The sequence below is a fragment of the Salmo salar genome, unplaced genomic scaffold (assembly GCF_965601325.2).
Source record: "Salmo salar unplaced genomic scaffold, fSalSal1 ptg000984l, whole genome shotgun sequence".
Taxonomy (NCBI): Eukaryota; Metazoa; Chordata; class Actinopteri; order Salmoniformes; family Salmonidae; genus Salmo; species Salmo salar.
In genome coordinates, this window is record NW_027675576.1 from 427,127 (window position 1) to 499,215 (window position 72,089).

The 72,089-nt window shown below is 41.5% G+C and overlaps 3 protein-coding genes across 6 annotated transcripts in view; 2 read left to right on the top strand and 1 right to left on the bottom strand.

Annotated features, from left to right (window-relative positions):
• The window catches only part of LOC123732978 (uncharacterized), a 17,275-nt gene extending 5,387 nt beyond the window's left edge, over positions 1–11,888 (top strand). The window contains exons 3-4 of the mRNA XM_082972686.1: positions 6,065–6,181; positions 6,794–11,888. Of these exons, the coding sequence (XP_082828812.1) occupies positions 9,004–10,383 (1,380 nt within the window). The 5' untranslated portion in view covers positions 6,065–6,181; positions 6,794–9,003 and the 3' untranslated portion in view covers positions 10,384–11,888. The remainder of the gene's footprint in view (positions 1–6,064; positions 6,182–6,793) is intronic.
• Positions 11,889–17,756: 5,868 nt separating this feature from the next.
• LOC106593319 (NLR family CARD domain-containing protein 3) lies at positions 17,757–44,556 on the top strand. Of its 4 annotated transcripts, XR_014391678.1 has the most exons (8): positions 17,757–17,915; positions 18,043–18,271; positions 18,658–20,422; positions 20,699–20,872; positions 28,475–29,420; positions 31,369–31,536; positions 37,720–37,814; positions 44,464–44,556. XR_014391678.1 is itself a non-coding variant. In XM_082972698.1 (5 exons), exons 2-5 carry the CDS (start codon positions 18,088–18,090, stop codon positions 28,554–28,556), a joined length of 2,205 nt encoding a protein of 734 aa, XP_082828824.1. In that variant the 5' UTR covers positions 17,757–17,915; positions 18,043–18,087; the 3' UTR covers positions 28,557–33,589. The 4 variants fall into 4 exon arrangements, 1 of the variants encoding a protein (XP_082828824.1); XR_014391676.1 differs by having other exon boundaries at positions 28,475–31,536; positions 44,464–44,551; XR_014391677.1 differs by lacking the exons at positions 37,720–37,814; positions 44,464–44,556 and having other exon boundaries at positions 31,369–33,589.
• Positions 44,557–69,559: 25,003 nt separating this feature from the next.
• LOC145877370 (NLR family CARD domain-containing protein 3-like) overlaps positions 69,560–72,089 on the bottom strand; it is a 4,835-nt gene continuing 2,305 nt past the window's right edge. Inside the window, exon 2 of the mRNA XM_082972683.1 lies at positions 69,560–69,764. Coding sequence (XP_082828809.1) covers positions 69,575–69,764 — 190 coding nt within the window. The 3' untranslated portion in view covers positions 69,560–69,574. The remainder of the gene's footprint in view (positions 69,765–72,089) is intronic.

A 72,089-nucleotide genomic window follows, 5' to 3' on the forward strand; every position in this document is an offset into this window, starting at 1 on the left:
AATCAATCAATCAGATTCCAAACTCTCCACCATGGCCAAGACCAAAGAGCTCTCCAAGGATGTCAGGGACAAGATTGTAGACCTACACAAGACTGGAATGGGCTACAAGACCATCGCCAAGCAGCTTGGTGAGAAGGTGACAACAGTTGGTGCGATTATTCGTAAATGGAAGAAACACAAAAGAACTGTCAATATCCCTCGGCCTGGGGCTCCATGCAAGATCTCACCTCGTGGAGTTGCAATGATCATGAGAACGGTGAGGAATCAGCCCAGAACTACATGGGAGGATCTTGTCAATGATCTCAAGGCAGCTGGGACCATAGTCACCAAGAAATCAATTGGTAACACACTACACCGTGAAGGACTGAAATCCTGCAGGGCCCGCAAGGTCCCCCTGCTCAAGAAAGCACCTATACATGCCCGTCTGAAGTTTGCCAATGAACATCTGAATGATTCAGAGGACAACTGGGTGAAAGTGTTGTGGTCAGATGAGACCAAAATGGAGCTCTTTGGCATCAACTCAACTCGCCGTGTTTGGAGGAGGAGGAATGCTGCTTATGACCCCAAGAACACCATCCCCACCGTCAAACATGAAGGTGGAAACATTATGCTTTGGGGGTGTTTTTCTGCTAAGGGGACAGGACAACTTCACCGCATCAAAGGGACGATGGACGGGGCCGTGTACCGTCAAATCTTGGGTAAGAACCTCCTTCCCTCAGCCAGGGCATTGAAAATGGGTTGTGGATGGGTATTCCAGCATGACAATGACCCAAAACACATGGCCAAGGCAACAAAGGAGTGGCACAAGAAGAAGCACATTAAGGTCCTGGAGTGGCCTAGCCAGTCTCCAGACCTTAATCCCATATAAAATCTGTGGATGGAGCTGAAAGTTCGAGTTGCCAAACGTCAAACCTTAATGACTTGGAGAAGATCTGCAAAGAGGAGTGGGACAAAATCCCTCCTGAGATGTGTGCAAACCTGGTGGCCAACTACAAGAAACGTCTGACCTCTGTGATTGCCAACAAGGGTTTTGCCACCAAGTACTAAGTCATGCTTTGCAGAGGGGTCAAATACTTATTTCCCTCATTAAAATGCAAATCAATATACAACATTTTTGACATGCGTTTTTCTGGATTTTTTTGTTGTTTATTCTGTCTCTCACTGTTCAAATAAACCTTCCATTAAAATTATAGACTGATAATTTCTTTGCCATTGGGCAAACGTACAAAATCAGCAGGAGATCAAATACTTTTTTCCCTCACTGTAAATCTCTACTTGCACATTCATCTTCTGCACATCAATTACTCCAGTGTTTATTTGGTATATTATAATTACTTCGTCACCATGGTCTATTTATTGCCTTACCTCCTTTATCTTACCTCATTTGCACACACTGTATATATACTTTTTATGCTGTATTATTGACTGTATGTTTGTTTATTCCATGTGTAAATCTGTGTTGTTGTCTGTGTCACACTGCTTTGCCTTTTTCTTGGCCAGGTCTCAGTTGTAAATGAGAACTTGTTCTCAACTAGCCTACCTGGTTAAACAAAGGTGAAATAAATTTAAAAAAATTAAAAAATCTGCCTTGAATAACAGGTTGCCACTGCTCCAAAGCAATTACATGTGGCACAGGAACCACTGACTGGCTGCATGTTTCTATTATTCAGATACCTGCTGGTACCTCTTAACTGGTTAGGACAGCTCATGAGGCTATTATACAGATACCTGCTGGTACCTCTTAACTGGTTAGGACAGCTCATGTTTCTATTATCCAGATACCTGCTGGTACCTCTTAACTGGTTAGGACAGCTCATGAGGCTATTATCCAGATACCTGCTGGTACCTCTTAACTGGTTAGGACAGCTCATGAGGTTATTATCCAGATACCTGCTGGTACCTCTTAACTGGTTAGGACAGCTCATGAGGTTATTATCCAGATACCTGCTGGTACCTCTTAACTGGTTAGGACAGCTCATGAGGCTATTATCCAGATACCTGCTGGTACCTCTTAACTGGTTAGGACAGCTCATGAGGCTATTATCCAGATACCTGCTGAGGTCCTAAATATCTGCCAGTAGATGGGACACAATATTACTAATGTAACCCACTGTAAAGACTGGGTTTAGTTGATTGTGTTGCACTGCTCATGTCTGCGTTCTGGAACTGCCCGCGTCCACGTACGGTGTGGCACCAAGGATATTGTCAGGTTACGTGCAGAGTGGGCTGAGGTGATCTTGGGGAATAACGACGGAGTTCGCTACATTGTTGAGACGCCAAAGTTTATTGTTCAATTAGCTTTTTGCTTTACGGTCAGGGACAGTATGAGTGTAGCCAGATCCTTTTCACTCTCTATCCTTGTTTCATTTTGTGGTTCACTGGATTCGTCCTCATCCTCGAGACGAGGGACAGACGAACGACCTGCTAGCTAGCCAAGCTAGTCAGTACAGCTAGGTAAGCTAGCTACTCTACCAGCAGCATCCTCATTTTTCCTAGCTACCACTACATCATCACTAGCTGCCCGCATTACTTGTGGACCGATGGAGCTCCCTGGTTGTTTCATCCACCAGTTAAATCCCATGGAAGGCTTCCGTCTCTCTCGTTGACGGATGCTGGCTACCTCTGTCCGGTTCTCCTCTCTTCACTAGATGGACGGTAACTTTAGTGTTTAACCCCTCTGTGTCCAATGACCGAAGTTTAAAAAAAAAAATTGTGACGCCTCAAGTAGTCTGGACACATTCCATTTTTAACAATGTTTTTTTTTCTGATAAAACTAGTTCATTGCATCCGCCATGGAGCTCAGTTTCATAATATTACCTTATGTCCCTAGTTATGAAGTTATAGCGAAAAAACCGGCCTTATTTTAGGTCATTTTTCACCCTTCCAGCTCCTATTAGTTTAATTGAGCACTGTGGCACCACCTGACATTCTGAACGTTCTATACCATTGCCCATTGTTCTGCGTCACAATGCCAGCTTCGCTATTGTTATCAATGAGACCTGCCTGCGTTAACATTGTAGGCTGACCTCAAGTATTATTATTAGTATTATTACTAATATTATCACAGCTACTTGGTGCACACTTCACCTGGGTACACGTTGTGGTGACCCACAGTACTAGTGATGGCTGGCGCAAACCGATCAAACGTTAAGCATTTTCTGGTCATAGTTAACCAATTTTGTTTTCAGAAAAATGTATACAACCTAAACAGAACACATGTCCCTGCCCTCTTTTTCAAGATGTGGCCGATTTATACAGACATAATAAAAAATGTAATTAAGATATAACACTTTTTTTGAGGAGTTATTGTTTCTGAATGGCTACTGGGTAATTTGATATGCATCGAAATCTTCGTTTGTAGGCATTGAATTGAGCAAATGCTGCACAGGTTCACTGAGTTACAACCCAAATGGATAGGTCTAGCTCATTGATTTGTAGATCTGACGCAGTTGAGCCTTGCAAGTGTGGTGAATGAGTTATGTAGTACCCACAGAAGACCACAGGGAGGAGCTAGAGAGCTATAAACCCATAACGTTTTTAGCCTTAAAACCCTTAAACCTAACAATCAATCTAATGTATTTATGAAGCCCTTTTTACATCAGCAGATGTCACAAAGTGCTGTACAGAAATTCTAACCCTACGTATTACCTATTTTAGCCTTAACCCCTAATCCTGTGTATTACCTATTTTAGCCTTAACCCCTAACCCTAATTCTAGGGTAGGGTAGCCTAAAACACTTTTAGAAACTATTTTAGTAATAATATTATGTTAGTAAATACAAGTATAGTACCAAACAGCATGTTGATTATTTTGTTAATCAAACCTGTCTAAGCCTTTTGCTGTTTTTATTTTGTTATTCGTTTTTTTCTAATATCTATTATTGCAAGGCACACAACAAGCCACATGTGTTTTTATTTTTCAAATGTGGTTTGAACTGGGAGACCTAGTAACCTCTTTGTGAATGTCCAGCAATTGGCGTGGGATAGACAGGGCAGGTTTGAGACTAATCTAAGGAATTAACAATGTTTTTTTTTCTTCTCAGGTGTCTCACTAATGTCTGTCTATGAATGACTGACTTTTAATTGGTAAATATTTCCAATAGATGGCAGCATAAGACCACGAAGCATCAGTTATAGGCTACAAGCAGCAATATGATTGACATAAAATAGCATGCAACCACAGACTATATGTCCCATGATTTTCTAAAATGGTCACTCATTACTTTAGTTAGCTATATATCTCCTTGAGCTGACTTCATGCGCGAGAAGGCATCGCGGGTTGATGCTGGTTGATGAATTTGACAATGAATGTACTGGGAAAATACATTCTTCTCAACTAGAGGTGACGGAATTAATGTTCAGGCTTATTGATAATCGTTATATTAATGAAGTATAATTTCAAACATGAGCATAAAAACAGGTAATAATAAACATGAATCATCATTATATTACTAAACAGTAATCTGTTAAATGCTTTTTCAGTCCTTCCTCTTGTGTTAGCAGTGTGGAAAGGGACAGAAAGAAGCGCGGGGAGTGGTGGTGTATCCAGGGAGAACTAAACTAATCTTCTGATAAGTCATTCGTGGTGTTATGCTGCCATCTAATGAAATGATTTAGAAACTGCAGTAATATTGAATAATGTGTAATTCCTTACTAAAGTAGTAATTTCTCAGAATTGCAAAATTGAATATTTTCTAGTTAATTTTACAACTTACAACCATAAAATAACAATTTATTGCATAATAAACAATGAAACTGACGAAACCAAAAACATAATATATTTAGTTAATTATATATATGAAAAACTATTTATTAGATGGGAGACATTATCAGCCAAAGTAACAGCCCTGTAGACAAAGAAGAGCTCTCCAGTAGGTACCAAAACATTCAAAGGCCATTTTCTCAAAAGTGAGGTTACAAGTTCATCAACGTTCAAAGAAGAATTACTTTCCCATTGTTCATCAACTGTTTTGTATGATATACCATTTTCTAGCCCTGAGTCTCTACTTTTATCCAGTGTAAAAAACACATTTGAAAATGTTTCTAAAATAAGACCGAATCGTGCCGGGCGGTTACATTTGACTGTGTTAAACCTAGCAGTACTACTGATTTCTCTGAGAGTGAGGCAGATATATATTATTACTGTATAAAACCTAGCAGTACTACTGATTTCTCTGAGAGAGAGGCAGATATATATTATTACTGTGTTAAACCTAGCAGTACTACTGATTTCTCTGAGAGGCAGATATATATTATTACTGTATAAAACCTCACAGTACTACTGATTTCTCTGAGAGTGAGGCAGATATATATTATTACTGTATAAAACCTAGCAGTACTACTGATTTCTCTGAGAGTGAGGCAGATATATATTATTACTGTATAAAACCTAGCAGTACTACTGATTTCTCTGAGAGTGAGGCAGATATATATTATTACTGTGTAAAACCTAGCAGTACTACTGATTTCTCTGAGAGTGAGGCAGATATATATTATTACTGTATAAAACCTAGCAGTACTACTGATTTCTCTGAGAGTGAGGCAGATATATATTATTACTGTGTAAAACCTAGCAGTACTACTGATTTCTCTGAGAGTGAGGCAGATATATATTATTACTATGTAAAACCTAGCAGTACTACTGATTTCTCTGAGAGTGAGGCAGATATATATTATTACTGTATTAAACCTAGCAGTACTACTGATTTCTCTGAGAGTGAGGCAGATATATATTATTACTATGTAAAACCTAGCAGTACTACTGATTTCTCTGAGAGTGAGGCAGATATATAGCATTGAGCAAAGAAAACATTTGACTCTCTAAAATGAAACCGTCATGTGATAGTTTATAAACAAATTCATGTCTGTCATTGAACAACACCATGTCATAATTAGATAGTGAAAAACACACCAATCTCTTTCATAATTTCTTTAAACAATAAAAGCTCATTTACCAACATTTCTGTAAAGTGATATGTTGCGTTTTGGAATGAAACTCTTCTTATGTTTCCCATCTGAGATCAGAGTAGATGAGAGATGTAATGTTTGTCTCTGTTGTGTTGAAGACCAATCAAGCAGGAGAGACCAGCCTCCCCTGTTCCCAGCTGTGTGTCCATGAAGAGTGACCAGTCTATGGATCCTCTTATATACTTTAGAGAGGGAGACTTTTCTACTGAACAAAGGTAAGAAGAACTCATGGGTCATGGTCAGTGAGTTAAACACCACTGTCTCTAGTCATTTCTCCTCTCCCATTTTCACATTCCTTTTTGTTGTTTTCATAATCCGTAGGCTAATCCTTCTGTCCATTTTCATAGTCCTAAAACAATATTAAACAAACACAACGTTCCCTCCCTGTGTGTGTGTGTGTGTGAAAGTGTGTGTGTTTGCACTCCCTGGACAAGGAAATGAAATCTCTATCCTGATTGCCTAGTCACTTTTGCCACTACCTACATGTACATATTACCTCAATTATAGTCTCATTATTACCTCAACTACCTGGTACCCCTGCACATTGACTCAGTACCTGTACTCCTTATAGTCTCATTATTACCTCAACTACCTGGTACCCCTGCACATTGACTCAGTACTGGTACTCCTTATAGTCTCATTATTACCTCAACTACCTGGTACCCCTGCACATTGACTCAGTACTGGTACTCCTTATAGTCTCATTATTACGTCAACTACCTGGTACCCCTGCACATTGACTCAGTACTGGTACTCCTTATAGTCTCATTATTACCTCAACTACCTGGTACCCCTGCACATTGACTCAGTACTGGTACTCCTTATAGCCTCATTCAACGGCTCAGACACGAGAGGTATGTGGCAGGGTCTACAGTCAATCACGGACTACAAAAGAAAAACCAGCCCCGTCGCTGATCACGATGCCTTGCTCCCAGACAGACTAAACAGCTTTTTTACTCACCTTGAGGACAACACAGCGCCACTGACACGGCCCGCTACCAAAAACTGCGGGCTCTCCTTCATCGTAGCCAACGTGAGTAAAACATTTAAACGTGTTAACCCTCGCAAGGCTGCAGGCCCAGACGGCATTCCCGGCCACGTCCTCAGAGCATGCGCAGACCAGCTGGCTGGTGTGTTTACGGACATATTCAATCTCTCCCTATCCCAGTCTGCTGTCCCCACATGCTTCAAGAGGGCCACCATTATTCCTGTTCCCAAGAAAGCTAAGGTAACTGAGCTAAATGACTACTGCCCTGTAGCACTCACTTCTGTCATCATGAAGTGCTTTGAGAGACTAGTCAAGGACCATATCACCTGTCACCCTAGACCCACTCCAATTTGCTTACCGACCCAATAGGTCCACAGACGACGCAATCGCCATCACACTGCACACTGCCCTAACCCATCTGGACAAGAGGAATACCTATGTAAGAATGCTGTTCATTGATTGCAGCTCAGCATTTAACACCATAGTACCCTACAAACTCGTCATTAAGCTCGAGACCCTGGGTCTCGACCCCGCCCTGTGCAACTGGGTCCTGGACTTCCTGACGGGCCGCCCCCAGGTGGTGAAGGTATGTAACAACATCTCCACCCCGCTGACCCTCAACACTGGGGCACCACAAGGGTGCGTTCTCAGCCCTCTCCTGTACTCCCTGTTCACCCACGACTGCGTGGCCATGCACGCCTCCAACTCAATCATCAAGTTTGCAGACGACACTACAGTGGTAGGCTTGATTATCAACAACGACAAGACGGCCTACAGGGAGGAGGTGAGGGCCCTCGGAGTGTGGTGTCAGGAAAATAACCTCGCACTTAATGTCAACAAGGAGATGATCGTGGACTTCAGGAAACAGCAGAGGGAGCAGCCCCCTATCTACATTGATGGGACAGTAGTGGAGAGGGTGGAGAGTTTTAAGTTCCTAGGCGTACACATCACGGACAAACTGAAATGGTCCGGCAGCTGCTCCGCCCATAACCGTAAGGCTCTCCAGAGGGAAGTGAGGTCTGTGTGTGTGGCTGTTACCAACATACTGACTCAACTCAAGCCACTTTAATAATAAAAAATTGATGTATTCAATTCATCACTAGCCACTTTATATTATATAATGTTTACTTACCCTACATTACTCATCTCATATGTATATACTGTACGCTATACCATCTACTGCATCTTGCCATCTTGATGTAATTTAGCACTAGCCACTTTCAACAATGCCTCTTTATATGTTTTCATACCCTACATTACTCATCTCATATGTATATACTGTACTCTATACCATCTACTGCATCTTGCTGTCATGTCCTGGCCAGTATAAGGGTTAATTGTCATTGTAGTTTGGTCAGGACGTGGCAGAGGGTATTTGTTTTATGTGGTTCGGGGTGGTGTTTTGGTAAAAGGGCGTTTGATTTAGTATTTCCGGGTTTTTGGTTTATGGTCTATGTTTATATATTTCTATGTGGAGTCTAGTGAGTGTGTTTCTATGGTTGATTAATTGGGGTTGGGACTCTCAATTGAAGGCAGGTGTTTTCTCTTTGCCTTTGATTGAGAGTCCCATATATTAGGGTGTGTTTGTCATTTGTGGGAGATTGTTTCTTGTCTAGCGTATGTGAGCCTGAGAAGACTGTCTATATCGTGAGTTTGTTTTGTTATTTTGTATGTTCATTTTGAGTCTAATAAATGTTCAAGATGAGCCAAAACAATTCTGCTGCATATTGGTCCTCCTTTTCCGACGATGATTTCGCCATATCGTCTGACGACGACGAAATCCCTGACAGAATCTCCCACCAAACCAGGACCAAGCAGCAGAGGAAGGAGCAGAGGGATTTTGAATTGGACAAACGGGAGAGATGGACATGGGAGCAAGTTATGGCCGGAGAGGGCCCATGGAGAATGGCTGGTAAGGACCGGGAACGTTTCCGAGGAACACGACTGGCGTTGAAGCACGAGAGGCACCCCCAATAATTTTTTGGGGGGGGGCACACGGGTAGTTTGGCTAGGCCTAGGAAGAGCCGGAAGCTAGCTACCCGTGGTTATATGGAGGAGCGTATGAGGTGGAGGGCGCCATGTTTCGCTGAAGAGCGCAATATCTCACCCATACGCACGCACAGTCCGGTGCGCGTTATTCCAGCCCCTCGCAGGTGCCGTGCTAGAGTGAGCATCCAGCCTGGTAGGAGGATGCCTGCGCAGCGCATCTGGTCGCCGGTACGCCTCCGAGGACCAGGCTACCCAACTCCCGCTCTACGCACGGCTACCATCAGGCCCCTGCACAGCCCAGTCCGCCCTGTACAAGCACCCCGCTCATACAGGGCTACTAGTTCCATCCAGCCAGGACAGGTTGTGCAGGAGGTAAGATCAAGACCGCCTGTGCGCCTCCATAGCCCGGTGTTTCCAGTTCCTGTCTCTCGTGCGGACCCGGAAGTGCGTCAGCCCAGTCCGACTCGTCCTGTTCCCGCTCCCCGCACTAGCCTGGAGGTACGTGTTCCCAGTCTGGTAAGTCCAGTACCAGCACCACGCACCAGGCTTCAAGTGCGTCATCCCAGTCCGACGTCGCCAGGGCTGCCCGTCAGTCAAGAGTCGCCAGAGCTGCCCGTCAGTCAAGAGTCGCCAGAGCTGCCCGTCAGTCAAGAGTCGCCAGAGCCGCCCGTCAGTCAGGAGTCGCCAGAGCTGCCCGTCAGTCAAGAGTCGCCAGAGCCGCCCGTCAGTCAAGAGTCGCCAGAGCTGCCCGTCAGTCCGGAGTCGCCAGAGCTGCCCGTCAGTCAAGAGTCGCCAGACCGCCCGCCAGTCAAGAGCCACCAGAGCCACCCACTAGTCAGGAGCTGCCAGAGTGGCCGGAGATGCCAGAGTGGCCAGACTGCCCGGAGATGCCAGAGTGGCCAGACTGCCCAGAGATGCCAGTGGCCAGACTGCCCGGAGATGCCAGAGTGGCCAGACTGCCCGGAGATGCCAGAGTGGCCAGACTGCCCGGCGATGCCAGAGTGGCCAGACTGCCCGGAGATGCCAGAGTGGCCAGACTGCCCAGAGATGCCAGAGTGGCCAGACTGCCCGGAGCTGCCAGAGTGGCCAGACTGCCCGGAGATGCCAGAGTGGCCAGACTGCCCAGAGATGCCAGAGTGGCCAGACTGCCCGGAGCTGCCAGAGTGGCCAGACTGCCCGGAGCTGCCAGACTGCCCCATCGGCCCAGAGTCTGCCGATTACGAAGAACCAAGGGAGTCGAGCAGCAACCCTGAACTGAGTAAGCCTGACAATCCAGAACTTAAAATGATTAACTGTTCAATTAATGAGTCTGTATACAGGGTGGAGAGGAGGAGGTCTGCCCAGGATCCAGAGCAAGGGGAGTCTGCCTACGGTCCGAGGCTGATCGGGGTCGGCACTCTGGAGGACAATAGGCCGGAGCCTGAACCACCACTTGCATAGGTGGGTTGGGGAGGGGGGGTGTAGCACAAGTGCCATCAGTGACGGCAGCCACCCTCCCTTCCCTCCCTTTACTTTAGGGGGATTTTTGTTGTTGTTTGGGGTTTTTGTTTTTCTTGAGGTGCTTCCGGGGTTAGCACCTTTAGGGGGGGGGGGGGGTACTGTCACGTCCTGGCCAGTATAAGGGTTAATTGTCATTGTAGTTTGGTCAGGACGTGGCAGAGGGTATTTGTTTTATGTGGTTCGGGGTGGTGTTTTGGTAAAAGGGCGTTTGATTTAGTATTTCCGGGTTTTTGGTTTATGGTCTATGTTTATATATTTCTATGTGGAGTCTAGTGAGTGTGTTTCTATGTTTGGTTAATTGGGGTTGGGACTCTCAATTGAAGGCAGGTGTTTTCTCTTTGCCTTTGATTGAGAGTTCCATATATTAGGGTGTGTTTGTCATTTGTGGGAGATTGTTTCTTGTCTAGCGTATGTGAGCCTGAGAAGACTGTCTATATCGTGAGTTTGTTTTGTTATTTTGTATGTTAATTTTGAGTCTAATAAATGTTCAAGATGAGCCAAAACAATTCTGCTGCATATTGGTCCTCCTTTTCCGACGATGCTTTCAACGTTAATAACAATGTTTTTTTTTAAACAGCTCAGAGATTTAACAATGCTCCTGCGAATATTCAAATTATTAACTTTTCCTTAAAATGCATTTGGGAAACCAGACCCTGAATAAAAACATCTGCTAAATGACTAAAATGTCAAATGTAAATGTTTTACAAACTGATCTCATATTTCTGTATTGGATTATTATATTTAAATGTTTTAATATTGATGTCACAAGTGTATCATTTGTACAGTTCTTTATTAAAAATGTAGTTATTTGTTACATTTCACTTTGTAAAACTTAGCAGTACTACTTATTTCTCTGAGTGTGAGGCAGATATATAGTATTACTGTATAAAACCTAGCAGTACTACTGATTTCTCTGAAAGTGAGGCAGATATATATTATTACTGTGTTAAACCTAGCAATACTACTGATTTCTCTGAGAGAGAGGCAGATATATATTATTACTGTGTAAAACCTAGCAGTACTACCGATTTCTCTGAGAGTGAGGCAGATATATAGCATTTTGCAAAAAAAAACATTTGACTCTGAAATGAAACCATCAAGTGATAGATTTTAAACTAATACATGTCTGTCATTGAATAATCCAATGCCATGATTAGATAGTGAAAAATCACACCAATCTCTTTCATAATATCTTTAAACAATAAAAGCTAATTTACGAACATTTCTGAAAAGTTATATATAGCGTTTTGGAATAAAACTCTTCTTATGTTTCCCATCTGAGCTCAGAGCAGATGAGAGATGAAATGTTTGTCTCTGTTGTGTTGAAGTCCAATCAAGCAGGAGAGACCAGCCTCCCCTGTACCCAGCTGTGTGTCCATGAAGAGTGAGCAGTCTATGGCGCCTCCTATATCCTTTAGAGAGGGAGACCTTTCTACTGAACAAAGGTAAGAAGAACTCATGGGTCATGGTCAGTGAGTTAAACAACACTGTCTCTAGTCATTTCTCCTCTCACATTTTCCCATTTCTTTTTGTTGTTTTCATAATCCACAGGCTAATCCTTTAGTCCATTTTCATAGTCCTAAAACAATATTAAACAAACACAACATTCCCTCCGTGTGTGTGTGTGTGCACTCCCTGGATGAGGAGATGTAATCTCTATCCTGATTGCCTAGTCACTTTTACCCCTACCTACATGTACACTACCGTTCAAAAGTTTGGAGTCACTTAGTAATGTCCATATTTTCGAAAGAAAAGTAAAAAAATGTGTCCATTAAAATAACATCAAATTGATCAGAAATACAGTGTACACATTGTTAACTTCTCTAGGGTAGGGAGCAGTATTTTGACGTCCGGATGAAAGGCATGCCCAAATTAAACTGCCTGCTACTCAGGCTCAGAAGGTAGGAAATGCATAGTATTAGTAGATTTGGATAGAAAACACTCTGAAGTTTCTAAAACTGTTTGAATGATGTCAGTGAGTATAACAGAACTCATATGGCAGGCAAAAACCTGAGAAAAATCCACCCAGGAAGTGGGAAATCTGAGGGTTGTAGTTTTTTCAAGTGATTGCCTATTGCCTACACAGTGACTTAGGGTTAATTTTGCACTTCCTAAGGCGTCCACTAGATGTCATCAGTCTTTAGAACGTTGTTTCATGCTTCTACTGTGAATATTGAGTCAGATGAGTGACGAAATGACATGAGCTCAGAGGTGCGCTCTCACGTGAGTGTGAGCTGTGTTCCTTTTCTTTTCTGAAGACATTGGAATTGTCCGGTTGGAATATTACTGAAGATTTATGTTAAAAACATCCTAAAGATTGATGCTATACATCATTTGACATATTTCTACGAACGTAAATAGAACTTCTTTTTACTTTTCTTCGTGACTTTTTTGCGCGCTTCCTGCATTTGGAGGAGTGGACTGAACGCGCGAACAAAAAGGAGGTATTTGCACATAAATGAAGAACTTTATCGAACAAAACAAACATTTATTGTGGACCTGGGATTCCTGGGAGTGCATTCTGATGAAGATCATCAAAGGTAAGGGAATATTTATAATATTATTTCTGAGTTTTATTGACTCCACAAAATGGCGGGTTTGGTTTCGTGTCTGAACGCCGTACTCAGATTATTGCAAAGTGTGTTTTCTTGTAAAGTTTTTTTGAAATCTGACACAGTGGTTGCATTAAGGAGAAGTGTATCTATAATTCTTTGAATAACAGTTTAATATTTTATCGACGTTTATGATGAGTATTTCTGTAAATTGATGTGCTCATTCACCAGAAGTTTTGGGACATTTCTGAACATTACACGCCAATGTAATATGGGGTTTTTGGATATAAATATGAACTTCATCGAGGAAAACATACATGTATTGTGTAACATGAAGTCCTATGAGTGCCATCTGATGAAGATCATCAAAGGTTAGTGATTAATTTTAGCTGTATTTCTGGTTTTTGTGACGCCTCCCCTTGCTTGGAAAATGGCTGTGTGGTTTTTCTTGTCTAGGTGCTGTCCTAACATAATCTAATGCTATGCTTTCGCCGTAAAGCCTTTTTGATATCGGACACTGTGGTTGGATTAACGAGAAGTTTATCTTTAAAATGGGATATAATAGTTGTATGTTTGAGAAATTTGAATTATGAGATTTTTGTTGTTTTGAGTTTGGCGCCCTGCTATTTCACTGGCTGTTGAATAGTGTGTCCCGCAGTTGGGACAGTCACGTCCCACATACCCAAGAGGTTAATGACTATTGTAGCTGGAAAACACTGATTTTTTATGGAATATCTACATAGGCGTACAGAGGCCCATTATCAGCAACCATCACTCCTGTGTTCCAATGGCACGTTGTGTTCGCTAATCCAAGTTTATAATTTTAAAAGGGTAATTGATCATTAGAAAATCCTTTTGCAATTATGTTAGCACAGCTGAAAACTGTTGTTCTGATTAAAGAAGCAATAAAACTGGCCTTCTTTAGACTAATTGAGTATCTAGAACATTAGTATTTGTGGGTTTGTTTACAGGCTCAAAATGGCCAGAAACAAAGTACTTTCTTCTGAAACTCATCAATCTATTCTTGTTCTTAGAAAGTAAGGCTATTCCATGCGAGTAATTGCTAAGAAACTGAAGATCTCATACAACACTGTGTACTACTCCCTTCACAGAACAGCGCAAACTGGCTCTAACCAGAATAGAAAGAGGAGTGGGAGGCCCCGATGCACAACTGAGCATGAGGACAAGTACATCAGAGTGTCTAGTTTGAGAAACAGACGCCTCACAAGTCCTCAACTGGTAGCTTCATTGAATAGTAACCACAAACCACCAGTCTCAACGTCTCGCCTTCTAGGCAGAGTTCCTCTGTCCAGTGTCTGTGTTCTTTTGCCCATCTTAATATTTAAATTTTTTTGGCAAGTCTGAGATATGGCTTTTTCTTTACAACTCTGCCTAGAAGGCCAGCATCCCGGAGTTGCCTCTTCACTGTTGACGTTGAGACTGGTGTTTTGAGGGTAAAGTAAAGTATAAAATAAAAATTATTAAATTAAATAATAAAGTAAGAATTTCTGAACAATAATTGATTCTACTGGACAGAGTAAGAGAATAAATACCTGGAATAAGATATTACTAGTTAGTAGAACTGCTACTTGAGCTGAGTTGCTGACAGACAGCAGTTTTCAAAGTGGAAACTAATCAGTAGGTCTACATGTTATCAGTAAAACGTCTGGTAAAGATGGTGGAGGAGCTTTTACATTATATGGTTTTATGTTTATCTCAGGGTTTCTCAATCCTTTTGTTCTGACCAGCACTTACACACCGGATTCAACTAATCATCAAATATATATTTGAAGATAGATTTAAGGCATCATTAAAACCTTTTGGGTTTGTAGGCCTGTTTACAATTATTAAAGTCCTACAGTAATTCATATTTTGGAGGAAAAAAACACAGCTAAACTTGGTTACGAGTAAATTATATGTTTAGCAAAAATAACATAAGAAGGACTATAATAAAAAAACTGAAGCAAGATTCGGTACAATGTCATGATTTGCTGCTGTCGCATGCAACTGACTGTTACCTCTGGTTACTGTTGTAAATGCCTCTGGGTTTAGAACTCTGTGTCTCAGTGCCCTGCGACAGTGGGAAGTTCGTTTTGCATGGCCCGGTGCTACAGGTGAGTGGAGTTTTATTTTAAGGAACAATGGAATGGTCTAAAATGCGTAAACTCTGCGCACCCGGGGAGCCGGGCAATGCAAAACGAATTCACCCAGTGACCGTTACTTTATTTCCTTATATGAAACTGAAAGTAACTTTGTAGCCCACGCAGTTACAAAATGTCTGTTGAAACTGTGGCTCATTTGTCTCTAGAACGTTAGAACAGTGGTGGAAAAAGTACTCAATTCTCATACTGGAGTTAAAGTAAAGATACCTTAATAGAAAATGACTCAATTAAAAGTGAAAGTCACCCAGTAAAATACTTCTTCAGTAGAAGTCTAAAAGTATTTGGTTTAAAATATAATTAAGTATCAAAAGTAAATGTAATTGCTAAAATATACTTAAGCATCAAAAGTAAAAGTAAAGTAGTGATCATTTAAAAATCATTTTATTAAGCAAACCAGAAGGCACAATTTTCTTGTTATTTTAATTTACGGATAGCCAGGGTCACACTCCAACACTCAGACATCATTTAAAAATGAAGCATTTGTGTTTAGTGAGTCCTCCAGGTCAGAGGCAGTAATGACCAGGGATGTTCTCTGTTTAGTGAGTCCTCCAGATCAGAGGCAGTAGGGATGACCAGGGATGTTCTCTGTTTAGTGAGTCCTCCAGATCAGAGGCAGTAGGGATGTTCTCTTGATAAGTGTTCAAATTGGACCGTTTTCTGTCCTGCTAAGCATTCAACATGTAACGAGTACTTTTGGGTGTCAGGGAAAATGTATGGAGTAAAAAGTACATCATTTTCTTCATGAATGTAGTGAAGTAAAAGAGAAAGTTGTTAAAAATATATTTCTCAAAGAGATAATGAATGAATGAGAACAATTGACATTCAAGAATTAGTCACTGTGTTGACCACAACCAACATGCTGGATCTCTGTTTAGTTGTCACTGTGTTAACCACAACCAACATGCTGGATCTCTGTTTAGGACGTCACTGTGTTAACCACAACCAACATGCTGGATCTCTGTTTAGTTGTCACTGTGTTGACCACAACCAACATGTTGGATCTCTGTTTAGTTGTCACTGTGTTAACCACAACCAACATGCTGGATCTCTGTTTAGGACGTCACTGTGTTAACCACAACCAACATGCTGGATCTCAGTTTAGTTGTCACTGTGTTGACCACAACCAACATGCTGGATCTCTGTTTAGGACGTCACTGTGTTAACCACAACCAACATGCTGGATCTCTGTTTAGGACGTCACTGTGTTAACCACAACCAACATGCTGGATCTCAGTTTAGTTGTCACTGTGTTAACCACAACCAACATGCTGTATCTCTGTTTAGTTGTCACTGTGTTAACCACAACCAACATGCTGGATCTCTGTTTAGTTGTCACTGTGTTAACCACAACCAACATGCTGGATCTCTGTTTAGTTGTCACTGTGTTAACCACAACCAACATGCTGGATCTCTGTTTAGCTGTCACTGTGTTAACCACAATCAACATGTTGGATCTCTGTTTAGGGGTCAGTTCTCTAAAATGAGTCTCTCTGGGGAGAGAGAGGAGGGGGGCCCTGCCTCTAAAATGAGTCTCTCTGGCGAGAGGAAGGAGGGGGCCCTGCCTCTAAAATGAGTCTCTCTGGGGAGAGAGAGGAGGGGGGCCCTGCCTCTAAAATGAGTCTCTCTGGCGAGAGAGAGAAGGGGGGCCCTGCCTCCAAAATGCATCTCTCTGGCGGACATAACACCAAAGCTAAGAGGTAAGATGACAATTTTATGAATAATTAACTAAGTTTATTTCCTAAATAAATAGCTATCTTAAGGTGAATGCAGTTACTGTAAATCTCTCTGGATAAGAGCATCTGCTAAATCAGGGGTTCTCAATCCGGGGTCTGCGGAGGTACTGCAGGGGTTCTGCAGGAAGCGCGGGGAGTGGTGGTGTATCCAGGGAGAAAACTAAACTAATATTCTGAAATGTCATTGTGGTCTTATGTTCCCATCTATTGGAATTATTTAGCAACTGCAGTAGTGCTGAAAAAATGTGTTATTCCTTACTAAAGTAGTAATTACTGAGAATTACTAGTTAATTTTATCACTTACAATCATAAAATAACAACTTATACATAACAAACAATTAAACTGACATAAACCAAAATCACTATATATGTAGTTATTTAGTTAATGACCAAATTGAGCCGGTCGGTCACATTTGAGAGTGAGGGAGATATATAGCATTTTGCATTAAAAAAAAAGATTTTTGTCTCTCTGAAATGAAACCATCAAGTGATAGATTTGAAACAAATCCTTGTCTGTGAGAGATGTAATAATTTATACATAATTTCTTTAAACAATAAAAGCTCATTTCTGTAAAGTGATATGTTGCGTTTTGGAACTCTTCTTATGTTCCCCATCTGAGATCAGAGTAGATGAGAGATGTAATGTTTGTCTCTGTTGTGTTGAAGACCAATCAAGCAGGAGAGACCAGCCTCCCCTGTTCCCAGCTGTGTGTCCATGAAGAGTGACAAGTCTATGAATCATCCTATACACTTTAGAGAGGGAGACTTTTCTACTGAACAAAGGTAAGAAGAACTCATGGGTCATGGTCAGTGTGTTAAACAACACTGTCTCTAGTCATTTCTCCTACTTTAGTCCATTTTCATAGTCCTAAAACAGTGTGTGTGTGTGTGTGTGTGTGTGTGTGTGTGTGTGTACTGTAATCTCATGTTTTGTCCACAGAAACCAACAGGAGAGATCAGAGTCAGAGATTCTCAGTGGTCAGTCTTCCCAGAGTCATCAAACAGACCTGGACTCTATATTCAGTGTATGTGATCCTGTTATGTACATTTGTTTTTGTTTTCCTCAAGTAATGTTTCTTTCAATTATTAATTCATGTGTTAATGAGAAAGCATTTCTTCTCTTGCTTAACTTATTTACTTGATTTATTTCAGTTGCTTGAAGAGAAAATTATAACATTTGTGAAGAACGAGCTGAAGATGTTCAAGAGGATTCTTGGTCCTGAACTCCCAGAAGGCTTTGAGAGTCAGAAGCAGGAGGAGGAAGTGGTGGATGCTGAAGATGAGAAGCAGGAGAGCAGTGCCAGAGAGGGGGCTCTGAAGATCACACTGCACGTCCTGAGGAAAATGAACCGGAAGGAGCTTGCTGACACACTGGAGAAATGTAAGATATGTCTGCCTCATGTTGAATGCTGTTTTATAACATTTAAAAGCTGTGGCTAAAGTACAGCTAAAGTAGCTGTGTAACTCAATGATATTGTAGCAACCTTAACACAACACCTTGTGACCTCATCAAGTAGCAGAAGGGATGTGATGTGGTGATTAATTTAGAGAGAGAGACAGAGAGAGACAACATTAATAATACCATCAATAACACCAATAATAATATAATCAGTCACACCAGTCTGTAATGCATTAAGAAAACATTGATACATTTATACAGTCACTTAAGAGAATAAATTATTATTTTAAAACTTTAACAGTCCTTCAATACTGTAGACATTAAAACAGACGTAATATTAATATCCTCTGTGCTATTTCTTCATTCAGATGAGCTTGCTGTGATTTGCCAACGTGAACTCAAATCTAATCTAAAGAAGAAGTTTCAATGTGTATTTGAGGGGATCGCTAAACAAGGAAACCCAACACTTCTCAATAAGATCTACACAGAGCTCTACATCACAGAGTGTGGAACAGGACAGGTCAATAATGAACATGAGCTGAGACAGATTGAGACAACAACCAGGAAACAAGCAAGACCAGAGACTGCAATCAAATGTAACGACATCTTCAAACCCTTAACTGGACAAGACAAACTAATCAGAACTGTGCTGACAAAGGGAGTCGCTGGCATTGGAAAAACAGTCTCTGTGCAGAAGTTCATTCTGGACTGGGCTGAAGGAAAAGCAAATCAGGATGTTCAATTTGTGTTTTCATTCCCTTTTCGGGAGCTGAATTTGATGAAAGGGAACAAAAACACTTTGATTGAACTTCTTAATCACTTCTCAATGGAAACCAAACAATCAAGAATCTCCATCTACAACAAGTACAAAGTTGTGTTCATCTTTGATGGTCTGGATGAGTGCCGACTGCCCCTAGACTTCCAGAAGAACAAGATCTGTTGTGACGTCACAGAGTCAACCTCAGTGGATGTTCTGATGACAAATCTCATCAAGGGAAATCTGCTTCCCTCTGCTCTCCTCTGGATAACTACCCGACCTGCAGCAGCCAATAAGATCCCTTCAGGGTGTGTTGACCAGGTGACAGAGGTACGAGGGTTCAATGACCCACAGAAGGAGGAGTACTTCAGAAAGAGATTCAGTGATGAGGACCTGGCCAACAGAATCATCTCACACATAAAGACATCAAGGAGCCTCCACATCATGTGCCACATTCCAGTCTTCTGTTGGATTTCTGCAACTGTCCTCGAACACATGCTGAAACATAAGAGAGAAGAGATGCCCAAGACTCTGACTGAGATGTACACACACCTTGTGGTGTTTCATACCAAACAGAAGAATGAAAAGTATCTTGGGAAAGAAGAGACAGATCCACACTTGAATAACGAGAGCATTCTGTCACTGGGAAAACTGGCTTTTCAACAGCTTGTGAATGGCAATCTGATTTTCTATGAAGAAGACCTGAAAGAGGCTGGCATTGATGTCAATGAAGCCTCAGTGTACTCAGGATTGTGCACACAGCTCTTTAAAGAGGAATGTGGGCTGTTCCAGGACAAGGTGTACTGCTTTGTTCATCTGAGCATTCAGGAGTTTCTGGCTGCTGTATATGTTTTCCTCTCATTCATCAACAACAATGAGAATCTAATGGACAAACTGAAAACAAAAGACGAGCCTGAAGTTACTTTCTACAAGAGTGCTGTGGATAAAGCCTTACAACGTGAGACAGGAAACCTGGACCTGTTCCTCCGCTTCCTTCTGGGCCTCTCACTGGAGTCCAATCAGAAGCTCTTACGAGGTCTACTGACAAAGACAAGAAGCAGCTCACAGAGCCATGAAGACACAGTCAAGTACATCAAGGATAAGATCAGGGAGATTCCCTCTCCAGAGAGGAGTATCAATCTGTTCCACTGTCTGAATGAACTGAATGACCATTCTCTAGTGGAGGAGATCCAAAGCTTCCTGAGCTCAGGAAGTCTCTCAAAACCCAACCTGTCACCTGCACAGTGGTCAGCTCTGGTCTTTGTGTTGCTGACTTCAGAAAAGGAGCTGGATGTGTTTGACCTGAAGAAATACTCCATATCAGAGGAAGGTCTTCTGAGGCTGCTGCCAGTGGTCAAAGCCTCCAGAGCTGTTCTGTGAGTAAATGAAATGACATTTAAGAACTTATCATCAAGAAGAAATATTCAGTTTAGAGAAAAATATGTATTGTAATATGTATATAATATTATATTGAACAACATATTGAATCAGATATTAAATTTATTATAACAATATGACCATACAATTCTAGGAGACGGAAGAAGAATATATGTGTTGTTTGGGAAAATAAACCAAATGCATCTACCATTGTCCTTCTACACTACTCGTTAAATTAACAGTGTGTTTGTGAAGTCATGATGATCTCGTTGCAGGCTGTCAGGCTGTGGAGTCACAGAGAAAGGCTGTGCTTCTCTGGTCTCAGCTCTGGAGTCAAACCCCTCACACCTGAGACAGCTGGATCTGAGTAACAATGACCTGAAGGATTCAGGAGTGAAGCTGCTCTCTGCTGGACTGGGGAATCCCCACTGTAAACTGGAGACTCTGAGGTCAGTATTCCTGTAGTTGGTCAACAAGTGATAACTGTTCACCAGATCCACATGTGTTTACCAGGCACACATAGTCCACACCATATGTGTTTGGACAGTGAAGCTTACAGTTTACATTTTGGTGATATGCTCCAGGATGTTGGATTTGAGATCGAATGTTTCATATTAGGTGACAGTACAGAATGTCACCTTTTTTTTGAGAGTATTCATGTTTTACCATTTACAAATGAAAGAATTGTATGTATATACAGTGGCTTCACCCCCCCCCCCCAAAGTCAATACTTTGTAGAGCCACCTTTTGCAGCAATTACAGCTGCAAGTCTCTTGGGTATGTCTCTATAAGGTTGGCACATTTAGCCACTGGGATTTTTGACAATTTTTCAAGGCAAAACTGCTCCAGCTCCTTCAAGTTGGATGGGTTCCACTGGTGTACAGCAATCTGTAAGTCATTCCACAGATTCTCAATTGGATTGAGGTCTATGCTTTGAGTTGACCATTCCAAGACATTTATATTTTTCCCCTTAAACCACTCGAGTGTTGCTTTAGTGGTCTCTAAATCTCTGGAAGTCTGAAACAGGTTTCACTCAAGAATTTCCCTGTATTTAGCCCCATCCATCATTCCTTCAAATCTGACCAGTTTCCCAGTCCCTGCCGATGAAAAACATCCCCACAGCATGATGCTGCTGGGGATGGTGTCTCGGGGTGATGAGAGGTGTTGGGTTTGCGCCAGACATAGTGTTTTCCTTGATGGCCAAAAAGCAGAAGTTTAGTCTCATCTGACCAGAGTACCTTCTTCCATATGTTTGGGGAGTCTCCCACCTGCCTTTGGGTGAACACCAAACATGTTTGCTTATTTTTTTCTATAAGCAATGGCTTTTTTTCTGGCCACTCTTCCATAAATCCCAGCTCTATGTAGTGTATGGCTTAAAGTGGTCCTATGGACAGATACTCCAATCTCTGCTGTGTAGCATTGCAGCTCCTTCAGGGTTATGTTTGCCTCTCTGATTAACCTCTTACATCTAGATGTGCCGCTAGCGGAATGCCTCGCCAATATCCAATGATAGAGCGTGGCGCGAATTACAAACTCCTCAAAAATCCCCAAACTTCAATTTTTCAAACATATGACTATTTTACACCATTTTAACCTCTATGGGCTAGGTGGGACGCTAGCGTCCCACCCGTGGTGCACTCCATCAACAGCAGGTGCATTTCAAGAGCGGCAAATTTGAATCCAAATAAATGTCAAAATTCAAATTTTTCAAACATACAACTATTTTACACCCTTTGAAAGATAAACATCTCCTTAATCTAACCACGTTTTACGATTTCAAAAAGGTTTTACGGCGAAAGCATAAATTTAGAGTATGTTAGGACAGTTCATTTACAAGAGTTGTGTGTAATGTTTTGTCAATTCAAAGACAGGGTCACCAAAACCATAAAACCAGCTAAAATGATGCACTAACCTTTTACAATCTCCATCAGATGACACTCCTAGGACATTATGTTAGACAATGCATGCATTTTTAGTTCTATCAAGTTCATATTTATATCCAAAAACAGCGTTTTACTATGGCATTGATGTTGAGGAAATCGTTTCCCTCCAATAACCGGCAGTCAAGTCAACACCACAAATTAAATAATTAAAATTAGAAAACATTGGTAAAATATTATATTGTCATTTAAAGAATTATAGATTTACATCTCTTGAACGCAATCAACTTGCCAGATTTAAAAAGAACCTTACTGGGAAATCACACTTTGCAATAATCTGAGCACTGCGCCCAGAAAAATACGCGTTGCGATACAGACTAGACGTCATGTTGGGGAGATCTAAAATCGAAAATACTATGTAAATAATCCATTACCTTTGATTCTCTTCATCAGATGTCACTTCCAGGTATCACAGGTCCATAACGAATGTAGTTTTGTTCAAAAAAGCTCATCATTTATGTCCAAAAATCTCTGTCTTGTTAGCACATGATCTAAGCCAGCCGGACTTCTCGTCATGAACGAGGAGAAAAAATATATTTACGTTCGTTCAAACATGTCAAACGTTGTATAGCATAAATCATTAGGGCCTTTTTTAACCAGAACATGAATAATATTCAAGGTGGACGAATGCATACTCTTTTATAACGTATTGGAACGAGGGTAACCAAAACATGAACTCGCGCGCCAGGTGTCTAATGGGCCATCATCGTTCCATGGCTCTTGTTCGGTCAGATCTCCCTCCAGAAGACTCAAAACACTTTGTAAAGGCTGGTGACATCTAGTGGAAGCAATAGGAAGTGCCAAAATATTCCTCAGCACCTGTGTTTTTCAATGGGATAGGTTTAAAGGTAATACAACACATCAGGTATCCACTTCCTGTCAGAAAATGTCTCAGGGTTTTGCCTGCCAAATGAGTTCTGTTATACTCACAGACATCATTCAAACAGTTTTAGAAACTTTAGAGTGTTTTCTATCCATATATAATAAGTATATGCATATTCTAGTTACTGGGTAGGATTAGTAACCAGATTAAATCGGGTACATTTTTTTTATCCAGCCGTGCAAATACTGCCCCCTAGCCCTAACAGGTTAAAGACAAGACTCTCCTTTATCTAACCACATTGTCCGATTATAAAAGGCTTTACAACGAAAGCAAAACATTAGATTATGTCAGGAGAGTACCCAGCCAGAAATAATCACACACCCATTTTTCAAGCTAGCATATAATGTCTCAAAAACCAAAACCACAGCTAAATGCAGCACTGACCTTTGATGATCTTCATCAGATGACCCTCCTAGGACATTATGTTATACAATACATGCATGTTTTGTTCAATCAAGTTCATATTTATATCAAAAACCAGCTTTTTACATTAGCATGTGACGTTCAGAACTAGCAAACATACCGAAAACTTCTGGTGAATTTACTAAATTACTCACGATAAGCGTTATAGATACAGAACTCCTTTATGCAATTGCGGTGTCCGATTTTAACCTCTATGGGCTAGGTGGGACGCTAGCGTGCCACCCGTGGTGCACTCCATCAACAGCAGGTGCATTTCAAGAGCGGCAAATTTGAATCCAAATAAATGTCAAAATTCAAATTTTTCAAAAATACAACTATGTTACACCATTTGAAAGATAAACATCTCCTTAATCTAACCACGTTTTACGATTTCAAAAAGGTTTTACGGCGAAAGCATAAATTTAGAGTATGTTAGGACAGTACATTTACAAGAGTTGTGTGTAATGTTTTGTCAAGTCAAAGACAGGGTCACCAAAACCATAAAACCAGCTAAAATGATGCACTAACCTTTTACAATCTCCATCAGATGACACTCCTAGGACATTATGTTAGACAATGCATGCATTTTTAGTTCTATCAAGTTCATTTTTATATCCAAAAACAGCGTTTTACTATGGCATTGATGTTGAGGAAATCGTTTCCCTCCAATAACCGGCAGTCAAGTCAGCGTCAGAAATTAAATAATTAAAATTAGAAAACATTGGTAAAATATTATATTGTCATTTAAAGAATTATAGATTTACATCTCTTGAACGCAATCAACTTGCCAGATTTAAAAATAACCTTACTGGGAAATCACACTTTGCAATAATCTGAGCACTGCGCCCAGAAAAATACGCGTTGCAATACAGACTAGACGTCATGTTGGGGAGATCTAAAATCGAAAATACTATGTAAATAATCCATTACCTTTGATTCTCTTCATCAGATGTCACTTCCAGGTATCACAGGTCCATAACGAATGTAGTTTTGTTCAAAAAAGCTCATCATTTATGTCCAAAAATCTCCGTCTCGTTAGCACATGATGTAAGCCAGCCGGACTTCTCGTCATGAACGAGGGGAAAAAATATATTTCCGTTCGTTCAAACATGTCAAACGTTGTATAGCATAAATCATTAGGGCCTTTTTTAACCAGAACATGAATAATATTCAAGGTGGACGAATGCATACTCTTTTATAACGTATTGGAACGAGGGTACCCAACATGAACTAGCGCGCCAGGTGTCTAATGGGACATCACCGTTCCATGGCTCTTGTTCTGTCAGATCTCCCTCCAGAAGACTCAAAACACTTTGTAAAGGCTGGTGACATCTAGTGGAAGCAATAGGAAGTGCCAAAATATTCCTAAACCCCTGTGTTTTTCAATGGGATAGGTTTAAAGTCAATACAACACATCAGGTATCCACTTCCTGTCAGAAAATGTCTCAGGGTTTTGCCTGCCAAATGAGTTCTGTTATACTCACAGACACCATTCAAACAGTTTTGGAAACTTTAGAGTGTTTTCTATCCATATATAATAAGTATATGCATATTCTAGTTACTGGGTAGGATTAGTAACCAGATTAAATCGGGTACATTTTTTTTATCCAGACGTGCAAATGCTGCCCCCTAGACCCAACAGGTTAATCTAACCACACTGTCCGATTTCAAAAAGGCTTTACAACGAAAGCAAAACATTAGATTATGTCAGCAGAGTACCAAGCCAGAAATAATCAGACACCCATTTTTCAAGCCAGCATATAATGTCACCAAAACCCAGAAGACAGCTAAATGCAGCACTCACCTTTGATGATCTTCATCAGATGACAACCCTAGGACATTATGTTATACAATACATGCATGTTTTGTTCAATCAAGTTCATATTTATATCAAAAAACAGCTTTTTACATTAGCATGTGACGTTCAGAAAAAGCATACCCCCCGCAAACTTCCGGGGAAATTACTAACAGTTTGCTAAATTACTCACGATAAACGTTCATAAAAAGCATAACAATTATTTTAAGAATTATAGATACATTACTCCTCTATGCACTCGATATGTCCGATTTTAAAATAGCTTTTCGGATGAAGCACATTTTGCAATATTCTAAGTACATAGCCCAGCCATCACGGCTAGCTATTTAGACACCCGGCAAGATTAGCCTTCACCATAATAACATTTCCTATAAGAAAAATGTTCTTACCTTTCCTGTTCTTCGTCAGAATGCACTCCCAGGACTTCTACTTCAATAACAAATATAGGTTTGGTCCCAAATAATCCATAGTTATATCCAAATAGCGTCGTTTTGTTCGTGCGTTCTAGACACTGTACGAATGGTAATCCACGGTGGTGCGCATGCCGCATGGCGTGACAAAAAATGTCTAAATATTCCATTACCGTACTTCGAAGCATGTCAACCGCTGTTTAACCTCTCTGGGCTAGGCGGGACGAATTCGTCCCACCTACGTAACAGCCACTGGCAGCCTGTGGCGCGATTTTCAAAACCTTAAAAATCCTATTACTTCAATTTCTCAAACATATGACTATTTTACAGCTATTTAAAGACAAGACTCTCGTTAATCTAACCACACTGTCCGATTTCAAAAAGGCTTTACAACGAAAGCAAAACATTAGATTATGTCAGCAGAGTACCAAGCCAGAAATAATCAGACACCCATTTTTCAAGCCAGCATATAATGTCACCAAAACCCAGAAGACAGCTAAATGCAGCACTCACCTTTGATGATCTTCATCAGATGACAACCCTAGGACATTATGTTATACAATACATGCATGTTTTGTTCAATCAAGTTCATATTTATATCAAAAAACAGCTTTTTACATTAGCATGTGACGTTCAGAAAAAGCATACCCCCCGCAAACTTCCGGGGAAATTACTAACAGTTTGCTAAATTACTCACGATAAACGTTCATAAAAAGCATAACAATTATTTTAAGAATTATAGATACATTACTCCTCTATGCACTCGATATGTCCGATTTTAAAATAGCTTTTCGGATGAAGCACATTTTGCAATATTCTAAGTACATAGCCCAGCCATCACGGCTAGCTATTTAGACACCCGGCAAGATTAGCCTTCACCATAATAACATTTCCTATAAGAAAAATGTTCTTACCTTTCCTGTTCTTCGTCAGAATGCACTCCCAGGACTTCTACTTCAATAACAAATATAGGTTTGGTCCCAAATAATCCATAGTTATATCCAAATAGCGTCGTTTTGTTCGTGCGTTCTAGACACTGTACGAATGGTAATCCACGGTGGTGCGCATGCCGCATGGCGTGACAAAAAATGTCTAAATATTCCATTACCGTACTTCGAAGCATGTCAACCGCTGTTTAACCTCTCTGGGCTAGGCGGGACGAATTCGTCCCACCTACGTAACAGCCACTGGCAGCCTGTGGCGCGATTTTCAAAACCTTAAAAATCCTATTACTTCAATTTCTCAAACATATGACTATTTTACAGCTATTTAAAGACAAGACTCTCGTTAATCTAACCACACTGTCCGATTTCAAAAAGGCTTTACAACGAAAGCAAAACATTAGATTATGTCAGCAGAGTACCAAGCCAGAAATAATCAGACACCCATTTTTCAAGCCAGCATATAATGTCACCAAAACCCAGAAGACAGCTAAATGCAGCACTCACCTTTGATGATCTTCATCAGATGACAACCCTAGGACATTATGTTATACAATACATGCATGTTTTGTTCAATCAAGTTCATATTTATATCAAAAACCAGCTTTTTACATTAGCATGTGACGTTCAGAACTAGCATACCCCCCGCAAACTTCCGGGGAATTCGCTAACATTTTACTAAATTACTCACGATAAACGTTCACAAAAAGCATAACAATTATTTTAAGAATTATAGATACAGACCTCCTCTATGCACTCGATATGTCCGATTTTAAAATAGCTTTTTGGTGAAAGCACATTTTGCAATATTCTAAGTACATAGCCCAGGCATCACGGGCTCGCTATTTAGACACCCGGCAAGTTTAGCACTCACCATAATCATATTTACTATTATAAAAGTTTCATTACATTTTGTTGTCTTTGTCAGAATGCACACCCAGGACTGCTACTTCAATAACAAATGTTGGTTTGGTCCAAAATAATCCATCGTTATATCCGAATAGCGGCGTTTTGTTCGTGCGTTCCAGACACTATCCGAAATAGTAAAGAAGTGTCGCGCGCATGGCGCAATTCGTGACAATAAAATTCTAAATATTCCATTACCGTACTTCGAAGCATGTCAACCGCTGTTTAAAATCAATTTTTACGACATTTTTCTCGTAGAAAAGCGATAATATTCCGACAGGGAATCTCCTTTTCGGCAAACAGAGGAAAAAATCCCAAAGGCGGGGGCGGTCGGGGTCACGAGCATAAGCCCAGTGTCCCTTGATCGGCCACTTGAGAAAGGCGATAATGTGTTTCAGCCTGGGGCTGGAATGACGACATTCTGTTTTTTCCCGGGCTCTGAGCGCCTATGGACGACGTGGGAAGTGTCACGTTAGAGCAGAGATCCTTAGTAAATGATAGAGATGGAAAATAAGTTCAAGAAATGGTCAGACAGGCCACTTCCTGTAAAGGAATCTCTCAGGTTTTGACCTGCCATTTGAGTTCTGTTATACTCACAGACACCATTCAAACAGTTTTAGAAAATTTAGGGTGTTTTATATCCATATGTAATAAGTATATGCATATTCTAGTTACTGGGTAGGAGTGGTAACCAGATTAAATCGGGTATGTTTTTTATCCAGCCGTGTCAATACTGCCCCCTATCCTAAACAGGCTAAAATACATGAGAGCCTTGTGTCAAAAGGGTGGGCCAGGAGGAGCGCAAGATAGAGAGCATAAGGTAAGAATCACATAATAAGTCAGGATTGAGAGAAGATAGAAGTGATACAGAATTGTTAGATAACAGTTACTGAGTGGAGAGCAGCATAGTTAAGTTTTAGGCAGGTATAGATGCAAACTGAATTGTAGAAGTGAGAACTTAACCTGGGGTCCACTTAGACGTGGGGCCCGATTAATGCCAGGATGATTTGTTTTTAAATTAGGAACAGGAAGAAGAGTTAAAAGCGGTACCCTCCATGTTAGGGTCCCAAGGACCTATTGATGTGGGGTTAATTAAAGGAGTTATTTTAGTATAAGTAGTCCTGAAGTCAAATTTGAGATTTTATTAAAAGTAATTATTAGTAATTTAGGAAAATTTGGGCAGAGCCATGTGTCAAAAGGGGGGATAGTAGAGCAGGTTCGGAAACACTTTGTGGCCTATTGGATAACGAACTACTTAAAAAAACTTTTTTTTTTATAGATAAGTATATTAAATGGGAAGAAGCGGTCCCAACTTACTGGTTGGACACGATTAGGGTAGTTGATTTACTAGGATCTATCTCTTTAAATAATGGATTACATTTTAGCTGATCAGGTAAACCATATAGAATGCCAGAGTTAGGGAGGCCAGAACAGGTAGACATAGAAGTTGAAGATATACTAACAGAACACATGGTTAACCAAACCCGTATGTCCGAGACTTTGTGTCCAACAGGTGAATTACAGTAGAAGATGATTCACTCAATCCAACCAGGAGACTGGGTGTGGATCCAGTCCCTGAGGAGAAAAGAACTGGAAGCAGCCATGGTGGGAGGGCCCATATCAAGTGTTCCTGGTAATAGCCTTCGCGGTGAGAATAGCTGAAAGAGCTACCTGGGTTCATATCACACAATGCGGGAGGGTAAGACACACTGACACTGTCGAACAATCACAGAGTTAGGAGAAGAACCGAATACCAATAAGGTTCGGGGGTTACCTCTCTAACGAAGATTCCCTAACCCGCCCGATACTCACTGTGTGCGTTCATAGAAGTGAAAGTTTGGGTTAGCCTCTAGCCAGTGATATATTCACCGGGAGGGGGTGGGGCTTTACAGGGGTACTGGTCAGTCTGAGCTGTCTGATTGTGTAAGCCATATTCCTAATACACCATGAACCACTCGAGAAGTCAGAAAGTGGTAACTTGACCCATAGTGTAGAAGATGAGGAGTTTTTATGGCCTAGGTACAAAAGGTCACTCGATCTGGATAAAAAGGAAGTGAGAGTAGAGTTAGGGAAGGATGTCTCAATAGAGTTCTCTGCAGACCAAATGGGGTCCCTAACCTCCTGGCAGTCTAGGACTCGGACTTCATGGGGAAGATATGTGTAGATCCCGGTGTAACTCATGGAATCAGGTCATAGCTCACACAGAGAGAGAAGGCTATGTCTATCCACACACCCAATATAGAAACAGATGGTGTATAGTGAAAGCCAGGGTTTTTGACTGCAATCCAGAGCAAGGGAAGTATTGCTTGAAGATAGGAATGACCAATTAAAGCATAAAGAAAGAGGATTTAGGGTTATGGTATGTTGGCCTTGACCAGACCATTGTCGACACTGCGGTACCATTCTGAGTAGTAGAGGTTAGGACAGGAGATAGTTCTACCGCCAGCCAGAATACCAGTAGTACCCCTGATAAAACGGACATTACCCGTGTAGTCATCCAGAGCCAAGGACCGGTGAGGATAGTTCAGACGAAAGATCTTAAGGAAGTGATTGAGGTGGAGACTTGGTTTGGGGATTCCAACCTATGGCTGGAATGGATTCAGTATACAGCTAGATCAGTAGCTAAAGAAGAAGGTTATGCCTGCGCAACAGCCAAACTTCAGTTGACAACCATCCCCTTTCTACCCGATGGAATTAATTTACCAAGGGGAATGGCCTGAATGGTAAAGCTGTTCATGATGGCAAGGAAGCCAGACAGTTGCACTGATCTGCATTATCTGTATCCTATGTGCCCATTAGATCCAGACTTCCCCCTTTCACAGTCGCAGGAGGAGACTATTATTGTGTGGCTCGACACAACACACACGGATGGAACGTAGGGGAAGTAAGAACATGCAATAGGACAGAGAATGTTACAACTGACACGACAATGAGGGACCTGACTGGGTGGTTGAGTTCCGAGGACTTTAGTAAGATAAAAAGGCCGAGAGCGGATGTCTGGTGGTTGTGTGGAGGTATGAAGCTGTGGCCAAACCTGCCTGCAAATTGGACTGGTATTTGTGCATTGGTACTGTTAGGCATGCCCTTCACCCTTATACAACACAAAGACCTAGTGCCAGGTGAAAGAGAGGGGAGGAGTGCTCCGTCAGGGTCCTTTGATGATAGAATTTACATTGATAGCATTGGGGTTCAAGGGGGGTGCCTGATGAGTTTAAAGCTAGGAATCAGATATGGGCTGGATTGGAATCAAGTCTTTTTTGGTGGTCGACTCTCAATAAAAATGTGAATTGGATAAATTACATTTATTATAACCAACAGCGTTTCATCAACTATACCAGAGAGGCAATTCCAGGGTTAGCTGAACAGACAGCTGCGACCACTTTGATGGTATTGCAGAATAGAATAGCTTTGGATATGCTTCTGGCTGAAAAGGGTGGTGTGTGTGTGATGTTCGGATCTGAATGCCGGTCTAAACAATTTAGCTCAGGAGTTAGCAGAAAATTCCGGGGTGGACACGGCACTCACGGGATGGTTTGATAGTACGTTCGGAAAATGGAAAAAGGTTGTAATCACTGTGTTGTGGGCTGCTTTCACCTGTATGACTGTGTTGATATTATGTGGTTGTTGTTTGGTCCCTTGTGCGAAAGGTCTCATTTCCAGGGCTCTGGAGAGATCGATGACGGAGCAGATGGTGAGATACAGACCGATTCCAAGTTCAGACCAGTGGGATGACAAATACCTACCGCCGAGCCTGGTGGAGGATTCATTCAATTATGAGGAGCCCATGTTTAGGAAGACTGTTTCTCTAAATGAAGGTCATAGCAAAAATCCTAATCCTGACTGGACATAGGCTTAGAACAGTCATTGATAAGTATGTAATGAAAATACATGTATTCGTTTTCTTTGATCTAGTTTGATTTTGTGTGACATTTCTGAATCCAATAAAAATAGATGTGTTATAGTGTATGTGAAATATTTAGCCAATAGGGTGGATTGTAATGGGAATAATATGATTAAACCTCTTGACGGGCTCGTCCCGTATGCGGGACGGACATCCAGCGAAAAAATCCTATCGCCATTAGCACAACGATTTTTTTATTTTTTATTTTTTCAAATATAGGACTATGTTATATCATTTTATTGATACACCTCTCCTGAATCGAACCACGTTGTCCGATTTCAAAAAGGCTTTACAGCAAAAGCAAAACATTAGATTATGTTAGAGGAGTATATCGTAAAAGTAGCCACATAGCCATTTTCCGACCAACCACATGCATCACAAATAACCAAAAAACAGCTAAATGCAGCACTAACCTTTGACAATCTTCATCAGATGACACTCCTAGGACATCATGTTACACAATACATGCATTCTTTTGTTCGATAAAGTTCATATTTATATATAAAAACAGCATTTTACATCGGCGTGTAACGTTGACTAACTATTTTCCCTCAAATGCATCCGGTGAAACAGCGCTACAATTTACTAAATTACTATTCGAAAACATTTTTAAAATGTAATATTGTCATTCTAAGATTTATAGATGAATATCTCTTGAAAGCACCTGTAATGCCAGATTTAAAAATAACTTTACTGGGTAATCACACTTTGCGATAAAAGGGGATGCGATACTCAGAAAATAGGCTACCGTTACAGGTCAGCGCCATCTTGGAACAATCGCATATCAAATCTAGTCTTGTATACTATTGTCAATAATCCCTTACCTTTGATTATCTTCATCAGAAAGCACTTCTAGGAATTCCAGGTCCACAACAAATGTATTTTCGTTCGAAAAAGTTTATCCTTTATGTTCCAATAGCTTGTTCTTGTTAGCGCGTTCTGAAGGCTGCACCAAAAGTACCGTCGAAAAAAATGCATTTTTTTTTATTTAGGTTTGTTCAAACATGTCAAACGTTGTATAACATAAATCTTTAGGGCCTTTTTCAACCTGAGCTCCAATATGATTCAAGGGGGATGATTGCATTGTCTTTCAAAACGTTTTGAAAGGGGAGGGTAGCCAGGGGAGCCGGCGTCATAATGGTGATGGCCCTCTCCGTGTGACCACGTTCCACAGCGTGTCATTCAGTCAGTTTTCACAGTAGAAGGCTCAAATCACTTTGTAAAGACTGGGGACATCTAGTGGAAGCAATAGGAAGTGCTCAATGAACAATTGCTCACTGTGTGAATTACAGGCAAAGTGGTGAAGTTGAGTCCGCAATTCAGAAATCCACATCCTGTTACGATCGGTCTCGGGGTTTTGACTGCCATATGAGTTCTGTTATACTCACAGAAACCATTCAAACAGTTTTAGAAACTTTAGGGTGTTTTCTATCCACAATTATTAATTATATGTATGTCCTAGCTTCTGAGTTTGAGTAGGAGGCCGTTTAAAATGGGCACAAATTTTTTTCAAAAATCGCTGTAGCGCCCCCTATCCTAGGCGACCGTCAAGAGGTTAAAGGTTTGACTAAATGATTTCACCCTGAAAAGGTATAACCAAGTGATTATAAGATGAATGTACTAATGTGTGTGTGTCGGAAAAGTTGAAGCTTAATGATTTAGCAATGTAAGCAACCAGACAGCAGACAACTTGTGACCACTGTGAAACTGATAACAGGAAGAAGGTCTCCCCAACCAGGGAGGGGAGAAACCTTTAGGCTTGCAGTAGATTATGTAACATGGGGCAGGATATGATAAGCAATGTATGAGATGGAGAAGACTTGTAAATAAGCATTGACAGTGTTAAAGAAGAGGATGGGCATTTGTAAGGGGTATGACATATGGTATGACCAAATGTCAGGTATAAAAGGCTGTGTACATTGTATGATATTCAGAACTCTCGTAAATAAACATTCTGACCAATTGTAGGCTGGCTCTCCGTCTGCTTCATTCAACCAGAATCTTACACCCTCTGGGGGGCAGACTGAATAGTTTAATTGAAGTTCGGTTTATGAACATTGGGAACAGAAGTCCCATGACAGAAGGTAGAAACTAGGGCCTGTAGGACCTGCCTTGTTGACAGTGCTGTTAATAAGAAGGTAGAGCAGGGCTTTATTATGGACAGACTTCTCCCCATCTTAGCTACTGTCGTATCAATATGTTTTGACCATGGCAGTTTACAATCCAGGGTTACTCCAAGCAGTTTAGTCACCTCAACTTGCTCAATTTCCACATTATTCTTTACGAGATGAACAGGTGAGCAGTACGCGTCTATGAAATGAGAGCATGAACAGTGTGAGGATCGTTAAAAGTCTTAGGGCTAGGGGGCAGTTTTCGGACGTTCGGAGAGTCTGGCGAGCCCAAAGTAAAATGCCTGTTACTCAGGCCCAGAAGCTATGCATATAATTGGTAGATTTGGAAAGAAAACACTCTGACGTTTCCAAAATTGTTAAAATAACGTCTGTGAGTATAACAGAACAGATATGGCAGGCGAAAACCCGAAGAAAATCCGACCAAAAAATAAATAAATAAAACCAAATCAAATCAAACAAATTAATTTTTATAATTTATTTATAAAGCCCTTCTTACATCAGCTGAGATCTCAAAGTGCTGTACAGAAACCCAGCCTAAAACCCCAAACAGCAAGCAATGCATGTGAAAGAAGCACGGTGGCTAGGAAAAACTCCCTAGGAAAAACTCCAAAGGAAAGGCAAAAACCTAGGAAGAAACCTAGAGAGGAACCAGGATATGAGGGGTGGCCAGTCTTCTTCTGGCTGTGCAGGGTGGATATTATAACAGAACATGGTCAAGATGTTAAAATGTTCATAAATGACCAGCATGGTCAAATAATAATAATCATAGTAGTTGTCGAGGGTGCAACAAGCACGTCCGGTGAACAGGTCAGGGTTCCATAGCCGCAGGCAGAACAGTTGAAACTGGAGCAGCAGCACGGCCAGGTGGACTGGGGACAGCAAGGAGTCATCATGCCAGGTAGTCCTGAGGCATGGTCCTAGGGCTCAGGTCCTCCGAGAGAAAGACAGAAAGAGAGAAAGAGAGAATTAGAGAGAGCATATTTAAATTCACACAGGACACCGGATAAGACAAGAGAAATACTCCAGATGTAACAGACTGTCCCTAGCCCCCCGACACATAAACTACTGCTGCATAAATACTGGAGGCTGAGACAGGAGGGATCAGAAGACACTGTGGCCCCATCCGATGATACCCCCGGACAGGGCCAAACAGGCAGGATATAACCCCACCCACTTTGCCAAAGCACAGCCCCCACACCACTAGAGGGATGTCTCCAACCACCAACTTACCGTCCTAAGACAAGGCCGAGTATAGCCCACAGCGATCTCCGCCATGGCACAACCCAAGGGGGGGCGCCAACCCAGGCTCATATTTTGTAAAGCTATTGAAAACTCCTATGTCCGTCACCCAGATTGCAATTCATAATAGCTTCCACTAGATGTCAACAGTATTTATTCAAGGTTTTGAGGCTTCTATTTTGAAAAATAAATAAATATTTACACTTTCAGTGAGCTGACTGCTTGGGTCACATCAGTGTTTTTGCGCGCGATGGAGAGGGTGCACACTTGCGAATTTGGCATTCCTATTGAACACAGTACTTTCCGTATGAAATATTATAGTTTATTTACATTTTAGACAACCTGAGGATGATATAGACACGTTATTTGACTTGTTTGGACGAAATTTACTGGTAGCTTTTAGAACTTCTTTGTCTGCATGTTGAAGGAGTGGATTTCTGAAGTCATGGGGCCTGCTAAACAGACTATTTTGGGATACAAAGAAGGACTTTATCGAACAAAATGACCATTCATTCTGTAGCTGGGACCCTTGGGATTGCAAACAGAGGAAGATCTTCAAAGGTAAGTGATTTATTTTATCGCTATTTGGGATTCTGTGACGCCTGTGCAAGTTTGGAAAATATGTTATTGTGGAGTGCTGTCCTCAGATAATCGAAAGCTATGCTTTCACCGTAAAGCCTTTTTGAAATCTGACAACGCAGTTCGATTACCAAGATTCTAAGCTTTTAAATGATGTATGACACTTGTATTTTCATGAATGTTTAATATATTTCTATTTTGAATTTGGCGCTCTGCAATTTCACCGGATGTTGTCGTAGGTGTTTCGCTAGTGGTCCGCGAGCCCTAAGAGTTATTAAAACCATGTGCCCTGATTTAGTTAAAACTGGTTCCATCAGAGCCCTTACAAAACCTTTTACAACTGATTCATCACTGTCATACCTTATAGGGTCCAGAGATTTCCTGGTTAGGTCAACAGAGATGGACAAACTCTGGGCCCCAGGGCAAAAAAAATTGCCCCCCCCCCACTCTGGGACCTATGGTTGCCACCAGTCTGCTTGCCGTTCTCAGTTATCGTCAGGTTCTGTATGTGGATGATCAGGGCTTTATTCAGAAAAAGTTTCTTGGGCTACTTTGATTTGCCAAGTGGGCGATATTTTAATTCCGTGTTTATCTTCATGGACAAACTTGTTGTTCTAACCTACGATGGCTCAGCTTCAAGGGAACGTATCTGCTATTTGTATTTCCAGCTGAGTCCCCTCCTGTTCCATGGTTTAACCTCTATGGGCTAGGCGGGACGAATTCGTCCCACCTACGTAACAGCCAGTCTAATCCAGTGGCGCGATTTTTGAATCGTTTGAAATACTATTACTTCAATTTCTCAAACAGCTTTTTACATTAGCATGTGACGTTCAGAAAAAGCATACCCCCCGCAAACTTCCGGGGAATTTACTAACAGTTTGCTAAATTACTCACGATAAACGTTCACAAAAAGCATAACAATTATTTTAAGAATTATAGATACATTACTCCTCTATGCACTCGATATGTCCGATTTTAAAATAGCTTTTCGGATGAAGCACATTTTGCAATATTCTAAGTACATAGCCCAGCCATCACGGCTAGCTATTTAGACACCCGGCAAGATTAGCCTTCACCATAATAACATTTCCTATAAGAAAAATGTTCTTACCTTTCCTGTTCTTCGTCAGAATGCACGCCCAGGACTTCTACTTCAATAACAAATGTAGGTTTGGTCCCAAATAATCCATAGTTATATCCAAATAGCGTCGTTTTGTTCGTGCGTTCTAGACACTATACGAATGGTAATCCACGGTCGCGCGCATGGCGCATGGCGTGACAAAAAATGTCTAAATATTCCATTACCGTACTTCGAAGCATGTCAACCGCTGTTTAAAACCAATTTTTATGCCATTTATCTCATAGAAAAGCGATAATATTCCGACCGGGAATCTGCAATAAACTAAACAGCCGAATTAAAATACTCCACGGGGGCTAATCGCGCACGCGCCTCATTCCATTGTCACCTAATGGGACACTTGGATGAGGTGATAATCTGTTTCAGCCTGAGGCTGCCTCGTCAACCTTCATGATTTTCCCGGGTCCTGAGAGCCTATTGGAGCGCTGGGAATTGTCACGTTACAGCTAAGATCCTTACTCTTCAATAAACAGATGCAAGATGCACGACTCCTTGTCAAACAGGCCACTTCCTGCATGAAACCTTGTCAGGTTTTTGCCTGCCATAGGAGTTCTGTTATACTCACAGACACCATTCAAACAGTTTTAGAAACTTTAGGGTGTTTTCTATCCAAACCTGAACAATAATATGCATATTCTAGCTTCTGAGTTGGTGTAGGAGGCAGTTAAAAATGGCCACATATTTTTTCCAAAATTCTCAATACTGCCCCCTAGCCCAAACAGGTTAACAAGTGATGACCACTCCACTACCATTGTCAACTACCTCCTCACATGAACTGGAAGCCACGTCTCATGTGGCCCACTCATCCACTGGCACATTGAATGTTTCCTCTCCAAGTACTGTGAGGAAACCCCTGTCAATTTTTCTCTCATGACTTTATGTAGAGTCAATCACAATCACAATCACAATCACATTATTACACATCTATGATTTGACTTCTTGCTTGGACTAACTCATTCTTAGCTCTTTTGTCTCACTGTGTAGTGTTTTTGTGTTATTGTCTTCCCAGTCAAATACTGTCCTGCACTGGTCAAGCCTCTGAACACCTCAACTCATGCCTCATATCCTCATTCAATCACTGCTGTGATCCCTTCCCAAAATGGTGTAAGTAGCCCTCTCATTCCTATTCCCCATAATATTGTACTATAAGTGTCTTTATTAGCCTCTATGGGCTAGGCGGGACGAATTCGTCCCACCTACGTAACAGCCACTTGAAGCCTGTGGCGCGATTTTCAAAACCTTAAAAATCCTATTACTTCAATTTCTCAAACATATGACTATTTTACAGCTATTTAAAGACAAGACTCTCGTTAATCTAACCACACTGTCCGATTTCAAAAAGGCTTTACAACAAAAGCAAAGCATTAGATTATGTCAGCAGAGTACCAAGCCAGAAATAATCCAGACACACATTTTTCAAGCTAGCATATAATGTCACCAAAACCCAGAAGACAGCTAAATGCAGCACTCACCTTTGATGATCTTCATCAGATGACAACCCTAGGACATTATGTTATACAATACATGCATGTTTTGTTCAATCAAGTTCATATTTATATCAAAAACCAGCTTTTTACATTAGCATGTGACGTTCAGAACTAGCATACCCCCCGCAAACTTCCGGGGAATTCGCTAACATTTTACTAAATTACTCACGATAAACGTTCACAAAAAGCATAACAATTATTTTAAGAATTATAGATACAGACCTCCTCTATGCACTCGATATGTCCGATTTTAAAATAGCTTTTTGGTGAAAGCACATTTTGCAATATTCTAAGTACATAGCCCAGGCATCACGGGCTAGCTATTTAGACACCCGGCAAGTTTAGCACTCACCATAATCATATTTACTATTATAAAAGTTTGATTACCTTTTGTGGTCTTCGTCAGAATGCACTCCCAGGACTGCTACTTCAATAACAAATGTTGGTTTGGTCCAAAATAATCCATCGTTATATCCGAATAGCGGCGTTTTGTTCGTGCGTTCCAGACACTACCCGAAATGGTAAAGAAGGGTCGCACGCATGGCGCAATTCGTGACAAAAAAATTCTAAATATTCCATTACCGTACTTCGAAGCATGTCAACCGCTGTTTAAAATCAATTTTTACGCCATTTTTCTCGTAGAAAAGCGATAATATTCCGACAGGGAATCTCCTTTTCGGCAAACAGAGGAAAAAATCACAAAGGCGGGGGCGGTCGGGTCACGCGCCTAAGCCCAGAGTCCCTTGATCGGCCACTTGAGAAAGGCGATAATGTGTTTCAGCCTGGGGCTGGGATGACGACATTCTGTTTTTTCCCGGGCTCTGAGCGCCTATGGACGACGTAGGAAGTGTCACGTTAGAGCAGAGATCCTTAGTAAAAGATAGAGATGGAAAAGGAGTTCAAGAAATGGTCAGACAGGCCACTTCCTGTAAAGGAATCTCTCAGGTTTTGACCTGCCATTTGAGTTCTGTTATACTCACAGACACCATTCAAACAGTTTTAGAAACTTTAGGGTATTTTCTATCCATATGTAATAAGTATATGCATATTCTAGTTACTGGGTAGGAGTGGTAACCAGATTAAATCGGGTATGTTTTTTATCCAGCCGTGTCAATACTGCCCCCTAGCCCTAACAGGTTAAACAGCGGTTGACATGCTTCGAAGTACGGTAATGGAATATTTAGATTTTTTTTTGTCACGAATTGCGCCATGTTCGCGACCCTTCTTTACCATTTCGGATAGTGTCTGGAACGCACGAACAAAACGCCGCTATTCGGATATAACGATGGATTATTTTGGACCAAACCAACATTTGTTATTGAAGTAGCAGTCCTGGGAGTGCATTCTGACGAAGACAACAAAAGGTAATCAAACTTTTATAATAGTAAATATGATTATGGTGAGTGCTAAACTTGCCGGGACGAATTCGTCCCGCCTAGCCCAGAGAGGTTAAGAATGATAGATACAGAACTCCTCTATGCACTCGATATGTCCGATTTTAAAATAGATTTTTGGTGAAAGCACATTTTGCAAAATTCTAAGTACATAGCCCAGCCATCACGGGCTAGCTATTTAGACACCCAGCAAGTTTAGCCTTCACCAAAATCAGATTTACTATAACAAAAATGTTATTACCTTTGGTGTTCTTCATCAGAATGCACTCCCAGGACTTCTACTTCAATAACAAATGTTGGTTTGGTCCCAAATAATCCATCGTTATATCCAAACAGCGGCATTTTGTTTGTGCGTTCTAGACACTATCCGAAATGGTAAATCAGGGTTATGAGCATGGCGCATTTCGTGACAAACAAATTCTAAATATTCCATTACCGTACTTCGAAGCATGTCAACCGCTGTTTAAAATAAATTTTTATGCAATTTATCTCGTAAAAAAGCGATAATATTCCGACCGGGAATCTGCGTTTCGGTAAATAGAGGGAAAAAAAGAAAGACGGGGGCGACCAGTGTACGCGCCTAAGCCCACTGTCCCCTGATCGGCCACTTGACAAAGGCGATAATTTGTTTCAGCCTGGGGCTGGAACGACGACATTCAGCTTTTTCCCGGGCTCTGAGAGCCTATGGGAGCCGTGGGAAGTGTCACGTTACCGCAGAGATCCTTTGTTTTTGGAAAGAGATGTCATAGAAAGCCAATAAATGGTCAGACAGGCCACTTCCTGTAAAGGAATCTCTCAGGTTTTTGCCTGCCATATGAGTTCTGTTATACTCACAGACACCATTCAAACAGTTTTAGAAACTTTAGGGTGTTTTCTATCCATATCTAATAACTATATGCATATTCCAGTTACTGGGTAGGAGTAGTAACCAGATTAAGTCGGGTACGGTTTTTATCCGGCGGTGTAAATACTGCGCCCTAGCCCTAAGAGGTTAACACAGTGTCCAAAGAATGGCCAGAAGTATACAGAATGGGGTCGTCTGCGTAGAGGTGGATCAGAGATTCACCAGCAGCAAGAGCGACATCATTGATGTATAAAGAGAAAAGAGTTGGCCCAATATGGCTCCCACAATCAGACAGCTCAGACTGACCAGTACCCCTGTAAAGCCCCACCCCCTCCCGGAGAATATATCACTGGCTAGAGGCCAACCCACACTTTCACTTCTATGAACGCACACAGTGAGGATCGGGCGGGTTAGGGAATCTTTGTTAGAGAGGTAACCCCCGAACCTTATTGGTATTCGGTTCTTCTCCTAACTCTGTGATTGTTCGACAGTGTCAGTGTGTCTTACCCTCCCGCAATGTGTGATATGAACCCAGGTAGCTCTTTCAGCTATTCTCACCACGAAGGCTATTACCAGGAACACTTGGTATGGGCCCTCCCACCGTGGCTGCTTCCAGTTCTTTTCTCCACAGGGACTGGATCCACACCCAGTCTCCTGGTTGGATTGAGTGAATCATCTTCTCCTGTAATTCAGCTGTTGGACACAAAGTCTCAGACATACGGGTTTGGTTAACCATGTGTTCTGTTAGTATATCTTCAACTTCTATGTCTACCTGTTCTGGCCTCCCTAACTCTGGCATTCTATATGGTTTACCTGATCAGCTAAAATGTAATCCATTATTTAACCTCTATGGGCTAGGTGGGACGCTAGCGTGCCACCCGTGGTGCACTCCATCAACAGCAGGTGCATTTCAAGAGCGGCAAATTTGAATCCAAATAAATGTCAAAATTCAAATTTTTCAAACATACAACTATTTTACACCCTTTGAAAGATAAACATCTCCTTAATCTAACCACGTTTTACGATTTCAAAAAGGTTTTACGGCGAAAGCATAAATTTAGAGTATGTTAGGACAGTACATTTACAAGAGTTGTGTGTAATGTTTTGTCAATTCAAAGACAGGGTCACCAAAACCATAAAACCAGCTAAAATGATGCACTAACCTTTTACAATCTCCATCAGATGACACTCCTAGGACATTATGTTAGACAATGCATGCATTTTTAGTTCTATCAAGTTCATATTTATATCCAAAAACAGCGTTTTACTATGGCATTGATGTTGAGGAAATCGTTTCCCTCCAATAACCGGCAGTCAAGTCAGCGTCACAAATTAAATAATTAAAATTAGAAAACATTGGTAAAATATTATATTGTTATTTAAAGAATTATAGATTTACATCTCTTGAACGCAATCAACTTGCCAGATTTAAAAATAACCTTACTGGGAAATCACACTTTGCAATAATCTGAGCACTGCGCCCAGAAAAATACGCATTGCGATACAGACTAGACGTCATGTTGGGGAGATCTAAAATCGAAAATACTATGTAAATAATCCATTACCTTTGATTCTCTTCATCAGATGTCACTTCCAGGTATCACAGGTCCATAACGAATGTAGTTTTGTTCAAAAAAGCTCATCATTTATGTCCAAAAATCTCCGTCTTGTTAGCACATGATCTAAGCCAGCCGGACTTCTCGTCATGAACGAGGGGAAAAAATATATTTACGTTCGTTCAAACATGTCAAACGTTGTATAGCATAAATCATTAGGGCCTTTTTTAACCAGAACATGAATAATATTCAAGGTGGACGAATGCATACTCTTTTATAACGTATTGGAACGAGGGTACACAACATGAACTCGCGCGCCAGGTGTCTAATGGGCCATCATCGTTCCATGGCTCTTGTTCGGTCAGATCTCCCTCCAGAAGACTCAAAACACTTTGTAAAGGCTGGTGACATCTAGTGGAAGCAATAGGAAGTGCCAAAATATTCCTCAGCCTTTGTGTTTTTCAATGGGATAGGATTAAAGGTAATACAACACATCAGGTATCCACTTCCTGTCAGAAAATGTCTCAGGGTTTTGCCTGCCAAATGAGTTCTGTTATACTCACAGACACCATTCAAACAGTTTTAGAAAATGTAGGGTGTTTTCTATCCATATGTAATAAGTATATGCATATTCTAGTTACTGGGTAGGAGTGGTAACCAGATTAAATCGGGTATGTTTTTTTATCCAGCCGTGTCAATACTGCCCCCTAGCCCTAACAGGTTAAAGAGATAGATCCTAGTAAACCAACTACCCTAATCGTGTCCACCCAGTAAGTTGGGACCACTTCTTCCCATTTAATATACTTATCTATTATAAAAAATGTTTTTTTTAAGTAGTTCGTTATCCAATAGGCCACAAAGTGTTTCCGAACCTGCTCTACTATCCCCCCTGTTGACACATGGCTCGGCCCATGTGTCAATCTTGCTGCATCTCTAAACAATGACTTAGGTAGTATTGGTAACTTATCATGATACCAAATACCGTCCTTATATAAATTGCTCCTAACTTCTCCCATTTAGAAATCCCTTTCACTGGTGCTCTAGACTGACAATTTTAATATAGCTCTGTCTATGTTTAATTCCTCTTTTAAGAACTGCTGTGTCGACGGCTGCGGTTTAACCTGTTTAGGATAGGGGGCAGTATTTTCACGTCCGGATAAAAAACGCACCCGACTTAATCTGGTTATTACTCCTGCCCAGAAACTAGAATATGAATATAATTGTTTGATTACGATAGAAAACACTCTAAAGTTTCTAAAACTGTTTGAATGGTGTCTGTGAGTATAACAGAACTCATATGGCAGGCCAAAATCTGAGAAGATTCTATACAGGAATTGCCCTCTCTGACCATTACTTGGCCTTCTATAGCCTCTTAATCGAAAACAGAGGATCTCTGCTGTAACGTGATATTTTCTAAGACTCCCATAGGCTCTCAGAAGGCGCCAGAATGTTGAATGATGACTCTGCAGTCCCAGGCTGAAAAACAGTAGCGCATTTGGATAGTGGTCGATCTGAGAACAATGAAACAGGCGCGTGTGCACGTGAAGAGTCCATTATACATTTACAGTCTTTGAACGAAAACAACGTCGCCCGGTCGGAATATTAATCGCCATTTTACGAGAAAAATCGCATAAAAATTGATTTTAAACAGCGTTTGACATGCTTCGAAAGTACAGTAATGGAATATTTTGAAATTTTTTGTCACTATATGCGCCGGCGCTTCACCCTTCGGATAGTATCTTGAATGCAAGAACAAACGCAGCTATTTGGATATAACTATGGATTATTTCTCTACACTTGCCTTCTCACCTTCTTCTCCAGGCTTCAGACAGCCACACCCTGGCTATGTCTAACCCTCGACCTGCTGTTTCCCTGTCTTGTCCCCACATACCTTATGTATCTTTCTTATCATTAGTCCCAACTTTTCTATGTCCAAACTTCCATCAAATTCATACTTCCTTCTCCACATTGGACTGAAATAAATATTTATTTTATAACATTTAACTCCATATACTGCTCATCTCCAGTTAATTCCTGCACCTCCTTTGAGGGTTTGCCACCCATGGTTATTCAATAACTATTTATCCTCTTATGGCTAGGGGGCAGTATTTTCACGGCTGGATAAAAAAAATATGTTTGAAAAATGGAAGTTTTCGGATTTTAGAGGAGTTTGTATTTGGCGCCACGCCCATCATTGGATATTGGAGCAGGTGTTCCGCTAGCGGAACGTCTAGATGTAAGAGGTTAATCATTATGACACACCCCTCTCTATTGTCATTGGTTGCACTAATTGCACTGTTTGTCTACATAACCTGGTTCAAGTATTGATGACATCACCCTGAAGGCACAGTGATGCTGAAACGTTGGTAAATACCCAATAAATTACTGGGAGTTTATATATGGAGTGTGCGACTCTCTTTATTTTGATAGTTTATAACTCGTATGTAGTTGCCATCTTTTTATGTTTTTCAGGCAGCCTGGGAAAGAACTGAAAAAACTCACTAAAGAGTCAAGACAGAGACACCAGAAAGACCCAAGAAGACTTGGACGCAGCATCAGAGGACAGAGAGGGATGTTCAGAACTCACTCAGTCTGGTCAGTTGGTGAGGATAGACTTGGAGGCTGCTTACCTGACATGGAGGAAGTCCCCCCTCCTCTCCCCTACCTTCCCTATACCCCCCTCCTCTCCCCTACCTTCCCTATACCCCCTCCTCTCCCCTACCTTCCCTATACCCCCTCCTCTCCCCTAACTTCCCTATACCCCCCCTCTCCCCTACCTTCCCTACACACCCCTCCTCTCCCCTACCTTCCCTATACCCCCCTCCTCTCCCCTACCTTCCCTATACCCCCTCCTCTCCCCTACCTTCCCTATACCCCCTCCTCTCCCCTACCTTCCCTATACCCCCTCCTCTCCCCTACCTTCCCTATACCCCCTCCTCTCCCCTACCTTCCCTATACCCCCCTCCTCTCCCCTACCTTCCCTATACCCCCTCCTCTCCCCTACCTTCCCTATACCCCCTCCTCTCCCCTACCTTCCCTATACCCCCCTACTCTCCCCTACCTTCCCTATACCCTCCTCTCCCCTACCTTCCCTATACCCCCCTCTCCCCTACCTTCCCTATACCCCCTCCTCTCCCCTACCTTCCCTAAACCCCCTCCTCTCCCCTACCTTCCCTATACCCCCTCCTCTCCCCTACCTTCCCTATACCCTCTCCTCTCCCCTACCTTTCCTATACCCTCTCCCCTACCTACCCTATACCCCCCTCCTCGCCCCAACCTTCCCTATACCCCCTCCTGTCCCCTACCTTACCTATACCCCCCTCCTCTCCCCTACCTTCCCTATCACCCCCTCCTCTCCCCTACCTTCCCTATACCCCCTCCTCTCCCCTACCTTCCCTATACCCCCCTCCTCTCCCCTACCTTCCCTATACCCCCTCCTCTCCCCTACCTTCCCTATACCCCCTCCTCTCCCCTACCTTCCCTACACCCCCTCCTCTCCGCTACCTTCCCTATACCCCCCCCCCCCCTATTATGTTGGACCATCATGTTTATTTGTTTGAATCTTGTCTTTGTTTGTGATCAGGTTAGAAGAGAATGACTCCTCAACCCAAGAGGCCCTGGAGCAGCTGTGATCAGGTTAGAAGAGAATGACTCCTCAACCCAAGAGGCCCTGGAGCAGCTGTGATCAGGTTAGAAGAGAATGACTCCTCAACCCAAGAGGTCCTGGAGCAGCTGTGATCAGGTTAGAAGAGAATGACTCCTCAACCCAAGAGGCCGTGGAGCAGCTGTGATCAGGTTAGAAGAGAATGACTCCTCAACCCAAGAGGTCCTGGAGCAGCTGTGATCAGGTTAGAAGAGAATGACTCCTCAACCCAAGAGGCCCTGGAGCAGCTGTGATCAGGTTAGAAGAGAATGACTCCTCAACCTAAGAGGCCCTGGAGCAGCTGTGAGAGAAATCATCAGTGTTGAAGCATTTGGGGAAATTTAAAGAAGGTTTCCTGGAAAAGAGGATGGGCTGTTATGTAAAGGGTCAGAGCCACTGAGAGGACAAAATATTAAGGATACCTTCCTAATATTGAGTTACGCCTGGTCAGTTTGTCATGGAAAGAAAAGATGTCCTTAATGTTTTGTGTAAATTAGATAATAATTATACATTTATGGATTGTTTATGTAGCCTATTGTTTTCTATTTATTCAACCTGCCATCTACCCAGCTGGGGACTGAGGGTTATGAGAGAACCCCCACATCACTAGCTTCTCTTTATTCAACCTGCCATCTACCCACCTGGGGACTGAGGGTTATGAGAGAACCCCCACATCACTAGCTTCTCTTTATTCAACCTGCCATCTACCCACCTGGGGACTGAGGGTTATGAGAGAACCCCCACATCACTAGCTTCTCTTTATTCAACCTGCCATCTACCCACCTGGGGACTGAGGGTTATGAGAGAACCCCCACATCACTAGCTTCTCTTTATTCAACCTGCCATCTACCCACCTGGGGACTGAGGGTTATGAGAGAACCCCCACATCACTAGCTTCCCTTTATTCAACCTGCCATCTACCCACCTGGGGACTGAGGGTTATGAGAGAACCCCCACATTACTAGCTTCTCTTTATTCAACCTGCCATCTACCCACCTGGGGACTGAGGGTTATGAGAGAACCCCCACATCACTAGCTTCTCTTTATTCAACCTGCCATCTACCCACCTGGGGACTGAGGGTTATGAGAGAACCCCCACATCACTAGCTTGCAGGTTCTGCAGCCTTGTAAAGATAAGGAGGGGATGAATGGGAGGCAGGTTGGCATTTATTGTCATGAATCTTGCCCTGGAGGCAGGTTGGTATTTATTGTCATGAATCTTGCCCTGGAGGCAGGTTGGCATTTATTGTTATGAATCTTGTTCTGGAGGCAGGTTGGCATTTATTGTCATGAATCTTGTTCTGGAGGCAGGTTGGCATTTATTGTCATGAATCTTGCCCTGGAGGCAGGTTGGCATTTATTGGTATGAATCTTGCCCTCTAGGCAGTTCAGCAAAGTATTCACTAGCTGGCACAGGCACAAAGTAATACAATCAGATTTTAATCCTTACCTCAACCCTAACCACACTGCTAATCCTTCCCTTAAATTAAGACCATAAAACAACATTATTTTCCACAGCCAATTCTGACTTTGCAGCTGACATATCTAGAGGAAATCGCACAGTTCTGCCTCCAGGTCAAGATTCATGACAAACGTCAACATGAGACAGGGAGAAGCAATGTAAAAATCAATAACGAAATTGTTTTCACAATAAACATGCTTTTTCTTGTTTCAAGTATGTTTTATTATGAAAACTACAATATATCCATGTATACTTGTACAACTATGGAGCGTATGTCCACATATAATTGTACAATTTGTTTTTCCAACATAAAAGACAAGAAATGATCACATTGGTATTTTAACAGTGTTATTGTAAGAGTTTAAATGTTTAAACAGAGGATACATCTAAAACAGGATAAAACAAGTGCAGTATGTTGTGAGAATGTTACTTTAACGTCGACTCATAACGTCACACTATAACTTCATGGGAGTCTTGTGGAAAGACTAACGGTGTTATTGTAAGAGGTCATGGGTCAAGGTCCTCACAATTATAGGAAGATGCGCATGTGTGTGTGTATGTGTCCTGTTTGTGTGTGTGTGTGTGTGTGTGTGTGTGTGTGTGTGTGTGTGTGTGTGTGTGTGTGTGTGTCCAGTGTGTGTGTGTCCAGTGTGTGTGTGTGTGTGTGTGTGTGAGTCCAGTGTGTGTGTGTTTGTTTGTCTAGTGTGTGTGTGTGTGTGTGTGTGTTTGTCCAGTGTGTGTGTGTGTGTGTGTGTGTTTGTTTTTGTCCAGTGTGTGTGTGTGTGTGTGTGTGTTTGTCCAGTGTGTGTGTGTGTGTTTGTCCAGTGTGTGTGTGTGTGTGTGTTTGTCCAGTGTGTGTGTGTGTGTGTTTGTCCAGTGTGTGTGTGTGTGTGTGTTTGTCCAGTGTTTGTGTGTGTGTGTCCAGTGTGTGTGTGTGTGTGTCCAGTGTGTGTGTGTGTGTGTCCAGTGTGTGTGTGTGTGTGTCCAGTGTGTGTGTGTGTTTGTCCAGTGTGTGTGTGTGTGTGTGTGTGTTTGTCCAGTTTGTGTGTGTGTGTTTGTCCAGTGTGTGTGTGTGTGTGTTTGTCCAGTGTGTGTGTGTGTGTGTGTTTGTCCAGTGTGTGTGTGTGTGTGTGTGTGTTTGTCCAGTGTGTGTGTGTGTGTGTTTGTCCAGTGTGTGTGTGTGTGTGTGTGTGTTTGTCCAGTGTGTGTGTGTGTGTGTTTGTCCAGTGTGTGTGTGTGTGTGTGTGTTTGTCCAGTTTGTGTGTGTGTGTTTGTCCAGTGTGTGTGTGTGTGTGTTTGTCCAGTGTGTGTGTGTGTGTGTGTTTGTCCAGTGTGTGTGTGTGTGTGTGTGTGTTTGTCCAGTGTGTGTGTGTGTGTGTTTGTCCAGTGTGTGTGTGTGTGTGTGTGTGTTTGTCCAGTGTGTGTGTGTGTGTGTTTGTCCAGTGTGTGTGTGTGTGTTTGTCCAGTGTGTGTGTGTGTGTGTGTTTGTCCAGTGTGTGTGTGTGTGTGTGTGTGTTTGTCCAGTGTGTGTGTGTGTGTGTGTTTGTCCAGTGTGTGTGTGTGTGTGTGTTTGTCCAGTGTGTGTGTGTGTGTGTGTGTGTTTGTCCAGTGTGTGTGTGTGTGTGTCCAGTGTGTGTGTGTCCAGTGTGTGTGTGTGTGTGTGTGTCCAGTGTGTGTGTGTGTGTCCAGTGTGTGTGTGTGTGTCCAGTGTGTGTGTGTGTGTCCAGTGTGTGTGTGTGTGTGTCCAGTGTGTGTGTGTGTGTGTCCAGTGTGTGTGTGTGTCCAGTGTGTGTGTGTGAGTCCAGTGTGTGTGTGTGTGTGTTTGTCTAGTGTGTGTGTCCAGTGTGTGTGTGTCTGTGTGTATCCAGTGTTTGTGTGTGTGTGTGTCCAGTGTGTGTGTTTGTCCACTTTGTTTGTCCAGTGTGTGTGTGTGTGTGTGTCCAGTGTGTGTGTGTGTGTGTGTGTATTTTTGTTTGACCAGTGTGTGTGTGTGTGTGTCCAGTGTGTGTGTGTGTGTGTGTGTGTGTGTGTGTGTGTTTTCGTTTGTCCAGTGTGTGTGTGTGTGTGTCCAGTGTGTGTGTGTGTATGTGTGTGAGTGTGTGTGTGTTTTCGTTTGTCCAGTGTGTGTGTGTGTGTGTAAGTGTGTGTGTGTGTGTGTGTGTGTGTGTGTCCAGTGTGTGTGTGTGTGTGTGTGTGTGTGTGTGTGTGTGTGTGTGTGTGTGTCCAGTGTGTGTGTGTGTGTGTGTGTCCAGTTATTATTTCAGGGACACTGAAGAGCCAACATCCCAAACCCCAAACCCTGGATAGAGGGGCTCAGTGAATGTGGAGGTGAATGTGATCAGGTGGGTCAGTGTGTCAGAGGAGGCTCTATAGAAGGACAGAGTGCCGGCTGACCAGTCCAGATACACTCCTACTCTGTGGGGGCTGGAGGAGGGGACGTCTATGGTAGTGGAGTTATTATTATACCAGCTGGAGGAGGGGACGTCTATGGTAGTGGAGTTATTATTATACCAGCTGGAGGAGGGGACGTCTATGGTAGTGGAGTTATTATTATACCAGCTGGAGGAGGGGACGTCTATGGTAGTGGAGTTATTATTATACCAGCTGGAGGAGGGGACGTCTATGGTAGTGGAGTTATTATTATACCAGCTGGAGGAGGGGACGTCTATGGTAGTGGAGTTATTATTATACCAGCTGGAGGAGGGGACGTCTATGGTAGTGGAGTTATTATTATACCAGCTGGAGGAGGGGACGTCTATGGTAGTGGAGTTATTATTATACCAGCTGGAGGAGGGGACGTCTATGGTAGTGGAGTTATTATTATACCAGCTGGAGGAGGGGACGTCTATGGTAGTGGAGTTATTATTATACCAGCTGGAGGAGGGGACGTCTATGGTAGTGGAGTTATTATTATACCAGCTGGAGGAGGGGACGTCTATGGTAGTGGAGTTATTATTATACCAGCTGGAGGAGGGGACGTCTATGGTAGTGGAGTTATTATTATGCCAGGCAGAGTAACTGTTGTCATCGCAGTCCAGACTCCACGACTTGTTATTGAATCCAAGCCAACAGTCATCACCCCTCCTCTCCTGTTGATTCCTTTATATGTCACTCCTATACCAGCCCCCATTATCCCACTCCACTCTACCTCCCAGTAACAGCGCCCAGTCAGACCCTCTCTACACAGCACCTGTCTATAGTCCTCAAATCTCTCTGGGTGATCAGGATACGGCTGCTCCTCTCTCCTCCATGTCACCTTTCTGTTCTCCTCAGACAGAGAGAGGAGTCTGTTTACTGTGTTTGGGTCCAGTGTGAGATCACAGACATCTGATGGATGAAACCAGACACAATATTAGAAATCATCATCATTCACATTAGAATGTTAACTCACTTTTCACTAATTCATTTAATGTAGATGTTTCTAGGTATCAAAAGGAGAAGTTAAGGTAACTTGAGACTTGTTGAATGATCATATGTTATACTGTATGGTAATATAATACACACTTATTCACATTAATTACACACACACACACACACACACACACACACACACATCAACTCTTTGTAAACGTTGGTGTCCCTGATTTCTGCTTCTGTAGAACAACAGATGATATTTAATATGACCAAGTCAGTAATGATGGTGGTCTTTGACTTAACTTGAATTAAGACTTATTCTTAGTCATATTCTTCACAGCAGTCAACACTCACATTTTCTAAGTCCAGGTTTCATTCTGTTCTCTCCACCATGTTCCACACTGTAGCGGTAAGCAGAAGAACAGACAGTCATTGAGGGATACACCTGAACTCTCCACACACACACACACACACACACACACACACACAGCATATAGCTTTGTCCAAGTGGTGGTCAGAATGTTTGTATTAACTAGCCTGAAAAGTCAAACATGTCTGATATGAACATTGACATAAACCCTCTACATACTTGAGTTTCTCCAGTCTGCAGTGTGGATCCTCCAGTCCAGCAGAGAGCAGTCTGACTCCTGAGTCTCCTGGGTGATTGTAGCTCAGGTCCAGCTCTCTCAGGTGTGAGGGGTTTGACCTCAGAGCTGAGACCAGAGAAGCACAGCCTTCCTCTGTGACTAGACAGCCTGACAGCCTGCAAAGAGTCAAATCATATTAAAATCACACTGCTATTATTTGGTGGTGAAAATAGTGGCAGTATATTTCTTCAACATATTCAGATATATCAGTCATGAAACCTTCCATATCTATTCAGAAATGAATGTATCATATTATAAATTACAAATTATCAATGTGTTACCTGCAGATAGAAACATATATAGTACAAATATTTGAGTAGACTGACCAGACCAGTTTAAAAGCAGTATCAGTCAAAAGACAGACAGTGAGGTATCAGATTTAGATTGTATTGAGTATACAGTCCACACCATATCTATTTTGACAGTGAAGATAACATTTTAAATGTGGCTCTAAACTCTAACATTTTGGATTTCAGATCAAATGTTTCATATGAGGTGACAGTATATAATGTCACCTTTTATTTGAGGATATTTTCATACATATCTGTTTCATTATTTAGAAAAATGAAAGCACTTTATGTATCTAGTCCCCCTATTTAAAGAAGTCATATGTTTTCTGACCAATTCACTCATAGTGGCTTAAAGTAGTCACAAGTTGAGTATTTGATCCGATATTCCTTGAACGCAGCGACTACATCAAGCTTGTGACTCAAACTCGTTGATTGATTTTTCAGTTTGTTTTGGTTGTGTTTTGGGTTGTGTTTTGTCCAATATTAAAATGGTGGATGGTGTAACGTCTGCTTCCAGCTCACACTCTCAAACACGTAGATCCCCCTGAACGCAGCTCACTCTCCAGATCCCAGTCACCTGAATTCTGATCACCTGTTCACACACCTGTATGTCATTATCAAACTCTATTTAGTTCAGTTCTTTGCACCCCCATCATTGTGATGTAATGTTTGATTTGCGACACACGGCTATTCGGAGCGCTGAGTTTCCTTTAATTTACTCCTCCCGTGTATGATAGTTTTTGCCTGCCTCCCTGCCTCCCTAACGACGCCTTTTGCCTATTCCCTGCCTGTACCTTAGCCCATTGGATTTCCTGTTATCAACCTATTCCCTGCCTGTACCTTAGCCCATTGGATTTCCTGTTATCAACCTATTCCCTGCCTGTACCTTAGCCCATTGGATTTCCTGTTATCAACCTATTCCCTGCCTGTACCTTAGCCCATTGGATTTCCTGTTATCAACCTATTCCCTGCCTGTACCTTAGCCCATTGGATTTCCTGTTATCAACCTATTCCCTGCCTGTACCTTAGCCCATTGGATTTCCTGTTATCAACCTATTCCCTGCCTGTACCTTAGCCCATTGGATTTCCTGTTATCAACCTATTCCCTGCCTGTACCTTAGCCCATTGGATTTCCTGTTATCAACCTATTCCCTGCCTGTACCTTAGCCCATTGGATTTCCTGTTATCAACCTATTCCCTGCCTGTACCTTAGCCTATTGGATTTCCTGTTATCAACCTATTGCCTGATCTCCCGGACCACGGCCTTTTCCCTGCCTGTTGCATTTTTGGACCCTTTTTGATCTTCTGCCTGCCCCTGGACCTGTGGTCCTTTACAATAAACACCTGCTGAGCCCTGCACTTGAAACCAGCTCTCTGTCTCCCATCGTGTTCATTACAGATGGTGACTGGAGTCATTTTATTTATAAGTGAGTAGATAACATGTTTCTAAACACTACTAAAAGCATCCTGATGATGCCATGATTAAGAAAAATCATGAATGAATCATGAATAATAGTGAGAAAGTTACAGAAGCTACAACAAAACATGCTAACCTCTCACCATTACCAATAACAGAGGCTACAACAAAACATGCTAACCTCTCACCATTACCAATAACAGAGGCTACAACAAAACATGCTAACCTCTCACCATTACCAATAACAGAGGCTACAACAAAACATGCTAACCTCTCACCATTACCAATAACAGAGGCTACAACAAAACATGCTAACCTCTCACCATTACCAATAACAGAGGCTACAACAAAACATGCTAACCTCTCACCATTACCAATAACAGAGACTACAACAAAACATGCTAACCTCTCACCATTACCAATAACAGAGGCTACAACAAAACATGCTAACCTCTCACCATTACCAATAACAGAGGCTACAACAAAACATGCTAACCTCTCACCATTACCAATAACAGAGGCTACAACAAAACATGCTAACCTCTCACCATTACCAATAACAGAGGCTACAACAAAACATGCTAACCTCTCACCATTACCAATAACAGAGACTACAACAAAACATGCTAACCTCTCACCATTACCAATAACAGAGGCTACAACAAAACATGCTAACCTCTCACCATTACCAATAACAGAGGCTACAACAAAACATGCTAACCTCTCACCATTACCAATAACAGAGGCTACAACAAAACATGCTAACCTCTCACCATTACCAATAACAGAGACTACAACAAAACATGCTAACCTCTCACCATTACCAATAACAGAGACTACAACAAAACATGCTAACCTCTCACCATTACCAATAACAGAGGCTACAACAAAACATGCTAACCTCTCACCATTACCAATAACAGAGGCTACAACAAAACATGCTAACCTCTCACCATTACCAATAACAGAGGATACAACAAAACATGCTAACCTCTCACCATTACCAATAACAGAGGCTACAAGAAAACATGCTAACCTCTCACCATTACCAATAACAGAGGCTACAACAACACATGCTAACCTCTCACCATTACCAATAACAGAGGCTACAACAACACATGCTAACCTCTCACCATTACCAATAACAGAGACTACAACAAAACATGCTAACCTCTCACCATCACCAATAACAGAGGCTCATTCCTCATTATTCACAATTAATTCCTGATTATTCATAATCATGGTAGCATCCACATGAATGTAGAAGTGTTCAGAAACATCTATTCTTACTGACAATACAAGTGAAGTGACTCCAAAATGACAGGACAGTATTCACCATTCAGTTTCTATTAGGAAAAACATCATCCAAAACACAACCAAGACAAACTGTAAATGAATTCAACAGGTTTGTAGAATCACAAGCTTGATGTAATCACTGCAGGCATGGAATATGGGACTAAATACTAAACTTATGATTAAATAAATTTGTCCAAATAATTAAGACTTCTTCAAATGGGAGAACTAAACTCAGCAATAAAAGAAACGTCCTCTCACTGTCATTTGCGTTTATTTTCAGAAAACTTAACATGTGTAAATATTTGTATGAACATAACAAGATTCAACAACTGAGACATAAACTGAACAAGTTCCACAGACATGTGACTAACAGAAATGGAATAATGTGTCCCTGAACAAAGGGGGGGGGTCAAAATCAAAAGTAACAGTCAGTATCTGGTGTGGCCACCAGCTGCATCAAGAACTGCAGTGCATCTCTTCCTCATGGACTGCACCAGATTTGCCAGTTCTTGATGTGAGATGTTACCCCACTCTTCCACCAAGGCACCTGCAAGTTCCTGGACATTTCTGGGGGGAATGGCCCTAGCCCTCACCCTCCGATCCAACAGGTCCCAGATGTGCTCAATGGGACTGAGATTTCGGGCTCTTCGCTGGCCATGGCAGAACACTGACATTCCTGTCTTGCAGGAAATCACGCACAGAACATGCTGTATGGCTGGTGGCATTGTCATGCTGGAGGGTCATGTCAGGATGAGCCTGCAGGAAGGGTACCACATGAGAGAGGAGGATGTCTTCCCTGTAACGCACAGCATTGAGATTGCCTGCAATGACATCAAGCTCAGTCCGATGATGCTGTGACACACTGCCCCAGACCATGACGGACCCTCCACCTCCAAATCAATCCCGCTCCAGAGTACAGGCCTCGGTGTAACGCTCATTCCTTCGACGATAAACGCGAATCCGACCCTCACCCCTGGTGAGCCAAAACCTCGACTCGTCAGTGAAGAGCACTTTTTGACAGTCCTGTCTGGTCCAGCAACGGTGGGTTTGTGCCCATAGGCGACGTTGTTGCCGGTGATGTCTGGTGAGGACCTGCCTTACAACAGGCCTACAAGCCCTCAGCCCAGCCTCTCTCAGCCTATTGAGGACAGTCTGAGCACTGATGGAGGGATTGTGCATTCCTGGTGTAACTCGGGCAGTTGTTGCCATCCTGTACCTGTCCCGCAGGTGTGATGTTCAGATGTACCGATCCTGCGCAGGTGTTGTTACACATGGTCTGCCACTGTGAGGACGAACAGCTGTCCGTCCTGTCTCCCTGTAGCGCTGTCTTAGGCGTCTCATAGTACGGACATTGCAATTTATTGCCCTGGCCACATTTGCAGTCCTCATGCCTCCTTGCAGCATGCCTAATGCACGTTCACACAGATGAGCAGGGACTCTAGGCATCTTTCTTTGGGTGTTTTTCAGAGTCAGTAGAAAGGCCTCTTTAGTGTCCTAAGTTATCATAACTGTGACCTTCATTGCCTACCGTCTGTAAGCTGTTAGTGTCTTAAGGACCATTCCACAGGTGCATGTTCATTAATTGTTTATGGTTCATTGAACAAGCATGGGGAAACAGTGCTTAAACCCTTTTCAATAAAGATCTGTGAAGTTATTTTGATTTTTACGAATTATCTTTGAAAGACAGGGTCCTGAAAAAGGGATGTTTCTTTTTTTGCTGAGTTTAGATGCCGAAAGTGCTTTCATATCTAAAACGGTAAAAAATACAGTCTTGGCCAAAGGTTTTGAGAATGACACAAATATTAATTTTCACAAAGTCTGCTGCCTCAGTTTGTATGATGGCAATTTGCGTATACTCGAGAATGTTATGAAGAGTGATCAGATCAATTGCAAATAATTGCCAAGTTCCTCTTTGCCATGCAAATGAACTGAATCCCCCAAAAACATTGCCACAAAAGGACCAGCTGACATCATGTCAGTGATTCTCTCGGTAACACAGGTGTGAGTGTTGACGAGGACAAGGCTGGAGATCACTCTGTCATGCTGATTGAGTTCGAATAACAGACTGGAAGCTTCAAAAGGAGGGTGGTGCTTGGAATCATTGTTCTCCCTCTGTCAACCATGGTTACCTGCAAGGAAACACGTGTCGTCATCATTGCTTTGCACAAAAAGGGCTTCACAGGCAAGGATATTGCTACCAGTAAGATTGCACCTAAATCAACCATTTATTGGATCATCAAGAACTTCAAGGAGAGCGGTTCAATTGTTGTGAAGAAGGCTTCAGGGCGCCCAAGAAAGTCCAGCAAACGCCAGGACCGTCTCCTAAAGTTGATTCAGCTGCGGGATCGGGGCACCACCAGTACAGAGCTTGCTCAGGAATGGCAGCAGGCAGGTGTGAGTTTTTCGGAGGATGGCCTGGTGTCAAGAAGGGCAGCAAAGAAGCCACTTCTCTCCAGGAAAAACATCAGGGACAGACTGATATTCTGAAAAAGGTACAGGGATTGGATTGCTGAGGACTGGGGTAAAGTCATTTTCTCTGATGAATCCCCTTTCCGATTGTTTGGGGCATCCGGAAAAAAGCTTGTCCAGAGAAGGCAAGGTGAGCGTTACCATCAGTCCTGTGTCATGCCAACAGTAAAGCATCCTGAGACCATTCATGTGTGGGGTTGCTTCTCAGCCAAGGGAGTGGGCTCACTCACAATTTTGCCTAAGAACACAGCCATGAATAAAGAATGGTACCAACACATCCTCCGAGAGCAACTTCTCCCAACCAGTCAGGAACAGTTTGGTGACGAACAATGCCTTTTCCAGCATGATGGAGCACCTTGCCATAAGGCAAAAGTGATAACTAAGTGGCTCTGGGAACAAAACATCGATATTTTGGGTCCATGGCCAGGAAACTCCCCAGACCTTAATCCCATTGAGAACTTGTGGTCAATCCTCAAGAGGCAGGTGGACAAACAAAAACCCACAAATTCTGACAAACTCCAAGCATTGATTATGCAAGAATGGGCTGCCATCAGTCAGGATGTGGCCCAGAAGTTAATTGACAGCATGCCAGGGCAGATTGCAGAGGTCTTGAAAAAGAAGGGTCAGCACTGCAAATATTGACTCATTGCTTCAACTTCATGTGATTGTCAATAAAAGCCTTTGACACTTATGAAATGCTTGTAATTATACTTCAGTATTCCATAGTAACATCTGACAAAAATATCTAAAGACACTGAAGCAGTAGACTTCTGAAAATTAATATTTGTGTCATTCTCAAAACTTTTGGCCACGACTGTATATGTATGAATACCTTTAAATAAAAGGTGACATTCTGTACTGTCACCTAATATGAAACATTCGATCTCAAATCCAAAATGCTGGAGCATAGCACCACATTTAAAACTGTAAGCTTCACTGTCCAAACATATATGGTGTGGACTATGTGTGTCTGGTAAACACATGTGGATCTAGTGAACAGTTATCACTTGTTGACCAACTACAGGAATACTGACCTCAGAGTCTCCAGTTTACAGTGGGGATTATCCAGTCCAGCAGAGAGCAGCTTCACTCCTGAATCCTTCAGGTCATTGTTACTCAGGTCCAGCTCTCTCAGGTGTGAGGGGTTTGACTCCAGAGCTGAGACCAGAGAAGCACAGCCTTCCTCTGTGACTCCACAGCCTGACAGCCTGCAAAGAGTCAAATCATATTAAAATCACACTGCTATGCTTTGGTGGTGAAAATAGAAGCAGTATATTTTTATTAACATATTCAGATACATCAGTCTCCTGAAACCTTCCATATCTATTCATAAATTAATGTATCATTATTAGAAATGACAAATTATCAAAGTTTTGCCTGCAGATAGAAACATGTATAATACAAATATTTGAGTAGACTGACCAGACCAGTTTAAAAGCAGTATCAGTCAAAAGACAGACAGTGAGGTATCAGATTTAGATTGTATTGAGTATACAGTCCACACCATATCTATTTTGACAGTGAAGATAACAATTTAAATGTGGTTCTAAACTCCAACATTTTGGATTTCAGATCAAATGTTTCATGTGAGGTGACAGTATATAATGTCACCTTTTATTTGAGGATATTTTAATTCATATCTGTTTCACCATTTAGACAAATAAAAGCACTTTATGTATCTAGTCCCCCCATTTGAAGAAGTCATAAGTATTCTGACCAAATCACTCATAGTGTATTAAAATAGTCAAACGTTTAGTATTTGGTCCCATATTCCTTTAATGCAACAACTACATCAAGCTTGTGACTCAAAGTCGTGTGTTGCATTTGCAGTTTGTTTTGGTTGTGTTTTGGGTTATGTTTTGCACAATATTAAAATGGTGGATGTTTTCTGTCTAAGTGAGAAGATACATGCTGGAGCATAGCACCAAATTTAAAACTTTAAGCTTCACTGTCCAAACACATATGGTGTGGACTATGTGTGTCTGGTAAACACATGTGGATCTGGTGAACAGTTATCACTTGTTGACCAACTACAGGAATACTGACCTCAGAGTCTCCAGTTTACAGTGGGGTTTCCCCAGTCCAGCAGAGAGCAGCTCCACTCCTGAATCCTTCAGGTCATTGTTACTCAGGTCCAGCTCTCTCAGGTGTGAGGGGTTTGACCTCAGAGCTGAGACCAGAGAAGCACAGCCTTCCTCTGTGACTAGACAGCCTGACAGCCTGCAAAGAGTCAAATCATATTAAAACCACACTGATATTCTTTGGTGGTGAAAATAGTGGCAGTATATTTCTTCAACATATTCAGATATATCAGTGTCCTGAAACCTTCCATATCTATTCGTAAATTAAAGTATCATATTATAAATTACAAATTATCAACGTTTTGCCTGCAGATAGAAACATGTATAGTACAAATATTTGAGTAGACTGACCAGACCAGTTTAAAAGCAGTATCAGTCAAAAGACAGACAGTGAGTTATCAGATTTAGATTGTATTGAGTATACAGTCCACACCATATCTATTTTGACAGTGAAGATAACATTTTAAATGTGGCTCTATACTCCAACATTTTGGATTTGAGATCAAATGTTTCATTTGAGGTGACAGTATAAAATGTCACCTTTTATTTGAGGATATTTTCATACATATCTGTTTCACGTTTAAAAATGAAAGCACTTTATGTATCTAGTCCCCCTATTTGAAGAAGTCATAAGTATTTTGACCAATTCATTTATAGTGTGTTAAAGTAGTCAAAAGATTAGTGTTTGGTTGTAAACTAGTTGGTTGCATTTCCAGTTTGTTTTGGTTGTGTTTTGCCCAATAATAAAATGGTGGATGATGACTGGATAATTTTCTGTCTAAGTGAGTAGATAACATGTTTATAAACACTAAATTAATCCTGATGATAAAATGATTAATACAAATCATGAATGAATCATCAATAATAATGAGTGAGAAAGTTACAGAGGCTACAACAAAACATGCTAACCTCTCACCATTACCAATAACAGAGGCTACAACAAAACAAGCTAACCTCTCACCATTACCAATAACAGAGGATAGAACAAAACATGCTAACCTCACCATTACCAATAACAGAGAATACAACAAAACATGCTAACCTCTCACCATTACCAATAACAGAGACTACAACAAAACATTCTAACCTCTCACCATTACCAATAACAGAGGATACAACAAAACATGCTAACCTCTCACCATTACCAATAACAGAGGCTATAACAAAACATGCTAACCTCTCACCATTACCAATAACAGAGGCTACAACAAAACATGCTAACCTCTCACCATTACCAATAACAGAGGCTACAACAAAACATGCTAACCTCTCACCATTACCAATAACAGAGGGGGTTTGATCTTTGTTAGTAGAATCACAAGCCTCACTGCAGGTGTCAGGAATCCCGCTTCCTGAGTCTGTTTCTGCCTGAGCTGACTGTTTTCTGTTTGGAGTCTAAGGGTGCGTTCAGAAACCTATCTGGTTGCCAGGCGACGAAGTTAGGCGGGAGATCTAGTGATTACCCTACACCTGCATCTCATCAACCTTCTGCACACCTGGTCCTGATCATCACCTCTTCATAAGCCCTGAGCTGACATCCATTCCCTGCTGGATCGTTAGCAACGAACAGCCTCATGTTTCCTGAGCTAGTCTTGTTGTTTTGTTCTTGTTACTGGTTACTCCCCCCCCCGTTTACTCTGTCTACAGTCATCCTCCCGGAACATTCAACTCCCTTGCCTGGCCGTCGGTGGATACAGTGACGTCATTGAATCCACCCATCTACTCTCATCAACTCACCTCCGCTGCCGCTCTGTCTCCTGGATCACTCAAATTACACATCAAGACTACCAATAAATACTCACCTTCATTTTACTCACCTTGTCCTGGTCTGCTTCTGCGTTCTGTCTTAGAGAAACGTGACAGCAGGCATGGAATATGGGACAACATGCTAAACTTATGACTACTTTAATACACTATAAGTAATATGTCCGAATAATTACGACTTTTTCAAATGGGAGAACTACATGCATAAAGTACTTTCATATCTGATAATACTGACCTCAGAGTCTCCAGTTTACAGTGGGGATTCCCTAGTCCAGCAGAGAGCAGCTTCACGCCTGAATCCTTCAGGTCATTGTTACTCAGGTCCAGCTCTCTCAGGTGTGAGGGGTTTGAACTGAAAACTGAGGCCAGAGAATCACAGGCTTCCTCTGTGACTAGACAGCCTGACAGCCTGCAAAGAGTCAAATCATATTAAAATCACACTGCTATTCTTTGGTGGTGAAAATAGTAGCAGTATATTTTTTCAACATATTTAGATATATCAGTGTCCTGAAACCTTCCATATCTATTCGTAAATTAAAGTATCATATTATAAATTACAAATTATCAAAGTTTTGCCTGCAGATAGAAACATGTATAGTACAAATATTTGAGTAGACTGACCAGACCAGTTTAAAAGCAGTATCAGTCAAAAGACAGACAGTGAGTTATCAGATTTAGATTGTATTGAGTATACAGTCCACACCATATCTATTTTGACAGTGAAGATAACATTTTAAATGTGGCTCTAAACTCTAACATTTTGGATTTCAGATCAAATGTTTCATATGAGGTGACAGTATATAATGTCACCTTTTATTTGAGGATATTTTCATACATATCTGTTTCACCATTTAGAAAAATGAAAGCACTTCATGCATCTAGTCCCCCTATTTAAAAAAGTCATATGTTTTCTGACCAATTCACTCATAGTGTATTAAATTAGTCAAAAGTTTATTATTTGGTCCCATATTCTTTGACTGCAATGACTACATCAAGCCTGACTGCCTTGATTGAGAAAGATCATGAATAATAATGAGTGAGAGAGTTACAGAGGCTACAACAAAACATGCTAACCTCTCACCATTACCAATAACAGAGACTACAACAAAACATGCTAACCTCTCACCATTACCAATAACAGAGGCTACAACAAAACATGCTAACCTCTCACCATTACCAATAACAGAGACTACAACAAAACATGCTAACCTCTCACCATTACCAATAACAGAGGCTACAACAAAACATGCTAACCTCTCACCATTACCAATAACAGAGGCTACAACAAAACATGCTAACCTCTCACCATTACCAATAACAGAGGCTACAACAAAACATGCTAACCTCTCACCATTACCAATAACAGAGGATACAACAAAACATGCTAACCTCTCACCATTACCAATAACAGAGGCTACAACAAAACATGCTAACCTCTCACCATTACCAATAACAGAGGATACAACAAAACATGCTAACCTCTCACCATTACCAATAACAGAGGCTACAACAAAACATGCTAACCTCACACCATTACCAATAACAGAGACTACAACAAAACATGCTAACCTCTCAGCATTACCAATAACAGAGGCTACAACAAAACATGCTAACTTCTTACCATCACCAATAACAGAGGCTACAACAAAACATGCTAACCTCACACCATTACCAATTTATTTATTTATTTCACCTTTATTTAACCAGGTAGGCAAGTTGAGAACAAGTTCTCATTTACAATTGCGACCTGGCTAAGATAAAGCAAAGCAGTTCGACACATATAACACAGAGTAACACATGGAGTTAAACAAATGTAACCCTCTCACCAGGCTTGAATATGACTCTCACAATATTAACATATGTAGAGTATCTCAGCAGCATGGGATGTTAGGTGAGAAGGACATCTCCAAAAATAATTCCTATTGTAAACTATCTAGGGTTATGACAATAGGGTATTAACTTCAGATGAAATGATTATAGGTTTCTGTTATTGAATCAGGATAAACCATCCCATGCATTAAATTGAAACAATTAATGACTCCACCAAGGCAACATACATAACGTTGCATATGTGTATTAAAACATTTTCAAACACAAATACATGTTCAGACACAACATCAAAACAATTAAAAAAATAATAAACCCCAATGAGTCGTGCACAACCCGTGTCCAAATTAAGCACCTCACATTGTGGTTACTCACGACTTGGTAGATATTCCCTCAGCGAAGTATGGCAGTTCCATGCAGGTTTCCTCACAAAGTCCAAGGCAAGCACAGCTACCCATGCAGACAGTACTCCTTAGCCGTAACCGATATCCCCATGGCAACACAGCTACCCATGCAGACAGTACTCCTTAGCCGTAACCAATATCCCCATGGCAACACGAACTCGTTAAGCTTCCCAAGCAATTATCTCCCGGTGTCACACGATGCTAGGCTAACCTCTAGGCTGGCTAATACCTCCACGATGAGACGGGAGCTTCAGTCTTTACTAAGTTTTAACAAAATTATAACAACTCTTTTATTAAATAAAATATGTATTTCCCTTCATGTCTTAGTAGCTATGGCTTTTGTTGTAGTTCTGTCGTCTTCTTTTATAATTTTTCTTCACCAACCGTCCTGAGGTAAAACGTCCATCCTTTCATCAAAGTCTTTTCCCCTCCCCGTTAACCAGGTCAAGTCCCATTGGCCACAATTTAACAAGCGACCTTATTGGTCAAAACGTAAACTTCAAAGTAAAACAAACTATTCACTTATACATTAAATAAATATTTCTTCAAAAAGCATAATGCATTAACAACATTACAGTTTAGGAGCAATTCAATCATCTTTTAAATATAATACCAATTAATTATAACAAATAAACTCAATACTTGTTTCAAACAAGGGTATTACACAAACATACAGTCAATAATACAGTAGAAAAATAAGTCTATATACAATGTGAGCAAATGAAGTGAAATAAGGGAGGTAAAGGCAAAAAAAAGGCCATGGTGGCAAAGTAAATACAATATAGCAAGTAAAACACTGGAATGGTAGATATGCAGTGGAAGAAAGTGCAAAGTAGAAATAATGGGGAGAAAAGGAGCTAAATAAATAAATACAGTAGGGGAAGAAGTAGTTGGGCTAAATTATAGATGGGCTATGTACAGGTGCAGTAATCTGTGAGCTGCTCTGACAGCTGGTGCTTAAAGCTAGTGAGGGAGATAAGTGTTTCCAGTTTTAGAGATTTTTGTAGTTTGTTCCAGTCATTGGCAGCAGAGAACTGGAAGAAGAGGCGGCCGAAGGAGGAATTGGCTTTGGGGGTGACCAGGGAGATATACCTGCTGGAGCGCGTGCTACAGGTGGGTGCTGCTATGATGACCAGTGAGCGGAGATAAGGGGGGACTTTACCTAGCAGGGTCTTGTAGATGACCTGGAGCCAGTGGGTTGGGCGACGAGTATGAAGCGAGGGCCAGACAACGAGAGCGTACAGGTCGCAGTGGTGGGTAGTACTGTATATGGGGATTTGGTGACAAAACGGATGGCACTGTGATAGACTGCATCCAATTTATTGAGTAGGGTATTGGAGGCTATTTTGTAAATGACATCGCCGAAGTCGAGGATCGGTAGGATGGTCAGTTTTATAAGGCTATGTTTGGCAGCATGAGTGAAGGATGCTATGTTGCGAAATAGGAAGCCAATTCTAGATTTAACTTTGGATTGGAGATGCTTATAGTGAGTCTGGAAGGAGAGTTTACAGTCTAACCAGACACCTAGGTATTTGTAGGTGTCCACATATTCTAAGTCAGAAGCATCCAGAGTAGTGATGCTGGACGGGCGGGCAGGTGCAGGCAGCGATCGGTTGAAGAGCATGCATTTAGTTTTACTTGTAGTTAAGAGCAGTTGGAGGCCACGGAAGGAGAGTTATATGGCATTGAAGCTCGTCTGGAGGTTAGTTAACACAGTGTCCAAAGAAGGGCCAGAAGTATACAGAATAACACCAATAACAGAGGGGGTCTGATCTTTGTGCCTCTGTAACTTTCTCATTCATCATCATTAACGATTCATTCATGATTATTCATAATCATGGTAGCATCCACATGAATGTAGAAGTGTTCAGAAACATCTTCTATTCTTACTGACAATACAAGTGAAGTGACTCCAAAATGACAGGACATTATTCACCATTCAGTTTCTATTAGGAAAAACATCATCCAAAACACAACCAAAACAAACTGAAAAATGATTTCAACAAGTTTGTAGAATCACAAGCTTGATGTAATCACTGCAGGCATGGAATATGGTACAACTACTAAACTTATGACTACTTTAATACAATATAAGTGAATTTGTCCAAATAATTAAGACTTATTCAAATGGGAGAACTACGTACAGAAAGTGCTTTAATTTCTAAACGGTAAAACAGATATGCATGAAAATACCCTCAAATAAAAGGTGACATTATGTAAGGTCACCTAATATGAAACATCTCAAATCCAAAATGCTGGAGCATAGCACCAAATGTAAAACTGTAAGCTTCACTGTCCAAACACATATGGTGTGGACTATGTGTGTCTGGTAAACACATGTGGATCTGGTGAAGAGTTATCACTTGTTGACCAACTACAGGAATACTGACCTCAGAGTCTCCAGTCTGCAGTGTGGATCCTCCAGTCCAGCAGAGAGCAGCTTCACTCCTGAATCCTTCAGGTCATTGTTACTCAGGTCCAGCTCTCTCAGGTGTGAGGGGTTTGACTCCAGAGCTGAGACCAGAGAATCACAGCCTTCCTCTGTGACTCCACAGCCTGACAGCCTGCAAAGAGTCAAATCAAATTAAAATCACACTGCTATGCTTTAGGGTGGTGAAAATAGTGGCAGTATAATTTTTCAACATTTTTCAGATATCAGTGTCCTGAAACCTTACATATCTATTCGTAAATTAATGTATCATCATTAAAAATGACAAATGATCAAAGTATTGCCTGCAGATAGAAACATATATAGTACAAATATTTGAGTAGACTGACCAGACCAGTTTAAAAAGCAGTATCAGTCAGAAGACAGACAGTGAGGTATCAGATTTAGATTGTATTGAGTATACAGTCCACACCATAGCTATTTTGACAGTGAAGCAAACATTTTAAATGTGGCTCTGTACTCCAACATTTTGGATTTCAGATTAAATGTTTCATATGAGGTGACAGTATATAATGTCACCTTTTATTTGAGGGTATTTTAATACATACATTTGAAGTCAGAAGTTTACATACACCTTAGCCAAATACATTTAAACTCCATTTTTACAATTCCTGACATTTAATCCTAATAAAAATCCTCTGTCTTAGGTCAGTTAGGATCACCACTTTATTTTAAGAATGTGAAATGTCAGAATAATAGTAGAGAGAATGATTAATTTCAGCTTTTATTTCTTTCATCACATTCCCAGTGGGTCAGAAGTTTACATACACTCAATTAGTATTTGGTAGCATTGCCTTTAAATGGTTTAACTTGGGTTAAACGTTTCGGGTAACCTTCCACAAGCTTCCCACAATAAGTTGGGTGAATTTTGGCCCATTCCTCCTGACAGAGCTGGTGTAACTGAGTCAGGTTTGTAGGCCTCTTGCTTGCACACGCTCTTTCAGTTCTGTCCACAAATGTTCTATAGGATTGAGGTCAGGGCTTTGTGATGGCCATTCCAATACATTGTTGTCCTTCAGCCATTTTGCCACAACTTTGGAAGTATCGTTGGGGTCATTTTCCATTTGGAAGACCCATTTGTGACCAAGCTTTAACTTCCTGACTGATGTCTTGAGATGTTGCATCAATATATCCACATAATTTTCCTCCCTCATGATGCCATCTATTTTGTGAAGTGCACCAGTCCCTCCTGCAGCAAAACACCCCCACAACATGATGCTGCCACCCCCGGGCTTCACGGTTGGGATGGTGTTCTTTGGCTTGCAAGCCTCCCCCTTTTTCCTCCAAACATAACGATGGTCATTATGGCCAAACAGTTCTTGTTTTGTTTCATCTGACCAGAGGACATTTCTCCAAAAAGTACGATATTTGTCCCCATGTGCAGTTGCAAACCGTAGTCATGCTTTTTTTATGGCGGTTTGGGAGCAGTGGCTTCTTCCTTGCTGAGCAACCTTTCAGCTTACGGCGATATAGGACTCGTTTTACTGTGGATATAGATACTTTTGTACCTGTTTCCTCCAACATCTTCACAAGGTCCTTTGCTGTTGTTCTGGGATTGATTTGCACCAAAGTAAGTTAATCTCTAGGAGACAGAACGCGTCTCCTTCCTGAGCGGAATGGCGGCTGTGTGGTCCCATGGTGTTTAGACTTGCGTACTATTGTTTGAACAGATGAACGTGTTACCTTCAGGCGTTTGGAAATTGCTCCCAAGGATGAAAAAGACTTGTGGAGGTCTACAATTTTTTTTATGAGATATTGACTGATTTCTTTTGATTTTCCCATGATGTCAAGCAAAGAGGCACTGAGTTTGAAGGTAGGCCGTGAAATACATCCACATTATGTCAATTAGTCTATCAGATGCTTCTAAAGCCATGACATCATTTTCTGGAATTTTCCAAGCTGTTTAAAGGCACAGTCAACTTAGTGTATGTAAACTTCTGACCCACTGGAATTGTGACACAGTGAATTATAAGTGAAATAATCTGACTGTAAACAATTGTTTCAAAAATTACTTGTGTCATGCACAAAGTAGATGTTCTAACCGACTTGCCAAAACTATAGTTTGTTAACAAGAAATTTGTGGAGAGGTTCAAAAACACGTTTTAATGACTCCAACCTCAGTGTATGTACACTTCCGACTTCAACTGTATGTGATTCACGATTAAAAATTAAATTCTCATGATGGCATGATTAAGAAAAATCATGAATAAATCATGAATCAGAATGAGTGAGAAAGTTACAGAGGCCACAACAAAACATGCTAACCTCTCACCATTACCAATAAGAGAGGCTACAACTAAACATGCTAACCTCTCACCATTACCAATAACAGAAGCTACAACAAAACATGCTAACCTCTCACCATTACCAATAACAGAGCCTACAACAAAACAGCTAACCTCTCACCATTACCAATTACAGAGGCTACAACAAAACATGCTAACCTCTCACCATTACCAATAACAGAGGCTACAACAAAACATGCTAACCTCTCACCATTACCAATAACAGAGGCTACAACAAAACATGCTAACCTCTCACCATTACCAATAACAGAGGCTACAACAAAACATGCTAACCTCTAACCATTACCAATAACAGGGGCTACAACAAAACATGCTAACCTCTCACCATTACCAAAAACAGAGGCTACAACAAAACATGCTAACCTCTCACCATTACCAATAACAGAGGCTACAACAAAACATGCTAACCTCTAACCATTACCAATAACAGGGGCTACAACAAAACATGCTAACCTCTCACCATTACCAATATCAGAGGCTACAACAAAACATGCTAACCATGTAATGGACAATCACAAAATAGTCCAAATTGGTCAAGAGAAATAAAAAAAATGACTTGTTTAAAAAATAAAGTTAAAAACAGAAAAGTGGAGCGTGCATATGTATTCACCCCCTTTGCTATGAAGCCCATAAATAATATCTGGTGCAACCAAATACCTTCAGAAGTCACATCATAGGTAAATAAACTCCACATGTGTGCAATCTAAGTGTCACATGATCTGTCATATAATCTCAATATACACCTGTTCTGAAAGGACCCAGAGTCTGCAGCACCACTAAGCAAGGGGCACCACCAAGGAAGCGGCACCATGAAGACCAAGGAGCTCTCCAAACAGGTCAGGGACAGAGTTGTGGAGAAGTACAGATCAGGGTTGGGCTATAAAAGAATATCTGAAACTTTGGACATCCCACGGAGCACCATTAAATCCGTTATTAAAAAATGGAAAGAATATGGCACCAAAACAAACCTGCCAAGAGAGGGCCGCCCACCAAAACTCACAGACCAGGCAAGGAGGGCATTAATCAGAGAGGCAACAAAGAGACCAAAGATAACCCTGAAGGAGCTGCAAAGCTCCACAGCGGAGATTGGAGTATCTGTCCATAGGACCACTTTAAGCCGTACACTCCATAGAGCTGGGCTTTACGGAAGAGTGGCCAGAAAAAAAGCCATTGCTTGAAGAAAAAAAATAAGCAAACACATTTGGTGTTCACCAAAAGGCATGTGGCAGACTCCCCAAACATATGGAAGAAGGTACTCTGGTTAGATGAGACTAAAATTGAGCTTTTTGGCCATCAAGGAAAACGCTATGTCTGGTGCAAACCCAACACCTCTCATCACCCCGAGAACCTCATCCCCACAGTGAAGCATGGTGGTGGCAGCATCATGCTGTGGGTTTGTTTTTCATCGGCAGGGACTGGGAAACTGGTCAGAATTGAAGGAATGATGGATGGTGCTAAATACAGGGAAATCCTTGAGGGAAACCTGTTTCTGTCTTCCAGAGATTTGAGACTGCTAAAGCAACACTCGAGTGGTTTAAGGGGAAAAATGTAACTGTTTTGTAATGGCGTAGTCAAAGCCAAGACCTCAATCCAATTGAGAATCTGTGGTATGACTTACAGATTGCTGTACACCAGCGGAACCCATCCAACTTGAAGGAGCTGGAGCAGTTTTGCCTTGAAGAATGGGCAAAAATCCCAGTGGCTAGATGTGCCAAGCTTATAGAGACATACCCAAGAGACTTGCAGCTGTAATAGCTGCAAAAGGTGGCTCTACAAAGTATTGACTTTGGGGGGGGGGGGTGAAAAAAAAGTGCATCTTCAAAGTGGTAGGCATGTTGTGTAAATCAAATGATACAAACCCCCCGAAAATCGATTTTAATTGCAGGTTGTAAGAAAACAAAAAGGAAAAAAGCCAAGGGGGTGAATACTTTTGCAAGCCACTGTACATACATGCTTTCATTTCTAAACGGTAAAACATATATGAATACTCTCAAATTAAAGGTGACATTCTGTACTGTCACCTAATACAAAACATTCTATCTCAAATCCAAAATGATGGAGCATAGCACCACATTTAAAACTGTAAGCTTTACTGTCCAAACACATATGGTGTGGACTATGTGTGTCTGGTAAACACATGTGGATCTGGTGAACAGTTATCACTTGTTGACCAACTACAGGAATACTGACCTCAGAGTCTCCAGTTTACAGTGGGGATTCCCCAGTCCAGCAGAGAGCAGCTCCACTCCTGAATCCTTCAGGTCATTGTTACTCAGGTCCAGCTCTCTCAGGTGTGAGGGGTTTGACTCCAGAGCTGAGACCAGAGAAGCACAGCCTTCCTCTGTGACTCCACAGCCTGACAGCCTGAAAAAGAGATCATCATGACTTCACAAACACACTGTTAATTTAACGATTAGTGTAGAAGGACAATGGCAGATGCATTTGGTTTATTCTCTCAAACAACATAAAGATTCATCTTCCGTCTCCTAGAATTGTATGTTCATATTGATATACTAATGTGAAAATCAATGCATTTATTCAATATGTTATTCAATATAATATTATAATACATATTTTTCTCTAAACTTAACCTCACTGGGGTAGGGGGCAGTATTTTCACATCCGGATGAACAGCGTGCCTGTAGTAAACTGCCTGCTACTCAGGCCCAGAAGGTAGGATATGCAACTGAAATCTGAGGTTTTTAGTTTTTCAAGTGATTCCCTATCCAATATACAGTGTCTGTGGGGTCATTTTGCACTTCCTAAGGCTTCCACTAGATGTCAACAGTCTTTAGAACGTTGTTTCATGCTTCTACTGTGAATGGGGAGAGAATAAGAGTGCTTGGAAACAGATGACTGAGAAAATGACATGAGCTCAGTGGCTCGCGCCCCCATGAGAGTTAGCTGTGTTCCTTTTCATTTCTGAAGACAAAGGAATCGTCCGGTTGGAATATTATGGAAGATTTATGATAAAAACATCCTAAATATTAATTCAATAAATCGTTTGACATGTTTCTACGAACTGTAATATAACTTTTTGGACTTTGTCTGAACTTACTGCGCGAGCCCAGTGCATTTGGATTACTCGACTGAACGCGTGAACAAAATGGAGGTATTTGGATATAAAGATGAACTTTATCGAACAAAACAAACATTTATTGTGGACCTGGGATTCCTGGGAGTGCATTCCGATGAAGATCATCAAAGGTAAGTGAATATTTATGTCATTTTTGTCATTTCTGTTGACTCCAAAATGGCGGGTATCTGTATGGCTTGTTTTGATATCTGAGCGCTGTACTCAGATTATTGCAAAGTTTGCTTTCTCCGTAAAGCTTTTTTGAAATCTGACACAGCGGTTGCATTAACCTCTCTTGGGCAGGACGCTGACGTCCTTCCCATGGTTCACACTATTTCACAGCCAGTGAAAAATCAGAGCGCCAAATTCGAAACCAAAAAATGTCAGAATTCAAAGTTCTCAAACATACGACTATTTACACCATTTTAAAGATACACGTCTCCTTAATGTAACCACATTGTCCGATTTCAAAAAGGCTTTACGGCGAAAGCATAAAGTTAGATTATGTTAGGACAGTTCCAACACAAGAAAAACCACACAGCCATTTTCCTAGCAAGGACAGGCGTCACAAATACCAGAAATTCAGGTAAAATTATGCACTAACCTTTTACGATCTTCATCACATGACACTCCTAGGACATCATGTTACACAATACATGCATTTTTTTGTTCGATCAAGTTGATATTTATATCCAAAAACAGCATTTTACATTGGCGCGTGATGTTCTGAAAATATTTTGCCTCCAAAACTGCCGGTGAATCACCAATTTACAAAAATACTCATCATAAACGTTGATAAATATTAAACTGTTATTCAAGGAATTATAGATGAACATCTCCTTTATGCAAACGCTGTGACAGATTTCAAAAAAGCTTCACGTGGAAAGCACACTTTGCAATAATCTGAGTACAGAAAAAGACAGATACCCGCCATTTTGGAGTCATCTAAAATCTTAAATAGCATTAGAAATATTCACTTACCTTTGATGATCTTCATCAGAAGGCACTTCCAGGAATCCCAGGTCCACAATAAATGTTGTTTTGTTCGATAAAGTCCATAATTTATGTCCAAATACCTCCTTGTTGTTAGCGCGTTCAGTAAGCTACTCCAAGTGTAGGAAGCGCGGCCAAAATGTCACGACGAAAAGTCAAAAAAAGTTATATTTACGTTCGTTCAAACATGTAAAACGTTGTACGGCATCAATCTTTAGGGCCTTTTTAACTTAGAACTTCAATAATATTCCAACTGGATGATTCCAATGTCTTGAAAAATGTTTTGGAACACAGCTAACTCTCATGTGAATGCGCGCTAATGAACTCATGTGCTTTCCTGAGTCAACAAATTCCAACTTCCTCTGTTCGCTCTCTGTTCATCATAGACGCCTCAAATAACTTTCTAAAGACTGTTGGCATCTAGTGGGAGCCTTAGGAAGTGCAAAATGAACCCTAAGTCACTGTGTGTTCGATAGGCAATGACTTGAAAGGACTACAAGCACCAGATTTCCCACTTCCTGGTTAGATTTTTCTCAGGTTTTTGCCTGCCATATGAGTTCTGTTATACTCACAGGCATCATTCAAACAGTTTTATAAACTTCAGAGTGTTTTCTATCCAA

What these genes read in the sequence shown, in the direction of transcription:
- LOC106593319 (XM_082972698.1), top strand. Translation starts at nt 18,088, where the DNA reads ATGTTCAAGAGGATTCTTGGTCCTGAACTCCCAGAAGGCTTTGAGAGT. An exon ending in AAAGCCTCCAGAGCTGTTCT is followed by an intron (nt 20,423 to 20,698) that starts GTGAGTAAATGA and finishes ATCTCGTTGCAG; the next exon opens with GCTGTCAGGCTGTGGAGTCA. An exon ending in TGTAAACTGGAGACTCTGAG is followed by an intron (nt 20,873 to 28,474) that starts GTCAGTATTCCT and finishes TATCCTAAACAG; the next exon opens with GCTAAAATACATGAGAGCCT.